General features: G+C 47.4%; 3 protein-coding genes and 1 long non-coding RNA gene across 5 annotated transcripts in view; 1 reads left to right on the forward strand and 3 right to left on the reverse strand.

Annotated features, from left to right (window-relative positions):
- wnt7aa (wingless-type MMTV integration site family, member 7Aa) overlaps nucleotides 1-12466 on the reverse strand; it is a 14223-nt gene extending 1757 nt beyond the window's left edge. Inside the window, exons 1-3 of the mRNA XM_030092041.1 lie at nucleotides 12196-12466; nucleotides 8724-8950; nucleotides 4852-5123 (exon numbers count right to left, since the gene is read on the reverse strand). Of these exons, the coding sequence (XP_029947901.1) occupies nucleotides 4852-5123; nucleotides 8724-8950; nucleotides 12196-12266 (570 nt within the window). The 5' untranslated portion in view covers nucleotides 12267-12466. The remainder of the gene's footprint in view (nucleotides 1-4851; nucleotides 5124-8723; nucleotides 8951-12195) is intronic.
- A 5216-nt stretch (nucleotides 12467-17682) lies between these two features.
- On the reverse strand, nucleotides 17683-40075 carry ptpdc1a (protein tyrosine phosphatase domain containing 1a). Its single transcript, XM_030092040.1, has 10 exons — nucleotides 39927-40075; nucleotides 24219-24314; nucleotides 22961-23132; nucleotides 22571-22651; nucleotides 22374-22492; nucleotides 21235-21372; nucleotides 20216-21159; nucleotides 19654-19839; nucleotides 18594-18704; nucleotides 17683-18515 (listed from the first exon to the last, which is right to left on the reverse strand). The coding sequence occupies exons 2-10, from the start codon at nucleotides 24304-24306 to the stop codon at nucleotides 18387-18389; spliced, it is 1968 nt and encodes a 655-aa protein (XP_029947900.1). The 5' UTR covers nucleotides 24307-24314; nucleotides 39927-40075; the 3' UTR covers nucleotides 17683-18386.
- Nucleotides 40076-40142: 67 nt separating this feature from the next.
- LOC115388953 (uncharacterized) lies at nucleotides 40143-43317 on the reverse strand. 2 transcript variants are annotated; one of them, XR_003931535.1, is made up of 4 exons: nucleotides 43179-43317; nucleotides 41829-42026; nucleotides 41509-41589; nucleotides 40143-41134 (listed from the first exon to the last, which is right to left on the reverse strand). It is a non-coding gene; the product is annotated as an uncharacterized LOC115388953 (long non-coding RNA). The 2 variants fall into 2 exon arrangements; XR_003931536.1 differs by lacking the exon at nucleotides 41509-41589.
- A 108-nt stretch (nucleotides 43318-43425) lies between these two features.
- On the forward strand, nucleotides 43426-46974 carry barx1 (BARX homeobox 1). Its single transcript, XM_030092192.1, has 4 exons — nucleotides 43426-43866; nucleotides 44921-45230; nucleotides 45826-45910; nucleotides 46362-46974. Exons 1-4 carry the CDS (start codon nucleotides 43662-43664, stop codon nucleotides 46596-46598), a joined length of 837 nt encoding a protein of 278 aa, XP_029948052.1. The 5' UTR covers nucleotides 43426-43661; the 3' UTR covers nucleotides 46599-46974.
- Nucleotides 46975-71141: the final 24167 nt, after the last annotated feature.

Raw genomic sequence — 71141 nt, forward strand, 5'->3', positions numbered from 1 at the left:
TGAATAGTTCAACAGGTTGAGACAAAAGTTTTCTGACATTCCAGATGAATGAAGCATTCCTGAGCTCTCTGAGCTCCTACAGTATGTCACCCTATGGCTACTGGCTATGTTTGTGCCATTCTTTACAAGACGGGATGAGCTGCAAAACACACTCATGGAACAACTTACACAGTCTACCTGCAGGCCTGGAAAAGCCTCGCACGTCTGCTGGCTGCGAGCGCCTCTCCGCCTACAACAGTCCTTTCTGGAGAATGGAAAACGGGCCAAACGCAGCAGGACTACAGCTGCACCAGCCCAGAAAGGCAAAGATCCTCAAGTCAGATCAAGGTTCTTCTGGAAAATACTTCGTTTGTGTTTTTATTTATTGGAGACACACACGCAACCAGCAGAACAAGAGATGAGCAGTTTCTGTATACGAGCAGTGTTTCACTGAAATCTACAAGGACGGGAACCACTACACACACCAGGACAGATCAATAAAACACACACACACACACACACACACACACACACACACACACAACTCGTGAGACTGATTTGTGCTATTGACTGAGACCATCCAACTGTGCAAACAATGAAGCTGCACTTTACATCACTCTCCATCCTGACTGTAACGTATCGTGAAGACGCCCTGTGATAAACCGTTTCCAGGCTCGGCTCCGTGGATTGGAACAACCAGGTTTTCTGAGAGAAAAGATTATTGCACAAGAATTGTCCAATAAATTCATTTTTAAATTTCTTCCTGGTGGCCACCAGGTAGAAATCAGGAGCACAGAAATACAGAAAGAAAAGAAAAAACGACCAAACCAAGGAAGTCACCGACCAGCAGAGACACACGTGATGGAACAAATCAGTGCAGCAGGGCGAAGAGCGAGAAGGGGACGATCAGAGAGGAACGGAGACAACAACGCCATCTGCAAAACGGTTTGTGATTCAACACCATTCACGTATCATGAAATGTTCTTCAAAACAGCTGAAATCCGTCGTCAAGCAGCTCTTTAAACGAATAACCGCCTCAAAACCGGGAGACTGAACACTGACAGAGAAAATCCACTGCGAGGAATTCATGACAATGTTGGCAAAGAAAGAGAAAAATCAAATGTCTTCAGTGGAAGTCAACAGGCACGCGTTCCATGTTTTCCCTTCAGGATCAACTGATTGCAATAAATTTTTATTCCAGTTGTGTTTGAAAGCTGGGAGTGTATGATCTCCTCAGACATCAGCACAGCGGCGGTGGATCCATCTCCAGGTTTCATCCTTTAAAACAGCCCGTCGTCCTGCGTCCGTCCTGCTGTGGACGGTGGACGGCGTGTTTCCCCTGGCCTGCCTCAGGTGTTCAGGCGGAGACGGGACTCACTGGGGAGTGCGAGCCGTCCGTCCTCAGGTCTGTGTTGAACGTCCTCGCCGGGCCTCGGGCTGAACGACGGCGGCTCTCAGCCTCCCGCCTCCTCGCGGGGCAGGAACCGTCGCCTCGCCCTGGTTTTTAATCGCTCCGCTCTGATGTGGCCTCAGACTCTCTGGAGTCTCGCGTGGTAATTGTGGAAAGCTGCGGTTCCATACGGCTTAGCGTGGTCGTGCCCCCCTTTCACCCCCCCGACACCAGGCAAGCCTTTAACTCACTCCACCGAGCTGCCACTGTTTGTGTAGCAGAACACCCCGTAAGCCCCCCGCCGTCTTCTCCCACAATCACACACACACACACACACACACACACACACACACAAAAAACAGACATCATCGCCAATTAAACATGAAAGTTTTGCGAGAACGGCTGCAGAAGCATCACTTATGCAAAGATTCCGGTACAGACTGATTCACTCCACTTCACTGTTTGACTCAGCGGCACACAGCAGGTTTTCTGAAGCATGTTTTGAAAGAAACACTGCTTTAAATGGGATCTCTGCCTCTGAGCACATGACGCGATACCGAGGCTCTCTAATGGGAATCCACGGCTGGGTTTAGCAAGAAGCCCTCAAACTGCCGTCTGCGCTGGTTAATGGAGGCAATTACAGTCTGGAAAGAAAACTCAGAGCTTTCTTTTGGAACAAACGTTCAATAATGTCAGAACACAATCCTCTGAAATCCTGTCAAACGACATTTTCTCAGAATTTGTATTTGTCAGGATTTTGGAGGGGCCTGTTCAGTGGATAGCTCTTTCACCTTCTCTTTGTGGGATTTGCATGATCTCCCTGAGGACGGGTGGCGTTCAGTCGTGATTTGAAGCAGTGTGTGTGTGAGTGTGTGTCAGTCTCACTGCCTCAGATGTGACACGAGTGTGTTAATATTGTTAAAAAGTATCTGTCGGTCACCTGAACTTTGACCTCAAATCACAACACATGCACGAGGCCAGGAGGAGCGGCTAACGCTAGCTAGCATCAGTCCTGCTCAAACTGCAAACTGTCTGTTTAACTTGAGTCCAACAGAAGAAATATTGACAGTGCTTCGTGTACAAGCCTGCTTCTCGCTGTTTGCTTTGATACCCAGATCTCGCCGGTAGTATTTACAGGCTTTTGTGGTTTCAAATTGGATTTATGTTCATCTTCAGGGAAATTACCTCTCAGCGTTTAACCCGTCCTCTCCGTGGTTGATGTAGCTCCGCCTGCCGGAGCTGGGAGCGGGACGCCGCTCTGGAGGCGGAGGTAACCTGGAGGCTGTGGTCAGTCCGGTGATCGGATGGTAAATGTGAACGCAGCTGCGGCGGTGGTTCGCTCAACCATTTCAACGTCACTCGTGAGGACTGACGGCGCCGATCGTTCAGGAGTAAACAGGAAGAGCAGCAAGTGGGAGTTAGAGGCGGAGGGGAGCGCAATGACAAACGAAAATAAGATTACCGGTAATGTTCCATCCCACTGGAGAACAGAAACACAACTGGTGCCGAAGAGGCGGAACTGGAATTTCATCGTTTGGCTTCGGTTTAAAAAGTCTGCCGCCGAACAGACAACGCTAATCTGCAAAACAAGCCACCAACAAGTCCTTACTGGTGACTCCGATGCATCTAATGTTTTCGATCAATTACAGACACGGCATGAAAAACAGCAGAGAGACGGCGAGAAGATGTGACTGACGAGAAAAACCACAAACTGATGAAAACAGAAAACCACACCAAACGAGCTCAAACACATTTTGTGTCGGGAGGGACAACTGAGGAATCAAACACATGTTCTGAGTCCATTTTATCCAAAAAGACAAACACGGAAGAATCAGCGACCAAACCAAACCAAACTGAGCCGGTGAGGATGCACAGACAGAACAACAGCAGTGACTTCCAGTCCCATTTCATTTAATGGTCTTGTTCCAACAAAGAGGCGATCCGAGACGTGGCTTCTGCTCCCTTCTTCCTGGAGGGGTCATCCGGAGGTTATTCCAGCAGTTTCTATTGATCCGTCTTTTGGTTGCTGGTAAACAACATCAGTCTGGCTGATGCCTGTGAGATGGTCACGGTACTCTGAGTTCGCTGTCACAACACCATCACGTCTGGATTTAGTGTCTCTCAACGTCTCCGACTGCACTCAGCTTCCTGCAGCGCCGATTTATCTCTGTCATGCACTGACACTGCTGCTGTCTGGACCGCTACACACAAATCCAACGATATACAGTCACAGATCGTCAAACAGGGAAATCGAAATCCAAGCAGATAAAGCATCAGAGCTCATTTCCACGGCCGTCTGATGACGTGGAATCAAGTGATTCGAGTAGATCTCAGCCGGTTTGGTTCATTTGGGTGATGAGCAGATTCAGATTCACCCAGGTCTGGATTAAAAGCAGAGTGCAGCTCACAGTTCTTCACAGGATCGATGCAGAGACCCACAATTACCCGATAACCCAACAAGCATGTTTTTGATTGAGAAGAAAAGAAAAATCCAACAGAGGTACATGAAGAACATGCAAACTCCACGGAGAGAAGCAGAGCAGCCTGTCCTCTGGTACTCCGCTTTCTCAGGCTTTGTAGTGTTTTCATACTTGAGGCTACTTCTGAACCAAGCGCTCACTGCAAAGCCCAGACATGGATGCTGACGAATGTCTGACGCTAAAGTCACCGAGCCTGACAAGGTCGTCAGACTCGGTCAGGATTTTGAGGCTGAGAAGAAAGAAAAGGGCCAGAACTGCATGCTCTGCATATGTTCACACCGGCAGCGAGCGCCATGAAGGTTTCTCTGAAACTGAGAACTAGGACTTTAGAGTTTTTAGTTTTGAGCATGAACTCGAATGTATCAAGCAGCAAAGAGGAGAGTGAAGGACTGAGAAGCCTCTCAGACACGGTGCTCCACACAACACAACACAACACAACACAACACAACACAACACAACACAACACAACACAACACAACACAACACAACACAACACAACACAACACAACACAGCACAGCCTGAACCCAGCAGGGTCACCAGGCCGGGTCGGGGCAGTACTGGATTCACTACTCTATAGGTACCAACAACTTGATAGATTTCAGATTCATTCAGATCTTTTGCACATTCATCATTATAGTCGATCAACAGGAGTCAAACACACATCCAGGAGGCAGAGTGCACTGCAGTAAATTATCTTTACATTCATGCTTACAATTCAAAATGTGAAAGCAAGAAAAGTGATAACAACATTTAAAGACCAGTAAAGACCAGACAGCACTAGTTAGTTCTACCTGGAAGCATCAGGTCTCAATGTGAAGCATCGACTGAAGGGACAGTGACCGAAACACCAGAGTCAACACACACCCTGCTTCAGAAAGGGAAACTCAGCCAGAAGACAGTCACAGCGATCACAACTGACCCCAGAGCTGATCTCACAACCAGACCGTCCCTCCAGGGTCAGCAGGACCTGAATGTCCCCGGCAGCAGCGTTCAGAACCTACCCGGCGCCCCACTTCGTTGTTGTGCAGGTTCATGAGCGTCCTGGCGTTCTGCTTGATCTCGCGGGCGTCCACGAACACCTTGGAGAAGCCCAGGCCATAGTGGAGGTCGGCCGAGCAGCCCCCCCACTTCCAGCCCTCCTCCTGGTTGTAGAAGCCCTGCTTCTCCTTGTCGCAGCCGCAGCCGCTCAGACTGCCCTGCGTGCACGCCGCCGTCACCGCGTGGGCCACGCCGGCGGCGATGATGGCGTACGTGAAGGCGGCCTCCTTACTGCCTGCAGGGAAAAAGAAACACGTGTTTTTAGTGACGGCAGACAACAGGCTTCACTATTTCAGGCCGTGTCAGGCCTCCTCACATGCCGGGCATAGCTGGCTCAACGCGTATCGTGAAATCCAGCAGCCCAGCCAAACACAAATCATCAATCAGGCCTTCTGCGGCAGATAAAGCGGAGGAGGAGCTCTGAATGAAGAAGAGCCGTCTTCTCACTGAGTTTTCACCGTTTTCACTGTTCACACACAAACCGCAGCCTCTCCACAGATGACCGACCTGCGGAGATAACAGAGCGTCCGGGCCGACCGGACCCTGCCTCCCCGCACCCAGGGATTCACACTCCATCGATCTGAGCGCTTCGGCTTCCACTGCTGCGTTTTAATTAGACCGGAGATAACTCCTGCTGGAGCGCATGTGGAAGCGGTCCAGAACTTCCCCATGAACTCCTCAGAACTGACCGTCAGTACGGCGCTCTGCCTCCACCGACCGGTCAGGGCGCAGCTCTGCTTCCTACAACACTGCTGTCACCTCTGATAGAGGTCCTGAGGTCGGACCAGGACCCTCTGAGGGTCGCCCTCTGGCTCGGTCTGGGGCCGGGTTGGAGTCAAACCAGAAGATAGACAGGAAGCTGTGGGGACAGTGATGTCTTTTAGTCTGCGCTCTCGTTTGCTCTCTATACTGCCGACCTGATCCCAGCTGGACTCAGCAGGAAGCATCACTGGAACAAGTCCCGCCTCTTCCTGATAACCACACCAGGAGGAGGAAACGGAGTGTTGGTGGAGGAACTGAAACCCGAGAACATATGGTAATGAAGTCTGCTGTTTGACATGTCAGATGAAGTTCAGCAAACTGCTGCTTTGCTTACGACATTCAAGGTGAAGAAAATTTCAAGGTGAGACTGAGATGCTTTAGCTGAACTAGATGGTAACAGCTTTAGTGTTCACAGCTTTTCTACAGGTATGAAGACTGTGTTACCAGAGTACTTTGGCTCCTGCTACAAGAGCTGGAGAGTCCTGCTAATATAGTTTCAGCTGCAGTTTCCTCAGGTCTCTTGTGTTTTAAAGTAACAGGCGAAACAAATAGCTAATAATAATGTTCATACAGAGTAAGTAAGATATTCTCACTCAAAGCCTGTCTGGGTCAGAATGATGTTTATGAAAATATTTGTGCTGCTGAGTTTTCTCATGTTTCAACACCATGAAGAGTTCAGACTTTGATCCGTTTCAGACTTTCAGTCAGGATTTTAAGGAAGCAGAGTCCAAAGAGAAGCTCCCGTTTCGCCCTGGAGATGATGGTGTTGGACACGATGGAGGAAGCTGACGCTCTCCTCTGCAGCCTGCAGAGAAGCAGCAGCTCCACACTGGAGAAGCCGTTCGTGGAACTGATGCCAAAATCCTGTCCAGCGCCCGAGCCAGCCACCGCTCGGCCGGTTATCAGCGTTCTGGTCGGCTGAGACGGAACAATGGAGCGACGGTGCAGACCCTCGGCCTCGACCAGGTCAAACCTCTAAATCCTACCGCTCCGAGCTGAAGCTGGACAGATGAAGAGGAGGAGGAGGAGGAGGAGGAGGAGGGGGGGGGAGGAGGAGGAGGAGGAGGAGGAGGAGGAGGAGGAGGAGGAGGACGAGGAGGACGAGGACGAGGACGAGGACGAGGACGAGGAGGAGGAGGACGACGACGACGACGAGGAGGAGGAGGAGGAGGAGGAGGAGGAGGAGGACGAGGACGAGGACGACGAGGACGACGAGGACGACGACGACGACGACGACGACGACGACGACGACGACGAGGACGAGGACGAGGACGAGGACGAGGACGAGGACGAGGACGACGACGACGACGACGACGACGACGACGACGACGACGACGACGACGACGACGACGACGACGACGACGAGGACGACGACGAGGACGACGACGAGGACGACGACGAGGACGACGACGAGGACGACGACGGGGAGGAGGAGGAGGAGGGGGAGGAGGAGGAGGAGGAGGAGGAGGAGGAGGAGGAGGAGGAGGGGGGGGAGGGGGAGGGGGAGGAGGAGGAGGAGGGGGGGGGGGGGGGGGGGCAGGACCAGAATGCTGGACAGATGAACACTCATGAATGTGTGAATCCTGCCGCTGTCGACTGGCAGCATCACACCAAACATCACTGATGTTGGAGGTTAAATCCTCTAAGGTCAAAGACTGAAACACCAGAGACCCTTTAAACGAATCACAGCTCTTATTCTGGTGGTTTCGGCACCCTGTCCAATCACTTCCTGTCTAAAAAGAACATATTAGCTTCAAACTCTGACCTCAGATGCTAATGCTAATGCTAATGCTAATGCTAATGTATGCTACTGACCGTGTGATGTCATCCAGATTACTTCTGGAATATTCAACATTATAACAAACAGTCCAGTTAAAGAGTTTCCAAAGCAGCTCAGCTCATGGAACAAACAAGCTAATGCTAATGCTAATGCTAATCAGTCTACAGAGAACCAGCGACTCTAAAACTTCATGAAACTTCAGAAAGTAGAATCAATTACTACCAAAGTAAAAGAGTATAACAGTTAGAAGGTACTTTGTGAATAATTTTGTGGAAAGTCGTCTTTTCTTAAATCTCATTTCTGGAACTTTTTACGAGTTTCTTTGAGAATTGGTCAGACGAGAACATGATGTTTCCTCAAGGTCGACATCGCCTGCGGCCACCGCCCAGCGTTTCCCACCAGTCACACACATCTGTCAGAGGTCAAAGGTCGAGCCTTCCTCAGACTGTTTATGGACATTGTGAAGTTATTTCCAACAAATGTTGAGCTTATTTCTCAGCAGGCAGCGGAGCAAAGTACAGATGTGTCTGTTTTTCTTGTTTTCTGTGACAGAAATATGAAAGTAAACCATTTAAAAACTAATTAAAGAGTGAAACTTCAAAGTAAGAGGTTAGATCAAATATTAACACTGTAAAATATGTCAAATTGAAGTTGATTAAAAATAAAATAGTTGTGCCAAAATAAAGGAGCAGATATTAGTTTAGTTTAGTACCATACAGTAAAAGGGCAGCTATTATTATCATTTTCAAAATAACAATTAATATTAGAGTCAAAATAAAAGGCATAAAATACTATTTGTTTCAAACTAAAATGTGTTAACAGTTGATATCTGTGTCAAAATAAAAGAAGCAAATGTTTCATAGAAGCAAATATTAAACATCTGTTTTAAACTGAAAGGAAATAAAAAATAGATATTGCTGTTTTTGTAATTTCAGAAAAATCATAATGTGTCAATAGAGAATAAATTAAACATTAAATAAAATCTACAACCATATTTACCAAAAATCTCCACTGAAAGTTAATAAAGTTACCTGGTACATAGATCACATCCATTCATCCATCATCCATCCAACCATAACTTTCATTCATTCATATCATCCAGTGGTCCCCCTCTGGTTAGGGTCAGAGGTCAGAGGTCAGAGGTCAGAGGTCAGAGTTAGTGAGGGCAGCGGCCCCCTCTGGTAACCTGCGGTAGAGTCTCCGCTGGACTTCTCGGCCCTCCACTACACAGATTACAGAGTACAGCTCTGCGGTCAGTCCAGTGTCCGGGACCCCGGTTCGATGCTCACGTACCGACTTTGAGCTCGCGTCCGAAGGCGGTCCTCTCTCCCAGCGCCGAGCAGTTCCAGCGGCCGTGCCGGAACTGGAACTGGCACTCGTTGATGGCCCTCTGGACGCCCTCCCCGATCACGATGATGGCGTCCGGCCGGCTCTGACAGATGGTCCGCTGGCGGGGGGCCAGCCCGGGGATCTTGTTACAGATGATGCTGGCGCCCAACGCCGCCACCGACGAAAGACCCCTGCAGGGACGCCACGGCACCGTTAGACCCCGAGAACCATCAGACGAGAAGAAGAACAGCGAAGAGAAACCTGAAGAACGACCTCAAAGACACAAAGAACACAACTGCAGCGTGAATCTGCAAAGAGGTGCGAAACAATGACAGCAGCACGATAAACGAAGCCAAACACACAACAATCCGACACACAAGAACACAAACAAATTCAGGAACGCATCAAAGAACCAGGTTCAAAACACATGAAACCACAAACAAAAAACAGACTACAAAACTACAAAAGAACCAAAACATAAAAACTAAACTGCACCAGGAAACGCCAATGAAAACAAAATATTACGTCATAAAATATCACTGCACAGTGGCCAAAAACTTCTATAAACACAAACACAAAACCACAAGGAAGTCACTGGTTTAACACATGTTTACAAAACAGCTACAAGTAACGGTGAACGGAGAATCAAAGAAAACAAACCTGGAAACACAAACGGTCAAGCAAACGATGAAGATGTCAAACTCTTTAAAACAACACAACTCGTTTTAAAACACTTCATTCATTTTCCGCCGCTTTATCCCTTTTGGGGTCGCGGGTGGCTGGAGCCGATCCCAGCTCCTGTGGGCAAAGGCGGGGTACACCCTGGACAGTTCGCCAGTCTGACATATATGGACAAACAACCATTCACTCACACATTCATACCTAGGGGCAATTTAGGGTGATCAATTAACCTACCATGCATGTTTTTGGAACGTGGGAGGAAGCCGGAGTACCCGGAGGGAACCCACGCACACACGGGGAGAACATGCAAACTCCACACAGAAAGGCCCTGAGCCCCGGCCGGTATTTGAACCAAGGACCTTCTTGCTGTGAGGCAAGAGCGCTAACCACCGCGCCACCGTGCGGCCCGACACAAAACCAGTCAAGACCAAAACAAAAAGAAAATATTCACAAACAAGAGAAGCACAACGACGACTACAACATGCTGAAAATACACAAAACAAAGTCTGACAACAACAAACCGATGTGAAACAATAACAAGGTTCATAAGAACGTCTCTGTGGCAGAAATTAATCCCACATGATAAATAGTCCACTCATTGATTCATTAATACTCCATGAATTAATTGCTTGAATGTTATTATAATCCTTCCATTTGTTAATTAATTCAATCTGATTAATTTTCCATTCATTAAGGAATTCCATATGAATATTATTCAATTAATTTCTTATAATTACTACTCCATTAAGTAATTACTTCAGTAGTATTAATATTCCATTAATTGATTATTGAATGAATTCCATATGATTAGCATCTCGTTCATGTTCCTCTTTCCTTTTGCTGATATCCTGCATGAAGGGTTCCAGTTCTTCTTGTTCCTGGAGAATAATTATCTGCTTTTGGAGAATTCTGTGCAAAATATTAAAAATTCAAAGGAAGAAATGTTGGCAGGAAGAAGCGACCGTGTCAATGTGTAACACGCAGAGATTATAAAATATGAAATGACTTTACAGTTTCTCAGATTCTCTTCATTCCAGCAGAACCTCCTCAGGGTTCTTCCTTTAGAGTTTCCACTCAGTTCCCCGTTCTTTCAGATGTAATCCTCATGGAACTGAACAGACTTGACAACAAGTGAAGAACAGGCAGAAGAACCTCCTTCACAGCTTTATTTTATTCTAAACTCTTCCTCTCTTATTCTCCTCTTACTGTCCACCAACCAGGGTCTTCTCAGAATGGGCGGGGCATTTTCCAAGAGATCTGATTGGTCAGGAGGCGGAACTTTAATATTGGCTGATCTGGGATCAGAACAGAACCTGGTCTGGAGCAGGTCACCGGTGATTTGACCCGGGAAGGAGAGGGCCAGAGATACAGGATGGAGAACCTGGTTCCACAGTAAAGGCCTCACACGACAACAAGCTGATGGGAAACAACAGACCGACACCAAAACAGCAAACTGGCCACAGAAAACACCAAGTTCAAACACAACGAGGCACAGTTTGACCACAGCTGGGTGCAGAATGGCAATGCAGACACGAAAAGCACGAAAACAGATTCAAATCATAATAAAAGCTGGGAGTCAGACTCACATGACTGTCAATCAAGCAGATTCAACACAAACTCCAGTTACGACCAATACAAGCAGAAGCCAGACGGTTTCACACTGGATCGTTTTAAAATGTGTGAAATGACGACAACGTCACTGAAATGGCTACAGCTGGACACAAAGCTGCATGAAATACTGAACTCCTGCAAAGAAGCACTATGAGGTGTTACTACACAATAACACACACTTCTGCACCGTGACCACAAACACATGAAGACCCACAACAAACTGACGCTAAATCATCTGCAAACCTGCAAAAACAAACTATAAATACAAACAGAATAACCACAAAAACCAGGACAAGACAAACAGATGTTCAACCACGAAAACCTGGCGCTGAAAGACACAACAGAGGAGCTAAACCTTCACAGACACACAAAGCAGCAGAGAACCACAACAACTCAGACCACAAACAAATATCCACAAACACACGCAAAGGCAGAGAAAATGACCACAAATCAACTAAACACTGCTGGAAAATTCTGATTAGATCACAGGAATAGATATAAAACCATCACGAAGACACACAGAGCAACAATATCCATCCAAACACACACACACACACAGTCAGGAAAATGGAGACAGACGGAAAGACCCAGAATATTACAATTCATTAAGTATATCCTGGTATGAAATGTTTAAAGACAACTACAATCACACATGAACGGATGCAAAAAACTATGAATGTGTGTGTAAGACAGCAAAAAAAAAAAAAAAAAGGCAGACATCCAGTAGATTCACACACACTGATGAAAAAACAAATAGACATAAAGTCACTACAGGGAATAAAACGAAATAACCACCAATAGATGCAAAAATGATCAGAGAAAGATGAAGGATGGGAAAATTGCCACAAACCAACTGGTGGTAAATGATGGAAAAAACTAAAAGGATTTAATGAGATTTTAAAACAAGTGGAACCTGACAGGCATGACAAACGGAGTTTAATTTATCTGTGATGAATTCAATGAAGGAAACAGGAGCCTCGTGGCTGCAGCTCAACTTGATCCGCAGATTAAAGTTCCCACAGCGAGGAGATCCGGGCCGGGTCAGAGGAGCGGGACACCGGACCGGCCCGCCGCGTACCCCTGCCCCTGCCCCTGCCCCTGCCCCGGGCCCCGGACCCCGGGCCCCGGGAGCCGCTCCACTCACCCGATCTTCAGGTACGCCACCCCCAGGCACAGGAGAAAGTGCAGGATCCAGCGGCGCGTCTTCCTGCTCATGGCGGTGGTCGCTCCAAGCCGCTGCGCCCTCCAGCCGGTCCCGGTCCCGGTCCCGGTGCTCGGTCCCGGTGCCTCACTGAGTCCGTGTGCGCGTCCCGCTCCCCGGGGAAGAGTCCGCCGGCTGCCGCCCGCCGCGGAGCATGAGAGCTGCTGAGGGCAGGTCCCGCTCCGACCGGGGTGTGTGTATGCGTGTGCGTGTGTCTGTGAGAGTGTGTGTGTCTGTGAGAGTGTGAGAGTGTGTGTGAGTGTGTGTGTGTGTGTGTTTCTACCTTTTCTATCAGGGCGTGTTCAGCAGAAGATCTGCCTCTGAGCGCACATTCACAACCTGTTGGTACATCTCTCTCTCTCTCTCTGTCTCTCTCTCTCTCTCTCTCTCTCTCTCTCTCTCTCTCTCACACACACACACACACACACACACACTCACACACAGCCTGCAGGTACATTCCGCTTCACGACAAATGATGATGTGCGCAAACGCGGGCGCGCGAGCGCACACACACAACCGACAGGTGCACTGCGCTCAAGTTCACGCGCGCGCTCGCTAAATGCGACTTTTTGTTTAAAGAATAAACAGAAACCCAAGCTTTAATATTTCATGTTTAATATTCATGACTTGTTCGATGAAGATCCAAATTAGAATAAAGACTTGGAAAATTAAATGTCCTGCTAAACATATATGAAAGTTTTAATGTAGAAATAAATTGTAGAAAGGTTTAAGTTTCCTATCTTTTCAACTGTTGTTGGGGGTTCATAATGTATGATCAATATGTAAATCAATATTTAAATTGTGAAGTAAAAGAACCGGATCCAGATCCGCTCCTCTGGGCTCCTCTCGCTCCGCCTCGTTTTAACGTGTTGCTGCCATCTAGTGGCCACAGAGTGCACGAGCGCAGCCGGATCTTCAGACTCTCCACAGACCTGCTGTGGAGCCAGGAGGGGCGGGGAGAGACCCGGAGAACCCGGAGAACCCGGAGAACCCGGAGCATCTGAAGGTCAGCAGGACTCGGCAAAAGGGTCCTGAAGTCCTGAGAGCACGAACAGAGAACCAGCTCCACCCAATCCTTTAGAACCAGTATTATTCCCCCCAGAACCAGCTGACCCCCCCAGAACCAGCTCCCCTTTAGGACCAGTGAACCAGAAGCTTCTGGTTATTGACACTCAGAGGAGACTGAACTGTAGGAAAAGACTTTATTTCCAATAATCAGCTGGTATTGACGACAGTTGTTGCATTTTAATGACTTTTCAGTCTGGTTGATAAAATGAAGAAGAAAGTTTAACAGGAAGTCCTGAAACAGCGTAGAACCGGTCCAGTGAGAACCGGATCACAGGTCTGGTACAACGTCCAGGAGCTTCAGTGAACAGGAAGTCCCGCCCCCCTCAGGGAAGGCAATAGATTGTATAGTTATCTCCAAACAGGGTCAAATCTCCACCCTCCAACTATACAATCTACTACCTCACTCTGGGGGGGGCAACAAGCCCGGGGAGCTGTCAGGAAGGGTCCGGGATCAGACCCTCATCAGGAACCTCCATCGGTACTGAATCCAGTCAGCCCCAACAGGACCGGCCAGGCGCCCCCCCGGCGCCCTGTGTGGACCGGCCAGGCGCCCCCCCGGCGCCCTGTGTGGACCGGCCAGGCCCCCCCTGGGCCCCTGTGTGGACCGGCCAGGCCCCCCTCGGGCCCCCGTCTGGACGGTGTTTGTGGCAGGTTGGGAAAGACAGTAGGTTGAATAGTTATCTCCCAGTGCGGGTGTGACCCTAAAACTATACAACCTACTACCTCATCCCACCCTGCACACCGGGGGCGGGGCGTGCGGTGGAGGGGGGTCTTCTGCTTGCAGGGGTCTTCAGCAACCTGTGGACAGACAGGAGGACAGACTGGTGTCTCTTCTGGAAGCACTGATACCCGATCCATGAAAAACCACTAATTTCACACACTACATGAACTGAGAAGAGCCACGCCGTGATGAGGAGAGATGAGAGTTCATCTGTTATTTTCACACTCTGTATGGTCCTTCGAGCCGAGCCAGACCAGACCAGACCGGACCGGACCAGACTGAACCAGACCAGACACCGCAGTGGGCCACGTTTGGAGCCCCGCAGTCAGACATATGAGCTGGATCTGAACCCTGAGGGTCAGCTGAGACATGTTGAGCCCCTGCCTGGAGTCACATTTTCATTCTTGGTAATAAAAGCTGTTTCTGTCACTCCATCCACTTTATCAGTTAACCTACATCTTTGCTGGACCTATCACAGCAGTCACAAGATTTCAGGTTAAGAAAACATTTGCGTCTTTGTAAAATGTCTACAATTTTTGAAGCTTTTCTCTATAGTTCCATGAGAGCAGGACGCAGGTGTCAAACTACTGAACAACTGAGGTAGGCGCAACAACAACCATGTAACGACGGACTGACCGAGGATCTGAAAGCTGCTGCGAAGATGCTGCAGAGCCGGGAGACGAACGACGGAACCTGATCACTGCTGGAGAACAGCACAGATCAATCAGACGGGTGGGGGGAGAGGGGGGGGGGGGCATCTCACTGTCAAACCACTTCAGGGTCAAATGCCCGCACAACACATCAGAGGACTGGTCCAGCAGATCCAGCTCCATTAGAACCGAGTCACACTGAGCTGGATCTCCACCCAGATCCCTCCCACCTGAGACCCCCTCCACCCCACTGAGACCCCCTCCTCTTCTCCCCCTCCTCCCTTCTGAGACCCCTGACAGCCCCTCCTCTCCCCTGCTGGTCCACACTGACAACGTGACTGACCATCCACACATTGTTCCCCAGCCAAACCTCTGGTGGGAGCAGAGGGGGTCTCCTCCTGTCCTCTGGTCTCCTGCTGGATGATCTCCTCCTCCTCCTCTCCTCCTCCTCCTCCTCCTCCTCCTCCTCCTCCTCTCCTCCACGCCGCCCTGAACCACTCCTTCCCTCTCCTCTCCTCTCCTCTCCTGCTAGCAGCTAGCTCGAAGCACGTTTCCTGGCCGTGCAGGAGACGCTCGAGGCGGATAAAAGCCCCGCGGCGGGCTCTCCCGCTCCGCGGCCACAGCCGCTCTCTGTCCGGGGAAAAGTCTGGACGTATCCGCGTGAAGAAGCCCTCGTGCAGGGTAAAATCCGCTCGGTGAGGAGCCCACCCACCTGTCCGCCATGTTGCCTCGCTCCGTCGCTCTCTCTTCTTCGTGGGTTCGGAGTGTGTATTGGAGTTCTTCTTCGTGGTTTCGGAGGGTGAAGAGAATCTGTCGCCATCTAGCGGTGGAAGAGAACTTCTACAGCCCTGATGTCCTCCCGTCAGCTGCCGTGTGATACGGTTACAGCTCAGAGCCAGGACACTGGGTTCGAGTCCCGGTCATACTACTCAGAGTGGAGTCTCCATGTTCTGCCCGAGAGTGCCTAGAATTTTAGCCGGTCTAAAAACATGCAGATGAAGTTAACTGCTGTTTGTCGTGTTGTGGAGTCTGGATGTATGTTTTTGCTATGTTACTTTACAGGTCCTTCTCAAAAAATTAGCATGTTGTGACAAAGTGCATTATTTTCTGTAATGTACTGATAAACATTAGACTTTCATATATGTTAGTCATTACACACAACTGAAGCAGTTCAAGACTTTTATTGTTTTAATATTGATGATTTTGGCCAAAAAGTAAAGAAAAAGCAAAAATCCCTATCTCAAAAAATTAGCATATTCCATCCAGCCAATAAAAGAAAAGTGTTTTTAATGCAAAAAAGTCAACCTTCAAATAATTATGTTCACTTATGCACTCAATACTTTTTCAGGAATCGTTTTGCAGAAATGATGCTTCAGTGCGGCGTGGCGTGGAGGCAGTCAGCCTGTGGCTCTGCTGAGGGTTCTGGAGGCACAGGATGCTTCGATGGCGACCTTCGGCTCATCACAGTGGGGGGTCTGGTGACTCTCAACTTCCTCTTCACAATATCCCACAGATTCTCTGTGGGGTTCAGGTCAGGAGATTTGGCAGACCAATTGAGCACAGCAGTACCATGTCAGTAAAGCATTTCCCAGTGGTTCTGGCGCTGTGAGCAGGGGCCAGGTCGTGCTGAAAAATTAAATCTTCATCTCCATAAAGCTTTTCAGCAGATGCAAGCATGAAGTGCTCCAGAATCTCCTGATAGCTAGCTGCATTGACCCTGCCCTTGATAAAACACAGTGGACCCCCCCCCCCCCCGGCTCCCAGACCAGCACTGACTGGGTACTGGACTGTGGACTTCAGGCATTTTGGCTTTTCCTTCTCCCCAGTCTTCCTCCAGGCTCTGGCACCTTGATTTCCGAGTGACATGCAAAATTTGCTTTCATCCAAAAAAAAGTATTTTGGACCACCGAACAGTCCAGTCTGCTTCCCTGTAGCCCAGGTCAGGCGCTTCTGCCGCTGTTTCTGGTTCAAAAGTGGCTCGACCTGGGGAAAGCGGCGCCTGTAGCCCATTTCCTGCACACGCCTGTGCACAGTGGCTCTGGATGGTTCTACTCCAGACTCAGTCCACAGGTCCACCAAGGTCTGGAATCGGCTCTTCTCCAGTCCTCCTCAGGGTCCGGTCACCTCTTCTAGTTGTGCAGCGTTTTCTGCCACACTTTTTCCTTCCCACAGACTTCCCACTGAGGGGCCTTGATGCAGCACTCTGGGAACAGCCTGTTGGCTCAGAAATGTCTTTCCGTTCTTCCCCTCTTGCTTGAGGACGTCCATGATGTCCTTCTGGACAGCAGTCAGGTCGGCAGTCTGACCCAGGATTGCGGTTTTGAGTAATGAACCAGGCTGGGAGTTTTTAAAGGCCTCAGGAATCTGTTGCAGGTGTTCAGAGTGAACTGGTTGATTCAGATGATCAGGTTAATAGCTCGTTTAGAGGACCCTTTCATAACATGCTAATTTTTTGAGATAGGGATTGTTGGTTTTTCTTTACTTGTTGGCCAAAATCATCAATATTAAAACAATAAAAGGGTTGAAATACTTCAGTTGTGAGTAATGAATCTAACAGATATGAAAGTCTAATGTTTATCAGTACATTACAGAAATGTTAACTTTATAACAATATGCTAATTTTTTGAGAAGGACCTGTATTATGTTGAATTCATTTTCTTCCCAGAGGAAAGCTTTGGACACTGGAACTCACCAGATGATTAAAAATAGAAACGATGATGGTAAAATGAGAGCAGCTTCATCCTGGTTCCCCATGATGTCCCGGACTGTTTTAATCAGCTTCATCATCTTTATAGTGCATTCAAACATGCATTTGAGTGTTTTATGTGGAAGTAATAAAAATCTGTTGGAAAGTGTGAAACTGAACCAAGTTAGTTTTTCATGTGTGACACTTGTTCTACAAGTCGTTTTAAAGAAACATGAAAAAGCTACAAATGACTGATGAATGTGAGTGTTTGTGCTACAAACAGAGTCCACGGCGGCTGCAGTCAGTAGAGTTTAATTCTGTAAGAAGTCTTCGATTGTAAGAGTGAAAAAATAGTAATTGTTTCCCACAGTGCACTGCACCGGTGGCTCTGCGGGACGCACTGCACGGAGGACAGAATAAATAGTGGACAGCAGTCAGTGTGAGAGCAGAGCACACGTTACAGACACACACAGCCTCAGGGGAGGAGATGGCACGTCGACATTTACAATGGCAGTACAGGAGGACAGTTTCAGTGAGCTAGCCCGGCTGCAGCGACGTGCACGCCACTTCAGAGTCTGATCACAGCTTCCTCTCACTTCCTGATCGACAAAGCTAAAAGCCTCTGGCCTCAAAGCCAGCATCTGCTTTGAAAGTTGTTCATTTCGGACATGCATACCCAACAGGAAACAGGAAGAAGACTGAAGCGTCCAGTGCACGTCCCAAACTAACGTTAGCTTCTGTGCTAACGCGCCGAAACTGCTCGATGGTTCCACGTTCTGAAGTAACGGTAGGGATTGTCCAGTTGCAGCTGCTCAGGAGCAGCTACTGTCGCTACACTCCTCACATCTGAAGAAAACCGAGAGAAAAGTTGTGCATTGAATAAAAGTCAAACTCTGTGACGTGGTTTAGTGAGGACGTGATGCAGCGTGTCGTCCACAGGAACAGTAGCAGGTAACAACAGCACTTCATGTGTTTATAACAACACAGGTTTACAGGAACGTTCAGAGCTTCACAGACGACACTCAGCGGAGTTAATGCCCAGAGGCGGCTCGGGAGGCTCGTCCCGTCTGGAGTGGAGCACGGGGGTCAGGATCTGGGTCAGGGTCTGGAACAGGGACGGCTGGGCGGCGGGCTCCGTCTGCAGAGAGAGAGAGAGAGAGAGAGAGACGCTCAGAGCTGGCGGAAACTGTCCGGCGTGCGCCGGGATCACTCTCACCTTGGTGAACGCTCGCACGGTCTGCTGCAGGAAGCTGCTCTCCACGTCCGGGGGCAGCGGCAGCAGCTGGGCGCCACAGTCCAGGACGCACAGCAGAGTGAGGCGGTGGTCCTGAGAGCAGCAGGACGGCGTTACATTAACACACTCACAGAGACACCTGACACCTGAACACCTGAAATCTCACCGCATGGGGAAGGGTTCAAACACTCCTTCAACCAAAACATGACATCAGGTGTTCTCCAAGGTTCTGTCCTGGGACCACTTCCATTTACTACTGATGTTAAGAACCTGAGTCTGAACATTCCTCATGAACAGCTCCATCTATATGCTGACGATACTGTCATTTACTGCAGCGGCGCCGCCATTTCTCAGTCTGTGGAGCTCCTGCAGGCTGCCCTACACCCCCACAACTACCACCGTTTGCTTCAGAACCTGTGCCTTAAAAACCAAAACGATGCTGTTTTCTAACTGTAGCCAGGAAGTCGATTCTCTTCTCGTCATTAAAGCCCTGCAGGCCAGGCAGATTCCACCAGTACTGCACAACATTCAGTTGATGAGCGTTAAACGTTCAGGCCTCACGTTGAAGCTCCAGTACAGAGACAGGCTGCTGCTCTTTCACTAACAAGTCCTGTTTTTCCTACACTGACAGGAAAAAACCAGTAGAGGTAACATTCCTTCTGTTGATTGGCTCTTGATGAGACTCATCTGGTAAAATAAAGGTTAAAAAAAAGTGAAAAACTACCATGTCAGACCACCAGATGTTGCTGTGTGACCACAGAAAAACCTCCATGTAGCAGACGAAGAAGCAGCTGTGCAGCTTGTTTAAATTCAATATTAAATTAAGCAAAACAAACATGAAATAAATAAGAACTGCTTGAAAGGAGTCATGCTTTGAACTCAACGTTTATACCGAAATAATTCCTGACAGAAGAACTATTTTTAGAATGTTAACTTGGCAGAAATCAACCACTAAGGCAGTGACTCAAGCTACAAGCTGAAATGTGAGGTTTTGCTTCAGACTTGTGACGGAACCGAGCTGAAAAGCAGAGGTCTGAGGGACCTTGTGCAGGGCGTGCAGGGCGCTGTGGGGGTCGGCGCTCCGCTGGCTCAGGCTCCTCACGTCCTCGCTGCTGATGATGGGCTCTTTGAGCTGCTCCAGCCACGACCACATGAGGCCCGACAGGACCCGGGGGTCCCTCTCCACACACAGACGCTCCCAGGCCCCCTCCCTGGAGTTCAGCTCCGTCTGCACAGCACAGCAGAGACCCCCCCCCCCCCGCCCACCCCCGGGGGCTTTCAGTGAGAGGAAACCAGCAGCGTCAAACGCTACGTAGAGCCAGATTCTGTTTGAGACCAGAGCTGAAGGCTTTCTGTGCTCCAGCTGAACAAGATAGCAGTTTACAAGACCAACAGTTATTTGAAGCATTTCTTTCAAAAAACCTGACAGGATGATCATGAGAGATGTGACAGCAGTGGTGCAGAGGAAGGTCTAGCATGAAGAAATGAATCAGGGTTCGAGTCGGGGACGGTGGGTCACAGACTCTGATCTGGATCGTCTCAATATCTGACTTTCTCACAGATGTAGAGGTGGGTGAGGGGTGGGGGTGGAGGGGGGGTCCTACCTGCCACGCTGACACCTTGGTGCTCAGATCCTGGTCCATTAGGTCCAGAGCCAGAGCTTTGGCCACCATGAGCCGGCGGGCCTCGGGGGCCAGTTCAGACTGCAGGCTGATGAAGGGGGCCCGGGGCCGGTCCTCGTGGCCGAGGGGCAGCCTGCTCCGGGGGGGCAGCACAGGCACTGTGGAGCTACACGGGGACACACTCCTGTGCGTGACCTTTGACCCGGCATCCTGAGGCGGTGGAGGGCACGCTGGAGGAAGGCTGCTGTGGGACAGGGAGTGCTGGAGCAGGCTGCTGAGGGGGGGCTGGCCCTGCTGCTCCAGCCTGTGGAGGACCGAGTCGCTGTAGCTCAGCCTCCTGCTGTGGAGCAGCGAGGACGCCCCGGGGCTGGCGGCGTTCTGCAGCCTCCACAGGGGGTCCAGGTCGCTGTCGCTGGCCAGGGCCTGGTCGTGAGGCGGTCTGGGCTGCAGGGCGTCCGGGCAGAGCGAGGGGGCGGGACACGGCGGGACGGGGATCCCCTTCCCTCTCATCTCCTTCCCCAGCTGCTGCAGTGCCTGCTGGGACACCGTCTTCTCCACCTCGGCCGTCAGGTCGGGGAGCTCCGCCCACTCCTCCTCCACCACCACCTGCCGGTCGGCCGCCACGTCCGCCAGCAGCCGGCACGCCAGCCGGACGATCTTGGGCACGTTCTTCATCAGGCGCGCCTCGTAGCCGTGCAGCAGGTGGCGCTGCCGCGTCAGGTACTGCGACAGGGTGACGGCGCCGGCCCGGGGCTCGGCGCAGGAGAAGACGCTCCGCAGAGGGACCAGGAACTGGGCGAACTCTCGGACGCACAGCAGCTGGCCCCGGGTCTGGATGGAGTTGGGCCGTTTGGCGCGGACGAACAGGATGGCCTGGTCGGCCGTCATCCTGCTGGTAAAGACCAGGTAACACGCCAGCAGCACACCTGACCGACACAACGCACACGCCGCTTTACCACCACGACCCACCGGCGGACAATTCGCAGAACGCTCACACTGACCTGTCCGACCCAGCCCGGCGTGGCAGTGAACGGCCATCTTCCCCTCCTGGACTGCAAAGGACATGACTTTGACCATGTCCAGGATGGTGGTCAGAGAGGCCACGCCGTAGTCCTTCCAGCCAAAGTTGTAGTAGTAGACTGAAACAAAGGAAGACTTCTTGAAGAAGGTACTTATGTATTGATTCTGTCTCATCTGAGTGAAGACAAGTGAAGAAGTCTCTGGATTGGTCCAGACGGAGGGCAGACATCCCTCCCCTCACTGTTTTTTTGTGACTGATCTGTCAACCGATTAAATCCCGGAGTCACCAACTTCTCCCCAAACAGATTACCGACGTCATTGTTGTGGGTAACAACCACAAGCAACCCTGATGTACAGTCTCCTCAGCAGATCTCAATGAGTGCCTGCAGATCTCAGCTCATTTGAAGTGGACCACAGACCCGGAGTCCAGGTGAGCTTTCACACCTGCCCAAATGGAGCTTACTACCTCTGGAATGAACTCTGGACCAGAACAGTGCTGCGGTAAAATCACTGTCATTACTTACGCAGCAGGAAAAACCAGCCTGTATTAATGCTGCTCCAGTCGTCTCCAGAGAGCTCGTTAGGAGGAGGAAGTAACTCCTGAAAACAGGGTGCAGTACCGTCCCTCAGCTAGCACCTGGTTACAAGGGACTGCACCACATCCGGGAAGCAAAAGACAACAGCAGTGACGGTGTCGGGGGAAATGCTAGATGCTTCTCTCTTTGTGGTTTCATAGCCATGACTGCTGCTCAGGGTCGTGAACCAAGCTGAGGTAAGAATCCAACCTGCTCCTCTGAAAGAACCTTTAGATCCTCTGAGCTCAGATCCAGCACATTGTCCACAGAACCTTCAGTCACATAGTGAAAACACTCCCTAAAACCAGGAGATTCAGTGGATTGTAACGCTGCTGTTGCTAAGAAACGCCTCCAGCAGCCTCAGAAAGAGGAAACACCAAGGTCACTGCAGCCAGAGGCGACAGTCCCGGAGTGAAGGAACAGCTCTGCAGCAAAGAGTCTGGGGAGGCCGTCCTGGTTCCGACGATCCAAACACTGAAGAGGACGGACCGGCCTCGGTTTGGTGTGTTCACCGTTCCCTCAGAGTCCAATAAAACCCCACTCACTGCCTGCCTCCATGAAGGTCTCAGGTCGATAAGTGAAGCCGCTCTCGGGTTCCAGAGGGTATCCACAGCTAGCATGTTCTCCGGGCCGCTGCAGGTTAATGACCGTCTTCAAACCGCAGCTGAACACAAAACACACCCGACAGCCGTGAGTCCACACACACCCAGACTCCACAGCGGTCTGCTGACGGAAGCCCTACCTCTCAAACTGCTGGATGATGTTGTATTTGTCCATGATTTCAGTGGAAGGCCTCGCCATTGCTAGCAAGTTGTCAGTAATCCTGGAAAAGAAGAGAGGGCCAGTTAGAGGGAGCTGTGCACGCAACAAAATCCTCCAGGGAGGGCAAAACCCGAGGCTGTGTTCACTGTGGAAACAAAGATTTTACAGTTGACCAAGAAATTCAAGGCTTTGGATCGCCACAACATATAACACATAGCCACAAGCTAACGATAAACATGGAGCCACCAGCTAGTCTTTCATTAATGTCCTTTAATAAACGGCACACATATGTCAAATGTTTAAAAAGTGACTAAATAAGGATGATTTCGTAGTGACACTGTATTTCTGGATGAGGCTGAGTCCACCGCACCAGGACGAGTAGAGTCCCTTGATGGCTTGCTCCTCGTCGCTCCAGCGAGAGGGGTTCTCGTATTTGCAGGCTCGGCCCCCGCAGGCCATGGAGCACTGCATGTGCCCGGGGATCACATGCCTCAGCGTCTCCCCCATCTTGGTGTACTTTGCTGTGGGGACCCTCGCAATAGCTGGAAGACAAAAACAACACAAAGCACAGCGGTGAGGCTCTTCGTGACCCGGAGCGGCTCCGGCTGTGGTTACATCTCCGGATCCCGGCGAGCAGCGGGGGCTCCATCACCCGGTGAGAGGAGGAGGAGGAGGAGGAGGAGGAGGAGGAGAGGACCTCCAGGGCGGAGCTGCGTCTGCTGGAGGCCACAGCGCCTCCAGCAGGGCGGTGGCGGCGCCACGTCCTCGCTGCTGCGCCTGCATCTCACATCTCACCGCACCGACAAAGGGCCGGCGCCCATTCACGGCCCGTCTCTTCAGCGGCAGCACCTGTCCCCATGGCAACCGTCTCCACGGTGAAAGGTCGTCCTTCATTCATCTGCTGCAGCCAGAAGCTCCTCCTGCTGTTTTTGATGATCGCTTTGTGCTTCATCTGAAGCCGAACACACACCCAGCAACACACTCCGGCACAGGATTCTAGGCTCTAACACACACTTTGAAATGTTTCAGTCTGACATTCAGTCTCAACTGAAGAGCTGATCACACCCCAAAAACATGAGCGCTCAGAGAGAACGAGACGGAGACATGGCAGAGGCTCATTTCTCGAGGAACAGTGGACACAGTTAAAGACGGCTGCAGTGAAACCTGCTCGTTACATTCAGGACGACTGAGATTCATTTCAGACAGCTGAGCTGTCACACAGAAACTGCTTGTTACATGGGTTCACACAGCTTTACTCCTCTTTGCTGTTAGTGATCAGAAAGTTATTCTTTAAATCAATACTATGATGACTGACAGTCAAATCTCTTTCTCAGTTAATGAGATGAAGACGAGTTAAGATGAGATGAGGTGCACCTCCTGGACAAACATGGACAGACTCCACACACATTCAGGCACAACCAAATCACAAAGTCTCAGGAGGTTCAGCTGCATTCCGCTGTTTTTATACTGAAATCTACTATTCACTGCTGAAAAATGAGACTGACGTCAGCAGATTTCATCATTTGGCTGAAGCTGAAGCTGAAGCTGAAGCTGAAGCTGAAGCTGAGGCTGATGCTGAGGCTGATGCTGAGGCTGATGCTGAGGCTGATGCTGAGGCTGGCTCCTACCTGTCTGCATGCCTCCTGCGATGTGAGCGCCGTGGGCCGAGCCGCTGGCCGGAGGCAGGTCGCTCCGCACGCCGACTCCCGCTGCCATGGCCGGGACTGAAAGGTGGAGCAAACACTGAGTCAGAGGAGCTTCTCGAGGCCGGGAGAGGAAGGAGCGTTGCCTGGCAGGGCGCCCCAGAGGGCCGGGGGGCGTGGCCTGAACGCACCAGGTGCTCAGTTACACCTGCACGGGTCCTCAAGATGTCAATAACAGGGAGGGCCGGGGAAGGTGGAGAGACCGGGCCCTCGCTCTGAGGGTGGACGCCGCAGGGCGTGGCTGAGGGGATGGACGGTGAGGAGATGAGCATCAGGACGCCGAGATGCACAGTCAGGCTGATTTCTGACGAGTCGCCCCGGGAGCATGTGTGGAAGGTCGAACGGAGTCTCTGATTGGAGTGCAGCGGCTCCGCAGGGGTGTCGGTTTAACTGCAGGGGCCAAGTGTCTCTCACGTTACAGCGCAGCATTAACAATTGAGCAGGGTCGCTGTCTTCACAGGCCGACTGTCTGACGGCCCGGCCATTCCCTGACCTCTGACCCCTCCTCCACAAACACACAAGACGTCTCCATCACAGGCCCACGCTTCTGAAGGGCTGGAGAGGCTCCAGCTAGGAAGGTTTACAGCTCCGGATTATAGAGCATCTTCCTCCCCTAACATCCAGATTATAGAGCATCTTCCCCCTCTGACTGATGTAACTATCTATAACTGTGTTTTATTGATTGATCTGACTTGAACGGAGCTTAACTTCTTGGTGTTCTGAATAATGGAGGGTGGTTTTTATTTTTGGACTTCCTCTGAGGTGTAATCCACACTTGCTTCAGCAAATCCCAGCCGAGGACGTTCCAGCATCCCAGCGGAGAGAGGCTGGTCTGGCGGGTCGGGCGGGGTGTCCGGTTCGAGCCCGACACCACCTGGTCGCGCTAAGAGGAAGCTCCGCTCAATCACCAGCTGCTCCTTGTGACGTCCGCACATCAAATATTAACACGTTCATGGAGGGGCGCCCGCAGACACGCACCCCACTGCCAAGTGTTCGCTCTGCTCTCCAGCTCTCTGGCTTCAGGTGATCCAATCACTTCCACGGTCTCAGCTGGAGAAAACCAAGCACCTGGCCATGCAGACTGTTTCTGCAAACTTTTGTGACAGAATGTGTTGCATTAAGGAGCTCAGTGAATTCCAGTTGCACACTGACAGGATGTTAGGATGTCCCCATCACACTTCATGGCTCTCGATACCGATCTGATCTGTAGTGCAGCAACCAAGTCAAAGGCCTTGACTGACAAATCACGCAACCCGACAGACGAGTCTGGCAGGAGAAAGGTTCATGTCTGACTGATCGTGCCACCTGTAAACTTTTGGGGGGGCGGGGGGGTTATGGTGTGGGTTTGATTTTGAGGAACTGGACTCAGCCCCTCAGTCCCAGTGAAAAGAACTCTGCAAGCTTCAGCAGAACAAGACATTGGGACTGTTTCATGCTTTGAATCAACAGTTTGCAGACACCACTTCTGTCTCCAAGATGTCGGCTACCAGTGCTGAGGCAGGTCCAGAAAGACCCGGATGATCCAGCGTGACTGGCCTGAACAGAGTCCAGACCGCTACAGCTTTGGGATGAATCTCATCGGATGCTCTGAGGAAGCGCTAACACGTGGCGGGAGGGAGCATACGCTGAGCCGTGGACGTGTGACAGCTCCGATAATGAGCGTGGGAAGTGAGAGGCTGACAGGGAAACAGAGGACGGGAGGCCTGAAACACTCCGGCTGATCACGCCTGCTGGACGAGCTGCTTCACTGTTTCACAGGTGTGCACCACAAGCAGCCGCAAGCAGCACATTCCCAGCATGCATCACTGTTTCAGGGTTTCCCTCAGTGCTTTATAGGCCTGGGGAGCCGCCAGGCTTTTCTTGCCCCCCCCCCCCCCCCCCCACGGCCAGGCTAAGCGTCGCTGGTTTATTTATTATAAACATGTTTTTTTATGCACCAAAACAGCAACACCAAAGACGGTCTCTGGAGCTTTTAATGGCATCTTGTGATACGGTTTCAATGGCGACACCTTATGGTCGATATGTGAACACATCGGGGGTCAGAGGTCAGGTGTATTTTCATCAGAGAGCCGCGGTTCGTTGATGAGGCAGAGCCGGTGCGAGTGGTCAGAGCAGCCTTCTGCGAGTCGCGATGGTAAACATCGAACTTGCAGATTTAATCCAGAATGGTTCGTGTTCTATCCTCAGAATGATTCACTGTCCAGACGGTGGAACTGCTTCTGTTTAATGAAGCAGAGCGAACAAGATGCTTCATCAGTCTGGGGGATTCCATTCATGCATTCTTCTTCTACATGCTTCACACTGCACTATACATCTAACAGTAACACTGCGCCCTCTGCTGGACTGAAGGAGGTACTGCTGGACTTCTGCACTGCTGTGAACTCCATAGAAACAACAAATACTTAAAGGTGCATTAAGGAGTTTTTCAACTTTAAAAATACTTATTTTCCACCATAAATATGTTACACATTTTTTAATGTGTACAATGTGCCCTGACTTACAAGTAACGCTAACAGCGCTAAATTGTCACTTGAAAGTTGCAGTGCCGGTCCGGCACCAGAATTTTTGGGGGGAGAATTTGAGAGGAATGATGTAATGCACGCTCCGGCTGGCCTGATTTAGTTAGGTTTCGTTTTGTCCACCATTACTCCGCCAGATGCTTAGTGAGCAACAACTGAGCAGGAGCTTCCAGAAAGTAAGAAAAGACTGGCTTCTAGCACTGCCACAGCTCCACACAGACTTCAACAGGTAAAAGAAACTTACATTTTACTCAAACACTACTAAAAGAGCGAGGAAGGAGTTCCCTACGGAGCCCCGCTGGTGTCAGGGTGCAGAAAACTTTATTAAGGTGAGGGAAGGCGAGGGAACGCCCTCTATAGTGTGCGAACGGGATAAATAAAGCGTTCCCTCGCTATAATAAAGCGAGCGCACAGGTTACTAAAGCGTTCCCTCGCTATATTAAAGCGAGCGAACAGGATAAATAAAGCGTTCCTTCGCTATAATAAAGCGAGCGCACGGGTTATTAAAGCGTTCCCTCGCTATGTTAAAGCGAGACAACGGGATAAATAAAGCGTTCCTTCGCTATAATAAAGCAAGCGCACGGGTTATTAAAGCGTTCCCTCGCTATGTTAAAGCGAGCGAACGGGATAAATAAAGCGTTCCTTCGCTATAATAAAGCGAGCGAACGCTATGCTGTTGACGCAACCGAGCTGAGACGAGCGGCACTGTTTCCGGGTCGCAGCTCGGAACACCACAACAGTCAGCAACCACAGAGACTGCAGGGGGCTTCGGGTGAGTATTTTAGCGACGCTTAACTGCGGTATGCATGCGTCTTTCTTTATGTGTGTGTCTGTGTGTGTGTTTGTGCTTGTGCGCTACTTTATCGTGTTTTATTTTTATTTTTTTTGCCGGTGTGTGTTGGCTGCATGCATGCAGTGTTTAATACGTGTGGATTACGGGCTTTATCATGCTTTTTAGCTAGTCCAAACCCTACAATAGACATTAACATGGTAATAGTTTATTTTTGGCGCTAAGGAAAAGCCATTTTGTGTGAAATTAAAGATTTTCTGGGGCCAATTCTGAAACCCGGAAGAGAAAACGCTCTGTTTCAATGAAAATCCCGCCTCTCCCTGTGGACTTTGACTTGATAGCTTACTTCAGCCAATCAGCGCTTCAAAACAAAACGTCATCAAAATGCGTTAGCTTCTCTAAGGGTTAGCTTTAGCTCTTTAGCTCTAGCTTCTCTACACACAAAGACACGCGACAACGTCTTTTCCTGTTAGAAACCAGGCGCAGACTCTTGCTCTTGTAATACTTGGTGTTTTGGCTATAACTTTACTTATTGCAGCTTTCAGACGATGGTTTAAGTTTATCTCGGTAATCTCTGCTACGCGCAGCGATGGCGTCACTTCCGGTTCAGCCACAGGATTTCCCCCAAAAAATTGAAAACAAAAAGCGGCAACGCCGATTGGTGTGTGTCTGTCTAAATGTTTTATGTTTGTCTGTACTGTTTGGTCTCTTAATAAAAAAAAAAAAAAAAAAAACGCTGATTGGCTTGGCCGTTTCACGACCGAGGGCCTGCAGGGGGAGCCGAAGGGGGGCGGACTCAGGGGAGCTCTCGGCTGCTAGTGACGTCACTAGAACAGACAGACCTTTTGCACTCGCACGAGAGCATTAAAATGTTTACAGAACAGTAACAGCACAAGCAAAAGTTTTAACGGCACAAACCAACACAAACAGAGCGCTAACAAAACTGACTATTTTCCCAAAGTTTTGCGTAGGGCTGGGGGCCATCTTGATGCAGGTCTGAAGACCTTGCACAGGGAAAACTTTGATTAGGACCTGTAAATGTGCTGTGCATACTAATTCCTGATTTTATTCCATTTTTAAAATGATGAAATCAGACAAATTAAATGGTGTTCTTTGTTTTTTCCAATAATCTATAGCTTTTAATTTTTTTATGCTGCATGAAGACATAATTGAGTTGCATCAGCCTATAGCCATGGCTGTCCTAAATATATGCAGGTCCTGGACTTCACTCTGCAGAAAAAAAATTAGACCACAGTGAGCAAAAATGTGACAGAAGAAAAAAAAAAAAAAATGGCCAGAAACGACTTGGGATACTGAGGGTTAATATGGGATGAAATGTGTTGCCATACAGACTGTGAACACATTAATGTTACTCTTCTCAGGGAAATGGAGGGCCGCTCATCATTAATGGAGTTCCTCTGGGAACGGAATGTTGCTGAAGAAAACATCTGTAGGATTCACAAAGATAAGGTAACATGTTGATGACCTATAATTCCCTTATGCCAATTTATATTTTTTGTACTGTTGTTTAATCTTTTTTTTTTTCTGGAATTAAGTCAAAAGTTACAGGAAAATTTTCAATTAAAAAATATAGCTCTAAATTTAGCCTTCTTTGTTGTCACAAATCCAAAAGATATCTTGACAATTGCCACAAATTGCTGATAAATTTTCAAAATGCATTTGATTTTAAAAAGATATGATTATGCCTACAGAGATTTATATGCTAACTGTTGAAGTCTTAAAAAATGTTATAGACTTAAAATGACAGCAACTGTAAAGTGCTCATTGTCTTCTCTCATTTCGAGGTCCTCAAAAAGTTATTGTGACTCAAACTTAATTTAGAAACCTACTTTTACTTATGGTTTCTGTTTTTGTTTGTGCGTTATTGCAATACAAGTTGAATCAATTATATCACTGAAATTAGTATGGTAACTTTTCTTTACAATGTTTACCTTCCACAGATTGATGCCCATGTGATTCCATTGATGTCAGATGGCAATCTAGCCAAGTACATCCCCCAGTACGGTGATCGATTGGCTGTGATAGCTTTCTGTGTTAAGCAACAATCTACTGACAGAAATGCAGATAAAAAGAATGCAGAAAGGAAGAGTCACTTGTTGGAAAGATTAAGATCAAAACTCTCCAATAAAAATCCAAGCCCCAAGGAAATGCAGAGAGTGGAAATTTCAAAGAATTTTTTTGGAAACCAAAGTGCAAAGAAGAAGAGAAAGCGGGTTACAATTGGCTGGATGAACTACAGCGAGAAAGACAGACAGTTCAAGCAAGTTCGAGAGCCAAAAGGAGGAGGGGTAAGGCATGAAACCCTGGATATAAAGACCACCGTAAAGGAAATGCAAAAAATGGCAGAGGGCTGGTTTTTCCCAGATGGAAAGTCACCTTATTTGGAGCTCGGAGATCTTCAGTGTCACATTGGGGACATCTCTCACCGAATTGTCGACAACAGTTGTACAGTTGAGGAGTTATATGCAGCATGTAAGGTGAAAGTCCTCAAGTTGTATCTCTTCACAAAACAGAAGGAGAACATGGACAATGGCCATGTTGTAGAAGAAGAGACGGAGACACCTGTTGTTTACGTGGAAGATTCAGGTGCAGACGAAGAAGCACCTGAGATAGAGGCTGGGCCAGCTGTACTTCCCCAGTCTGATAACCAGCAGTTGGTTACAATTGACATGACCATGTTTGACTCAGAGGATCCACAAGACATGATGAACCAGCAACTACTGCTAATACAATCTGATGAAATGTCACAACCCAAAGAACAGGCAATGGAGATGGGCCACTGGGAGGAGATCCTGACAGCCAACACAGACAGACATGGTCGTCCACTCAAAGAGACAAATCCCCTGATGGACGACTCTTATGATGATGAGGCCATAGTTGGAGCAGGAATTAGTGATGAATCTCAGGATCTAGATGACACTATACTGGAAGACATTGAAAAATGCAAGAGAGTGGTTGAAGTGCGAAGAGGATATGCTCTCACTGACCTCATGAGAATATTCAGTGACCCAGCTATTATGGCGCTCGATTTGGATGTCCGCATGAAACTTCAGAATGGAACGTTGGAACCGGGACACGGCTCTGGTGTTTTCCGTGATTGCTTATGTGAATTCTGGAGTGAATTCTACAGCAGGTGCACATTGGGGGCAGATGTCAGGGTCCCCTTCTTACAACACGAGTACCAAATTCATGAATGGCAATCTATTGCAAGAATTCTTGTAAAAGGGTGGCTTGCAGTGGGATATTTCCCTGTACAACTCTCCCCTTCCATTCATGGAGGAAGCGCTGTATGGTACCACCTACAGCAGCATCAGAGACTCATTCATGCACTACGTATCAAAACAAGACAAGGAACCTTGAGCAGGCATTGGACAACTTTCAATCTGTCGACCAAGAATCACTCATCGACACCCTCGATGCACGAGTGTCACCAGATTCCCACAGCAGAAAATGTTTCAGCACTTTTGTCACAGTTGGGTCACAAAGCACTCATACAAACTCCCATGTTTGTCATTGAATGGTGGAGGCCTATCCTGAGCCCTCTTGCTGAAACTTTGACACCACAGCAACTAGCAGAGCTCATGTTGGAGCGAGTTCCAAATTCTAAGCGTGTGAAAGAAATCCTAAAGTTTCCACAAGACATGAGTTCCACACAGAACCGAGTGGCCAGGCACCTCAAGAGATATATTGGGGAGATGGCTGACAGCGATCTGAAGCTCTTCCTCCGTTTCTGCACAGGTGCTGATCTTTTACTTGGGAAGGAGATCACGGTGACCTTCACAGAAACAAGTGACTTCCAATGTCACCCCCAGGCTCACACATGTGGATGCAATCTCTTGCTACATGACAGTTATCAAAATTACCCAGACCTCCGCGGTGACTCCGCGGTGACACAGCTCAGCCTGGGTCATGGATATGGCTTGAAAAGTGCCTCTGTTCTCTGAAAGGCTGGTTTGTTTCACAAATGTCTTTTGAAAAATGACTTTTTACAAACCATTGCTAACCCGGTGCCAATATGTGTTGAAGGAGTACTCCTAAAATGTTTTGTTACAAGGTTCTAACATATGTATTACAAAAAACAGAGATACTGTTTAAACAAATGGCTGTTTGTGATGTTAGAAGATGAATGTTGCCTTGTTGCATTATTTTGTTGTTTACATGATCAGCAAGTTGTTTAGTTTGCTTACCTGAAATTGCTGTGTACACTAAACCTGCACTGTTTTGAATTTTTGGCTCTTATTGATAAGGAAATTTCATTTAATTATGGGGCTACTTGAATCTATTTGAACCCATTTAAACAGCTTTTTGTTTTGTTGAAAGGTTTGGATTTATTTAAAACAGCTGTCACCAGTTGTTCTGGTTATCCTAAAAGGTGTAACAGATGTTATGCACAGTTTTAATATTGCATAGTTTGGAAGAGTGATTGAATTTGTTATTTTGTTTCAGCAGGTGTTTGTGAAAAAGTGAAGGTTATGCACAGTGTTCTCCAAGAAGCAAAACAGCACTTTACGATTGGATTTTATAGTTAAGTGTATTTACAGGGAAAAAAAAGAAAACTTCAAGGCATAATGTGCAATTCTTTATTTGAAAACTTGTTTATATGCAGTTTTTTTCACCTTTATTAAAAGTATTTCCAACTCTGTGTTGATCTTATTATTGGCTAAAAGTCAATCATAGCCTACTTATTTGTAAATATAGACAGTAAAACATGCAGGAACAAGGAAATTGTCACATTCCATTTTTAATGCACACAAACTTTTTCTTTAATACCAATAAGCTTCACTTAAAAAAAAATCTGTTTCCAAGACACAAGCACATCTGCAGAAAATAAGCCAAACATACACCCTTGGCATGCAAACCACATTTGACAGAATGGAAGCTAGAAATAAAACTCTGGCGACTCTCTCCTATGGATTACTTCCATAGCCACTGTAAGAAAGGCCACAAAGTGTGTATATAGTGTGCCTTCTAGAATAAATGTATTTAGTTGCGACACGGGGTTAAAGTTATCGAATATGTCACGCCGCCACGCCCCCCTCCACACCTGTGGTTCAGTGCTGACACTTCGGAGCAGCATCACATGGGCAGAGGGGTCGATCGGAAAGTTTGTGTGCGTCACTGACAAGTAAGTTCACTTATCACTCATTTACCACCGTCGGCTCATGATGTCTGCTGCTGCATGTTTTATGTTGGTTTGGGTTTAATACCTGGCGGGTCGGTTTATTTGCATCATTGCATTCCCTGTGGTGCTGTGGATGTTGTAACTTGAGGTTTATTGTGTACAATAATCACCTTCTTGTCAGTTTTGTGTTAATCGTTTATTTCTTTCCTCTTTGTTTAGAAAACCACACCCCACACCCACAAATACAGTCTGTATGATGCCTGCTGAACTGTGAATAAAACCCTTTTTTCCCCTGGAACCTGCGTCCTCATTACTCCTCACCCCTGAAGTGGCCGCAAGTGGTGTTCTGGCCGACACACCGGACATGAACTGTAGATAATTCCAGGACAAGTCCTAACCCCAAACGGGATTCCTCCACTTCAGCCGTTGACAGTGCAGCTTCCAAAATGGGACGGTTCGAGTCCTCAGCATCAAAAATTGAGGTTCCTCCTTGAACTTCATTTTATTCAGTTTATATAACAAGCGATTTTCCAGCATAGTTTTTCAGAGTTGAAATAATAAAAAAATAATAATACATTTGTATAGCGCTTTTCAAAACACTCAAAGACGCTTCACAATACAGCAAAATAAATAAAAACAGCAGCATAAAATCAACAGCAGTAAAGAAAAAAAACTTTAAAGGTGCATTAAGGAGTTTTACAACCTTAAAAATACTTATTTTCCACCATAAATATGTTACACATTTTTAATGCTGTGTACAATGTGCCCTGACATATTCATTACCAGAACCTCTAACAGCGCTAAACTGTCACTTGAAAGTCACAGTGCCGGTCCGGCACCAGAGTTTTTTTGGGAAGAATTTTAAAGGAATGACGTAATGCGCGCTCCGGCTCGTTAGGTTTCGCTTTGTCCGCCATTACTCCGCCAGATGCTTAGTGAGCAACAACTGAGCAGGATCTTCCAGAAAGTAAGAACAGACTGGCTTCTAGCACTGCCACAGCTCCACACAGACTCCACCAGGGAGAAGAAACTTACATCTTACTTGAGCGCTTCTAAACGAGCGAAGACGGAGTCCCCCTCTTCCGTGCACGCGAGCCACAGGCATGAGTTTTTCACTAAGCTGCATTACGCCCAAGGCCTGCAGGGGGCGCTGTTTCGCATAAAACGTGCAAACTCCTCGATGCACCTTTAAACATTAAAGGCAATTTTGAACAGGTGGGTTTTGAGTTCTTTCTTGAAGGTGGGGAGGTCGGAGCAGTCCTGGAGAGGTTGGGGCAGGTGGGGGCGGCCATGGAGAATTCTCTGTCTCCCCAGGTAAATGGAAACAAACGTCATTCCAAAAAACGAACTTTACAGTATGCTTGGGAAAATAGTAAGCAGTAATGCCAAGTTAACCACTGTAATGATGAGCAGTGTGATTGATGAGTAAGATAAGGACCATCTGTTACAACTAACTTAGAAAGATAAAATAAACTGCTGGCGACTGTGATGAGCTCTGGATGACCCCTGACCAGTACTGACAATGGCGCTGTCCTTGGTGCTGAAGCCAGGCCCCCTCTGCATAGTTGTGCTGTGTTCACAACTGGGAGTGGATAGCATCCCTTAGTGCAACATAAAGGTCCAAAGCCTGGTGTCGATCATTGGGGAAACTCAAATTCAGCTCATCCATTAGTGTGATGCATAGCTCAAAAACGTCCTCCTCACAGGGCACTGCAGCGAGGAAAAGGCACGAGTCCTTGGCTATCTGTAGATCTGTGGTGTTTGGCGAGACCGTGAAGTCATGTGTACCCCATAGCTGGGGTGCCATGAACATTGCATTTGGGATCCCGCTAGGTTGCATCGGGTTTCTCGTTGGTCGGATCCGGTGTGCATTCCATACAGCCACAATCTCATCCAGTTCCTCCTGCAAAATAAATAGAAATATACCAGAAAAACATCAAAAGTATCTTTTAATAAAAAGTTAATTGTTAATTATATTGTAAAAATAATAATAATTATATCCACAAGCGCGGGAAGGGGGGCGCTGCCGGAGAAAAGTATATATTTTAAAAGAAATTAAATTTGAATTGTTTGTTGAGGAGACTCCGCCCTCACCCTGAAGCAGCTTCTTAATCGAACAACAATGGCAGACAGCAAGCAGAAGAGAATATCTGATTTTTTTTCACGGGCAATACTTTCAAAAAATCAAAATCGAATGTTCCCGAGGATGGCAAAGGTAAAAACTACAACATTGCGGCAGCTGAAACTGAAGTCCCGTCAGCTCGCGGCTCAGCGCAGCCCGTCTCCCCAGAAGACAGCAGTGCTGCCGCTGTCTGCTCATATCTGTTTGTAGCTTGCTGTTGGTTTGCGGGACTTGTGTTCATCTGTTGATGTTTTTTTAATCTATCCTTACAACCTGTCATGTCAGAGGTAGTGAGTTTTGGAGTATAGACCCAAAACTACGTATAGTAGCTATAGAGGGTTTTCACCGACGTCACGACTTGGGCGGTGCCCTCGCTGCGCCGCCATATTGGAGATACTCAGTGTAAACAATCACACTGACAGTAGTCGCGATTGTGTGTTATGGAACAATTTGAGTGTGTTCAGTCGTGTCGAAAGCTCGTCAAAACGGACTGAAGAAGCACAGGAATATCGGGAAGGCCTTGGGTTACAAGAGAAAGCCCGATATTTCGAGAAGCTACGGTTTATTGGTGGTAAAGATCCGTCGGAGTTGGCTCACACCTCCTGGACCCTCACTGGGGACCAGCACTTTCGTCGGGGTTGGGGTTCTAAAAAATTGATTAAAACGCAAATATTACGAAGCTGATGGCTACAAATAGTGTGATAGCTGAAATATGTTTTTTGTTTTGTTTTTTTACATAAAATACTTTAAAAATCTAGCACAAACTGTTTTTTCAGGAGTAATACATCTCTTCAGGCTACGGACAGAAAAATTCAAGTTTCTGTAGAAGCTAAACATTTGGGAATGATCAAAGTAACACATGAAGTCATTAATGAGCTCAAACTGTTGCTCTGTTTCACTTACCTGACAAGAAATGTGCCGAACAAATTTGGATGTTGTCCAGATTTTTCCCTCGTAGATCTTGGTTAAGCTTTGCTGACCACAGGCGCCTCCGTTCCTCTGATAGTTTTTGGCATTCCTCACCCAGGTTTTTTTTTTTTATAACTTTTGGAAGTCTATTCATTCATTCATTCATTCATTCATTCATTTTCTACCGCTTATCGGGTCGCGGGTGTCTGGAGCCGATCCCAGCTGCTGTGGGCGAAGGCGGGGTTTGCCCTGGACAGGTCGCCAGTCTGTCGCAGGGCGACGTCTTTATAATTCCAAATGTTTTTCTCGGTCTGACCTATTGGCACAACCAATGACACGGTGATAATTTACCATTTTTCTTGATAACGCTCTGGATCTTCCTTAGGACTCGTGCTTTGTTGTGATACGGAGTACCTCCAAGATGGCGACTTCCGGGTCGATGACGCGCCTGATGACGCGTCGAGAAAACCCTCTATTGACGCTGTTTTGTTTTTTTTCACATCTTCAGCACCAAGGACAGCGCTTGAAATAGTGATTTACTGCCGTGAACGGTTTTTTGTTCTCGCCTGTTCCTGTCATATGGTGAATTGCTACTGAACTCCTTTGGAGAAGAAAATTTAATAAAATATGAATTTGTTAAAACTTCTTAATGTTTATTTGAGTGTATCATATGATCATATGGCTTCCGGCCAGTAGCCTGAGCGCCATACAGCAGGGAAAAAATGCAACAGCGTCACTCCTTCATTCATTCAGTTGCCAGGCTCCTCTACTTAAAACACCTTCCTGTGCGCCTGATTATATCAGTATAATAATATTAATAAATAACGAAAGGAGTACATGTACAACAGTAGGCCTAGTGCTTTGCATTGAAGTCATAACCCCGCAACATTTAGTGTAAACAAACCTGGATTATGTTTTTGAAGAACAGCTGCACTAATGCCGTGTCCAGGAAATCTCCATCAAAAAGGCCCTCAACTTTCAGCTGTCCGAAGAACTCCATCCAGGTTTGAGCACCTTGTCTGCGCAGCATGCCCCACCAGCATTCAATGCGTTGATTTGCAGTACTGGCGCCAGAGATGTAACTTCGCTCTCCTGCCCTGTCATCTTCTCCATCACGTCTGAAGAACAATTGGATATCCCGCACAGTCACATTCTCAGTTCCAAAATCAGCACGTACTATTCTCGTCGGCATCCACCGAACTTCTCCACTGCATTCAAATAGTAACTGCTCGTGTTCAGCCAAATGATCCTGCGGGAAAAACCATCGATACATCCATTTATGCAGATTCCACATGGTTTCAGCTTATCGTAGGAATCTACATGCCAGATGAAATTGGGTCCTTTGGAAAAATATTGTCTGCGCTGGAGTCGACGGCGTCGGCGCAGTGCTACATTCTCTGGGTCAAGTAGCTGGATGATAATCCGAACATCTTCTTTTCTGGCTCGAATACCATGCTGCAAGCACTTCGCGTGCATCCAGCGGTATCCGTGGAGGTGACCATGAGTGATGATGAAGTCTATAGTTGTCTCAAGGTCAGCAAAAGTACGACGGCAAAGCGCATTAGCTTTCAGAATCCTTTTGAGATGGCTAAGACTTATAATGAATCCATTGGATGCAAGTGAAGCAAGTATTTCTTTGTATGTTAGCCCAATATGAAAATAAAAGAAAATAGCATCGATCATTTCCATTGTTTCGTTGGGCAGTCTGCGTGAACAGCATGCATCATCTCAGATCACGAACTCTCATAAAGATTATTATAGTGTTCGCTTGCTTTATTATTGCGAGGGAACGCTTTAATAACCCGTGCGCTCAATATAGAAGGCTGACACCAGCGGGGCTCCGTACTTCCTGTCTTCTGTGCACGCAAGCCACAGGCACGAGTGTTTCACTAAGCTGCATCATGCCCAAGGCCTGCAGGGGGCGCTGTTTCTCATAAAACATGCAAACTCCTTAATGCACCTTTAAAGAACATAAGAATATTAATGACTTTTAGACGAGGTCACACAGTCCAGCAGAGACCCCTTCAGCCTGAGTGCCCTGCTTTTACACCTTGATCATATTTGCACTTTATTTTTGTTCATTTATTTCACCTTTAAATGTGAACAGCAATGGCTTGTTTTAAGATTCACTAGGATTTAACTTAATTGAAAACAAATGATATTTATTTTAAATGTATTTTTTGTGTTTGTTAAAACTTTACTTTAAAGGTCTAATACAGGATTTTCTCGAAAAGACGAAGCCAAACGTCTGTTACTCACTGTTTGAACAACACCATGCTCCAGACCATCCGCCCGGCTCTCCTGCTTCTCGCGGAAGCGTGCGAGCGCGACCTCCTCTTCTCCAGACGTGCACGGCTCTGTTTACAGTTTCTGCGATCCGCCACGCTCATACATTAAGCTTGTTTTCCGAAACAGTTACAGTTTCATTATGTCAGACTCGCCATCGGTAAGTACTAGCTCAGAAGCTCACGGCTACATAAACACTCTGAATGCGCAAAAGGGAGAAGCTGATTGGGCGCAAGCACGGAGAACCGCCTTACGAAAGCAGCTCGTCAGAATGATTGACAAACAGACCCACCAGTTATTTAGGTGATCCACCCGGAAATCTAAATGTTGTATTGCACCTTTAAAATTGCGCCTTTTTGTAAGACTATGCATTTAACAAATGTTAATAAATGCATACAATAACACAAAATAGTCATAATTTCAAAATTTCTGTCAACTTTTAACTTTTTTTTTTTTTTTTTTTTTTCACATAAACACGGTGGGCTTCTCTAGCAGTCCAACCACCAGACTTAGCAAGTTTTCTGGGGAAAACCCTGCTGTCTCTACAACACACACTGCTTGGTGTTAGAGTGCATGTGAATGTGATTAACAGTGTGAGTTTAGCTGCGTTCAGTTTCCTTCCTGTCCATTACTCACTGCAGTCCGACTGCGCCGAGGTTTTCCACAGTGTACCAAACCCACACCGCTCCAACTCACTGTACTGGACTATATTACTGTCCTCATAAACACATCCAACCCCATGTGCCATTTCTCCCGGATGATTCAACACCTCCCGACATGCTTCCAGCTCAGAAGTCCACAGAGACTCCTCTCTGACTGGGCTGCCATGAAAACAGACTGATGAAAATGTCAATAATACACTTTGATGTACAAAACATGTTGAATTTCTACAAATATTTAGGCCTGATCACATGAGCTTTGATCAAAAAAATGACTTCATTCATGTTCTTTGGCTTCCACACAGTGGAAATAAGCTCACTCTTATAAAGAGATGTTTCCTCGTAAATCTGAGACAGCTGCAAAAAGTTCATTCTGATGATCATCAGCTCAGAAAAATTAACAAATATTCAGACTTAGATGAAATATCCAATGCTCTGCAAGACTTTAGTGCAACTGACATTTCTCAAAAATGCAGTCATGGTAGCAAAAGCTGGTAGCTGGTAGCAAAAGTCATGACTATTGTGAACAAATGGAGAAAACAAACCCTGGTGACAGCAGGTGTAACTCTGGGCCAAGAGAAAGAGCACTGTTATCACTGTCACCAAGACCTAATGAATGCCTGAAAGCCTCATCGCTCCCATCGCACTCATACTGTCTGAGTTTAAAGACTGACTGGTTTATCGAATACATCTGCCTGAGCAGATAAGAAGGTTCAGGTGAATAAAATTTGATTTGACGGTGCAGATGGTAAAGTTTGTATTAATGAAGGTGATACTAGGCAGCGCAGATGGTGACGTTTGTATAAATTAAAGTGATATCTGGTCAGGTGGGTATGAATGAGGGTGCTATTTAGCAGAGCAGATGGTCAGGTTTGCATGAATGAAGGTGATCTGTGGTCAGGCTGGTCTGAACGAGCGGAGGTGAGCGGAGTGTGTGAGGCGCTGACAGGACTGGTGAACATGTGCTGTTATTGACAGCTAACACTCTGATGAGGATGCTTCCGTGTGCAGAACCCCGGTGATCCCCGCTGTTCTCTCTTGCTTGAGCTTCATTCTGATGTCCGTGTCATCTGCAGACCCGTGCCCGGTGAGGCTGCCCTGCCTCCCGGTCCCGTTAGCCTCACCCGGCGCTGATGCTGCAGACTGCAGCCCTGACGCTAGCTGCTTAGCTTCCTAGCATGGTGGCAGACCGGAGGCCGACTCACCGTCGTCCTGTCGTCCGGGCTGTCTTCAAGAGTCCCGGGGTGGCGGGCTCATGTCTGCCCCGGTGCCGCCGCGGCGGGGTTCCGCCTCGTGCTTCCCCGGAGCCTCATCGCTCAGTGATGCTAACGCGGCTAGCTCCGAGGCTAACCGCTAGCTGACGCGTCACGGCCCGTGACGTCACCGCGCGGCGTGAAGGATGGAACGTCACACGATACAAATAAGATACTTTGTATACTTTACTCTGTTCTGCTGTATCAGAGACGCTTCCTCACATTGTGAAATCAGAAAAAAATCATTGGTCTGTATCGAATTTAAACTAATTAATGCTACTTTACAAAGTCAGGTCTACAGATTTAAACTAAAAAAATTGAAAATCTATGAACACATTAATGTATTTGGGGATCATTTCAATCATCATTTCACAGTCCAAACTTTCTTCGGATCATTAGATAAGCAGACATCTGGAGATTTCTAGTTAGTTCATTGTTTTTACAGGACAGTGGAGCTCCAGTCGAACCAAATGAACCTGAAGGGTTATTCATCATGTGGCATTGTGCAGTGTTAATGCCATCGTGCAGATTGTCAATTTACACTTAAAATTGCAGGAAAAATCTTATATTTTCATGTCATGATTGCTTTAACAAAGTGCATGAACAGAAGAAGAAAAAACTTGATGAGACACATACAGATTATTATATAACTCATATCCCAAATACGAGGTCATTCTGAAGACAACACAAAATATTCTGAATAAATCTGCAACACAGTCACACACAAAGTCACTTTGAATCATTCAGATTTTAGGGGGGGGGGGGGGGTTGTAGGGTAATTGTCTTTAAGTTAGTAATGATTGATTGATTGATTGATTGTTACCAAAAAAAAAAAGTAAAAGTGTTCAAGTCGATAAAGTGTATCTCACACACACATTTCAAGTTGATCCAAAGTGATTTCAACACATCAGCTGCAGTCGGGGAAAGATGGATGTCGATGTTGAAGATCTTCAAGCAGAGGAACAGAAATCCACCGCCTGGCCTGAGGAGCAGACTGCAGCACAGCCTCAGGTTTCCTCTGTGAGGGGAAACCTGTGGAGCCCGACCCGGGCTGGACGCAGGGGTTTTCTCCTTGTAGTGCCAGAAGTGACCACCAGAGGGAGACAGCCAGCCAGCTGATCCTCAAATCTCTCCCGAGGCCACATTTCCAGAGTTTCACTCTAAAAGTAGAAAGAAAGAAAAAAACCCTCTAAGATTAGATTGTTTCTGTGTGACAAAGTGCAGCAGAGAATGAGAAACACATTTAGAAGAGACAGTTTTAACTCCGTGTCCTGGAGCTCTGGCTTTTTATTTAGCTGCTCACACTTTAAAAACAGAATCACTGAGTTTTTCTGTAGCTGCAGCACGTGGAGATGGAGGGATCTTCACACTGACACAGATCAACACCTCAGAATCAGCTGTGCTGAGAAAAGAACGATGTGATCAATAAAACGCTGCCTGGCTTGAATCAGTGAGAGAACAGCAGAAACTCTAACACGCTGGAATGAGTGTGTTGTTTACATCAGTTCTATAAAACACAACGACTGATTTTCACCTCATTACAAGCTTTTGTTTCTGCCTGATTAAATTCACGAGCTGCAGACTCGGGAGAAAGGCCCGCATCTCACCGGGGCAGCTGGAAAAGACAAAGCGCTTCAAAATAAAGGCCACTTCACTTCACATCGAGACTTTTCTTTCTGAATAAATCTGCATGCGTTTTGATTTAGGAATTACATGTCATGCCTGGACAGTTTTTTTTTTTCATGCAAAGAGAATTTTACAAGTACTTATTTATAAATAAATTAATTAAATTCAAAAGGCTTGAGCATTTATAGACTGAACATAAACGAGTTTATATGAAAATAATCAGCTCACACTGTGACTGATGGTTTCCTCTGTTTTGATGCAGGAGTGAACTTTGAATAGTTAAAATCATCATATTTTCTGGCCGATCAAAAGAGGATTGCTCTGCGTTCACGTCCTGAACGCACGCTTGCTTGGATCCGGCGGTGATCGTGCACGGACGCACTGGAGATATCAGCAGTTCCAGATCCAGCGCGTCTCTCTGCACATCTGCAACATTTGTATAAACAAAGCACTTTTACAAATCCCTGCACAAATTTATACAAATGTGTTCACATTTCCAGAGCTGCGCTGCTGCAGGTTCCTCTGCTCACTGACAGATTCACACATTAATGCGTGTTTCCTCCATGTAAACATTTCAGATTGTGTCCGCGTTTCCAGCTCTGTGTCCATTTATAAAACCGAGCAGGTTTACAGACCTCTTCATTAAACCCCTCTGCGTATTTACTGAGTCAATATTTACAGATGTGTGTGTTCTCAGATCTCAAATCATGTATTAATCATAACAACACATTCGATTTGACTTCAAATTCACTGAGTCCACATGATGAAAATGGCTGGGAAAAGTGAATAAACTCGTGTTAAATCAGATTACCCCGCGGATCGCTCTGATCTGGGAAACCAACATTAGAACCGGTTTGTATTTGTTTGTTAAATCTGGTTCTATCCTCTCGTGCTGGGAGACATTTAAAAAGAGATTTACAGAGCTCAGAGTACAAATGGAAAGCTGACTTTAAACACGTTCTGAAGGGAGTTTAAACCTGGGACCGACCTGAGATCGGTGACTTTTTTCAAGTTTCACATTCATTTAGAAGAAAATAAAAAAGTGCTGCTTTTTTCTTTAAATTTGGTTTTAATGGTTAAAATGCGATTAAAGTTAATTTTCCAACGTGCACAGTCCCGAAGCAGCGTTTCTTTTGAAGTAAACTATTATTAAGGTTTTATTATGAAGTAATAAATCAGTAAAAAATGGGAAAATTCAAGTTTTAATCTCAACATGCAGCTGAAGGAGCGGAACTTTAAATAAGAGTAAATCACACTGATGAGTCAGAAACGGATCCAAATCAGACAGATTGCAGCATCTCGTTCGAATTTTCACTTATATTATTATTATTTTTTATTTTTTTATTTTTTTATTTTTTTTTTTTTAAGATCGACGGCAATATGATTGACTCGGCTTTTAGGAGGAGTTCTGCTCACAGTCCGCTGCGGCAGTTTTCTCTTTCATTCAGGTGAACTCAGATAAAAATCAGAAGTTCCGCAAGATGTGACCTCTGCCCTCCTGGTCTGTCCGGAGCCTCAGGTGCGTTAAAGCAGGCAGAGCAGAGACTCTCCTGACCGGGGAGAAACACCCAGACTCACCTCATGCGGTCTGTAGTCCCATCAGAACCCGTTCCCGCTCCGGTGTCCCGGGAATCACAGCATCGGGGACGCGCGTCCTTTCCGCTCCTTCTTTTCTTCCCTTTTGCATGAATCCGGGCAGGATGAGCGCCGCTTTGCATGTCGGGTCGCTTTAGAGCGCGGCGGCGGAGTCCGGTCCGGAGAAGAGGTGGAGCCACAGCGACTCTAAAAGCTCCAAGCTCAACGGCACCAAGTCACAGCAGAGGAAGAGCAGCGGCATGCGCACGGCCCGCGCGCCCCAGGACTCTACGGCCAGCCTCCCTTCTCCCCCCGACGCGAGCGCAGGAACCGGCGCGTAAAGGCGCGCGGAGGAGCCGCGGAGCCCCGATGACCTGCGGCCTGCAGCCGAGCCGCGGAGCCGCGCAGCGGGCATGAGCCCGGCCTGAAGGAGCCCCCCCGCCCCCCCACCCCGTCGGCGTACGTTGAGGTGACCGCTCGGCCCAGATGATGCAGCATCCCCTGGACATGGGGGCGCATTTCTACCCCCCGGAGGCCCACCCGGACCACCGGACCCACCGCTACCGGAGCTTCATGATCGAGGAGATCCTGACGGAGCACCCGGAGCACAAGGCGGCCGCTCCGGCCGGGGAGCTGCTCAAGTTCGGGGTGCAGGCGCTGCTGTCCGGGCGGCCCTTCCACAACCAGCTGGGTAAGAGGAGCCCCGAACACCTCCGCGGGTCCGCCAGCAAGGCAGCGGCGTGCTCCACTTGACGCAAAGGTTGCGTTTCTCACGCATATTCTTTATTTACCTGCGTAAAATTCAAAAGAGTACAACAACATAAAAATTAAATATATTAAGTTTTCATGTAGCCCGAATTTTAGTAATTCCCGAAATTGAAACGTTTTAAGGAAAAACGTTTTTACTGGAGCTCAAACAGCGCAACATGACTTTACTCTGATTCCAACCAAACCAACAGAACTGAAGAAAACAAGCAAACAGAGCATGAAAACATGGAGAAAAACAGGCTGCGAAGAGGAAATGAAATGTAAAAATTATTGATCTTGACAAATGAAGTGGATAAAAAGAAATTCCCTCCATAACAATTTATATAACGGAGTCAGGTTTAACAGGATTTGTTCATTTATGCTGTCTTCACATTTTAAAATATATAAAATAAATTATAATCTATAGCTACAAGTATAGACATTAATATTATTGTCACTGTTTTGTTATAATAACAATAACAATAATAATAATAATAATAAGAAGAATAATAATAATAATGAAGATGATGATGATGATGATAATAATAATAATAATAATAATAATAATAATAATAATAATAATAACAATAACAATAGTATTATTAGTATTATTATTTAATTAATTAATTAATTAATTATACGAATGTGCAGTTGTTTTAATCTCTGATTCCATTCTAATAACTTTAACTCTGGAGGTGTGCTGTGTTCTGGGCTGTGGGGGTCTGCCCCCCTCCAGACCTGTGCCCGGGGGCTGAGGGCGCACTGCGGCCTCAAACCGAAAACTCAGACGTGGAGTTGAAGCCGTAGAGTTTGATTAAAGGGACACAGGAGAGACTTGACCTCTTTTTACGCACTGACGCGTTAACGGAGCCCCCTGTCCCCGCCTGTCCCTCTGCCCCCCCTGTCCCCGCCTGTCCCTCTGTCCCCCCTGTCCCCGCCTGTCCCTCTGTCCCCCCTGTCCCCGCCTGTCCCTCTGTCCCCCCCCCGGCCCCCCGCAGTGCTGAAAGCGGAGCAGAGCGGCCTCCTGAAGTTCCCGCTGTCCCCGCTCGGCTCCCCGCTGTCCTGCTCGCTGGGCTCCCCGCTCGGCGCGCCCCTCCTGGCGGCCGCCCCGGGCCTGCAGGTCGGCGCCGCGGCGCACCACCTGCCGCTGGACCTGCACCTCCGCGGGAAGCTGGAGCCCGGAGCGGCCGACGGAGGCTGCGGGAAGGCCAAGAAGGGCCGGCGGAGCCGCACCGTGTTCACCGAGCTGCAGCTCATGGGCCTGGAGAAGCGCTTCGAGAAGCAGAAGTACCTGTCCACGCCGGACAGGTACGTGCGCGCGACACACACACACACACACACACACACACACACACACACACACACACACACACACACACACACACACACACACACACACACACACACACACACGGCCAGGTTGTCTCCCCTCTTCCTCCGTGATCCTCCGGTTCTCCAGTAAACTTCGTGAGCTCCGTCTCGCTGCTTCAGTGGCTGCTGCGTCTGTCTTTTCTCTGCTGATTTCAGGAGATCCAGGCTGAGTTAGAGCCATAATTCAAACACTGAAATAAAATGACGTAAATTAGATATATTTACATTAACATTTATAGTTTATAGCATTCATTACAATCATAAGAGCAGAAAAATGTTGAAGTGTTTACAGCCAGCGATAGACATTATAATGAACTGCAGAGAGCAATTAAACCTTTTTAATTCTGTCTTTTTCACTATACTTTCCAATTTATTCTATCCATAAATTACTTTTTTTTTTTCAAAAACAACCTGGTACCATGAATTATTCTCTATGAATAGGATCTGATTCCAGCAGAAGTGTTTTGAAGACACTCTGTATTTTCCTTCACTGTGTGTGTGTGTGTGTGTGTGTGTGTGTGTGTGTGTACAGAATCGACCTGGCTGAGTCTCTGGGTCTCAGTCAGTTGCAGGTGAAGACCTGGTACCAGAACCGGAGGATGAAGTGGAAGAAAATAGTAAGTTCAACACTTTAATGATGATAACTGGTGGAACTTTATGAAAATGAGCAAAATGAAGATTGGATCTGATCTGTCAGGTTTTTAAATGTCCTGAATCGGTCAGTTCTGTGTCAAATCGCGTGAGTGAAACATTTACTTCTTTAAAATGAAGTGAACTCAAACAAAAACCACAAAACAGTTGATCACTGTTCAGTTCGTCCAACCTGCTGGAGTGAAAGTCTTTCAAGAACAAACACACACACACACAGTCTGAGTGGGTGTCAAACATAAGGCCCGGGCACCAAAGCAGGCCCAGACAGAATGAAGCAGTGAAGAGACAGCAGTTAGAATGGAACCAGCCGAGGAGGAAGAGCAGCACGTCTCAGCCAGAGAGCAAAGTGGAGTCCTGCGCTGAAGCCAGTGTGTGTGTGTGTGTGTGTGTGTGTGTGTGTGTGTGTGTGGCCTGCAGGTGCTGCAGGGTGGAGGTCTGGAGTCGCCCACTAAGCCCAAAGGCCGACCCAAGAAGAACTCCATCCCCAGCAGTGAGCAGCTGTCGGAGCAGGAGCGGGACGCCGCCGCCGACCCAGGGTCGGAACCCCGGTCTGACCCCCGCTCGGAACCCCGGTTGGACCCCCGCTCGGACCCCGGGTTGGACTCCCATTCGGAGGGCCCGAGCTCCCACCCAGGGAGCACCCAGGAGGAGTGAGGAGGCTCCGCCTCCGCCTGCACCTGCTCTGGCTGGACGCTAATGGACAATCAGTGGACAGAGGAGACAGACGGAGACAGCAGGAGACGAGCAGCACCTCCTCCAAAGACTCCTGGACAGGACTCCACTTGGACAAACCCATCCTGTGGCCTCCTCCTGGCCTCCCCCTGGCCCCCTCCTGGCCTCCTCCTGCCCCCACCCCCCCTGGTCTCCTGGTCTCCTCCTGGTCTCCTCCTGGTCTCCTCCGGGCCTCTGACCCCCCCGGCCTCCTCCTGGTGGAGGAGCTGGACTGGAACGGCTGCAGTAGGTGGAACTCTCTGTAGCCTCACAGCATCGACTCTCACTTGTCTGTTTTACATTCCTGTTTTTGTAACTTTGCTACATTTAATTATTAAATATATTTTCACTAATGCTGCTGCAGCTGGTTTTTACTGGAAACAGCAGGATGCTCTAATCTAGCTGAAGAGCGGGCCGTGGGGGCGTGGAGCCTGACCCTGGTCCTGCAGTCCAGGCAGGATCAGAACAGGACCAGGACTGTTTTTCTTTCTTTCTGTGGGTGTAAAGATGCTGAATGCTCTCGTTTTCTCATGCTTTCTTCATGCAGTGCAGACCTCTGTGCACTGAAACTAATGAAAACACATGGCTATGTCCAAACATTGGACTTCCAAGATTCTGAGAGCTCAAAATGGGTAAATTGATCATAGAATGCGTTTGATTTATACAGAATAACCCCTGAACTGAAGACAACGTTCATATTATGACCTTTTTTCATCTAACTGGAGCAGCAGTTCCTCTTTAAGTCCTCCTTCAGTGTCCCGGTGTCTCATGGCTTTCCTGCATGCTTAAATTCTTTCTTCATGGTTATGTCCTTCATTTTTTCAAAATTCAGTTATTTTACATCTTTGCATCTATTTTCTATATCATCTGTCATCTAACGTCTTTGTGTCTTTTCTTGATTCAGAGGTTAATTCATGCTTTTTATGACAATTGGAAAATTATTTTTGACTGCTGGAATTTGATGAAAGCTTGAAAGAGAAATATTTGACCCACATTGGAGGGAGCTGCTGGTTGCTGGTTCGATTCCTTTTGCGGACACTTTCTTCCCGCGGTTCTGTCATGGTGAAATTTGGCCGCTTGATTAATTAATGTTCAAGTTTACAAAGCATCGCTTTTTCCCCCACACACGTGTCGCCTTCTTTCTGAATCTGTTCACGAAATATTCAGTAATTATTCATTCTTTTGTCTCCGCGTGCGCTGTGTGGGCGGCAGTGCGCGTTGCTGTTCAGCAGAGTTTAACACTGCACAACTACGCCGTTTATTTTAGAAGTATTTTTAAAATTAGTCAGCATTCATTTATTTAATTTTATTTAATTTTATTTAATTTTATTTTGTGGAACTTTGCAGTAGAGACGGAGATAACGGGAGTGATGCGTTCAGGCTCCGGAGAAAAACGGCAGACTGAAAACTTCGGCCGTCGCTGCATTAAAATAAGAATTGGTTGATTTTTTTTTCTGTTTAAACCTGCATGATAATTTATTTAGCCATAAATGGTCTGTACAAACTTGATGTTTATTTTTCTAAATCGATCTGGACAGTGGCCGAAGGTCGCCATTCTCTCTACAAACGGATCGAACCCAAACGTTTCACGCGTTTTCCAAATAATATATAAATATTGATGGAAACTCACTTAAAACGGGATCAAATTAATCAAGGGAATTACTAAATAACGTTTGATAGCAAGCATTCATAAAAACGGATGTTTCAAACGTTTTTTTTAATTGCCAATGGGTAAAAGAATAGAACATCAACATGTAAACAGCAAGAATATGATATTCATTTCCTAAAACTGTTCAGGTTTCATGCACATTATACCAAATCTCTCATAAACAAGCAGAACATTCAGTTAATTTGTTCTCAGAAACTCTATCATTCACAGGGGGTGCCAAACATAAGGACCGGGGGCCAAAAATGTCCTGCCAGTATTCAAATCCGGCCAAGTTTAAAAGGGACGAAAGAGACAAGTAGATCAGATGAAATGAGAAGAAGTGAGAAGAAATGAGATTAGGCTGGATGAAACTGCAGAACAAAACCCTGGAGGAGTGAGCGGTCCAGCCAGGATGTGAGTGAAGACCAAGAAGAGAAGCACTCGGTTAGAATAAGAAACCAGCAAACAGAAAATCAACGGATGTTTGGATTCAGAGTTGGAGCTTCGCATCATTTAACTGACCGGAGGAGCCGTTTTCACCACGAAGCATGATCATTAAATGAAATGAAGAAAACATATAAAAAGCATCAATGCAAACTGGGGTTGAATTCATGAAGCTACTGTTTAGAAATAGTTTTATATTTTCAGCCAGTTGGAGTCATTTTCAGAGATTTTCTCTGTTTTTTCATGGAGTTCCTCCTTCAGCTGTTTTATCTATTCTTCAGCTGTTCACCTGCTGTGCGTTTTTTTAATTGTAAGAACATTTTTAGCATTTTTTTTTTTAATTTGTCCTTTTTTCTCTTTTCCCCTTTTTTCTTTTCCTGAAAAGAAAATCAATCCTAGCAGGTTTAGTTCCTTTAATTTGATGTTTCTTCCTGTATTATTTTATTTTTGGACTAGTTTGAGATATCTCATCTTTTTTTAAAGCAGTCCCAGCTCTCCTGGCTCTTCCGTCCGTTTTATTTTCTTGATCTGCTTTTGGCCTGGAGAGCGGACCATCTTTGAAAATAACTCTCTGAAAGCTCGACATGTGGCTGCAGAGCCGCAGGTTGAACACCGCTGGACCAGAGGATGTAGAGTTTTAATGAGCTGCAGGATGCTGCAGTGAGAGAGAGGGAGAGAGAGAGAGAGAGAGAGAGAGAGAGCCCCAGTCAGCACTGCGGGATCAACAGGAGATGAAGACACAAAGACAGACGCACGGCTGGCTGAGCTGAAGTAGAAAGTCCTGGATTGAAGGGAAATGATGTGTGAAGCTCCGAGAAGTCAGAAATAAATGGAGCAAACAGCTGAGATGATAAACCAAACAACATTTGTGAATCAAGATTTGTAAAAGCAACAGCTTACAATCCTTACACACACACACACACACACACACACACACACACACACACACACACACACACACAGCTGTGTCAGTGCTCAGCAGTTCTAATCAATTTAGCAAGTAATTATCAACTAATACCTAATATTCGATTAAAAAAGGAGCCGCGGGGGCCAGTTGGAGGCCGGCGGGGGCCAGTTGGAGGCCGGCGGGGGCCAGTTGGAGGCCGGCGGGGGCCAGTTGGAGGCGGGCGGGGGCCAGTTGGAGGCCGGCGGGGGCCAGTTGGAGGCCGGCGGGGGCCAGTTGGAGGCCGGCGGGGGCCAGTTGGAGGCCGGCGGGGGCCAGTTGGAGGCCGGCGGGGGCCAGTTGGAGGCCAGCGGTCTTGCTCAGGGACCCACGGTGAAGGTTTTTGGACTATGGGAAGAAACCAGAGTACCCAGAAAAACTTCACCACACTCAGGAGGAACATGCAAACTTCAGAAAGTCCCCGGCGGGTATTTGAACCCACGGCCGTCTCACTGTGCGGTGGGAGTGCTCATGCCACTGTGCTGTCCTTAAGCTTCTAAGAAACTACAAGTCAATACGGTTAAGTTAAAGGTGCAATAAGTAAGAACGTTAATATCGAAATCATGGAAATCCTTCCCATCTTTCACCTGTCATTGAAGAAACGTTCCCTTTAAACAATCTGTTTCTCCATCAACAGTGTCTTGGTCAAGTTTTTTTTTTCATTCTGAGTTGTTCTGGGAGGGAACAGCCTCAGTGGGCGGGGCTAGACGTCACATTTCCTTGTTCCAGAGCCAATCATATGTGAGTTCCCGAGGTTGCCAAACAAGCAGCCAGCAGTCCGTATTTCATGACTGCCCTGCCGAGCGCATGTGCATGACGCTCGTGCACCATCGGTCGCGTGTGAGCGTCAGCGGTAGCGTGCGTGTGCACCGTGCACTGCGAGGGCGACGTACCTGAACTGTCAGCTGAACAGGGTGGACGTCATGTGACGTAATATTCCTTTAAAAAGGTCCCATATCATCCGGTTTCCAACAGCTCCTCAGATCTGTCATCTGCCAACAACACTGGATTCAAAGTGTTTTCCCCCAAATCAGCCGGTCTACAAGTCCCTCCAGTGAGGTCTACTGAGAACAGGCCGTCCACCTCCACTCCGGGAGGAGGTCAGTGTTGCCAGGTCCAGCAGGTTTCTGGATCCCGTTAGTGTTATTTTCTTTATTTAGTGCAGTGTGTGTTTATGGCTGATCTCTATTACTCAGTTAATAGTTCTGCAGGTTTAACATGAGTTTCTGCAGAGGCTGACCTTTGACCCGGTTTGACGTTGTGTTTGAGCTGGAAACGGTGAGTCAGACCTGGCAACCCTGGAGAAGCCGAGGCTTTCCCGTTCCCTGCACTGTTTCCGGTGGACTGTAGAAACGCTGTGGTTCCACCAGATGAAGCAGAACGAGGCCCAGAAGGAGAAGCTCCTGAAGAAGCTTCTGAGTGTCTGACTGAGTCTGAGCTCATGCTGTTACAAGTAGCTAACGCTAGCTCCTGCTAGCTCTCAGGGTTTTTCTTCTTCTACTGAATGTATTCAGTCGTCACTAAAGCAGAGCTCCTCCTCCAGAGGGAGGGGTTATTTTTCTGCAAGAAGTCATGAAGGGAAAATCTGTGAATCTCCTGTTTAATGAGCATGTGAGGGGAAGACAGGCTTCCTTCTCTTCTGGGGATGCCATAACTGGTAGAAAACCATTAGAAAGGGATTTTTAAATGACACTGAAACTTTAAAGTTATAGACAGAAATTTATGGATTATTGTACAAATATGTCAAATCTGGGGATAAATATTTGAAAAACTTCTCTAAAAAACTGATCATAAATTGTTGAATGTTGGTCCGTCGATTATTCAGGAAAATGAAAATTAAATATGATATTAAATGTCTAAATGTAGAGAGCACTGAGAAAGTGATCAATACAGGGCGAGGTGCAGAAGTAGGTGAAAAGCTGATGCGAGGGTAAATATTGAATCGTTAGCGGTGGTGGATAAAGAGGAATAATGAGGAGAGTGTAATTGTAAGGAGGAATGTGTAATTAGTGTTTACACAGCTAAATGTAATGGATCAGTGGTGACATGAAAAGAAGCTGTATAAACAGTCTGAATATTTGTCTCGGCACGATAACACAGATGGACCGCAGTCACGGAGAGAGGGCTGAAGACGACGGGAAAAAGGGAAGAAATCATTAAACATCTTACACTCACTGCCGGGGAAGCTATTTGAAGAAAGAATGTATTTTTACCCAGCTAAAACAATCCTGGAGCCAGTCACACAGAGAATAGGTGAAATGAGTTCAGCGGAAGACGTTCACGAAAATACAGCAAAGAACCGCAGTCAGTGACGGTGCTCACTGTTATGGAGGAAAACAGTCCAGACTGTCCAGGAAACTGATCAACACAGACCGAGATCAATGCCTTTAAACAAACATCACATCGAGATGTTTTCCAATACTGATATTTATCTGATGAGGACGTGTTCTCAAACCTTATCCCTGAAATTCAGCCTCAGTTCGGAGCTGCAGAGTTCATCTCTAGACTCCATCAGACTTTTTCAAGCCACAATGCATAATGTGTAGTTTATTTATGAAAAAACTGTGTGACAAAATATAAATTCACACAGTTCTGTGATTTCAAAAATGGATGTGAAATCAAAATATTCTGAATCCTTCTTTTAAATATTGTCAAATGTTCTTAAATCTACAATAAAATGAATTATTTTCAAAATAAAAGCATCTGTCAGGTGAGTTTGTGCCACAGGTGAAAATAAGAACACTGAAAACCAGATAAATTGTACACAAGCAGCAGTGTTTTAGTTTATCATTCACATTTTCTGTGCTCATCATGAACACATCCCGACAGAAAGAAACAGGAAGAAATGACACTTGAAGGTTTGTAGAAGCGACGGAAGAGTCCAGCTGATGATTCATGCCAAATACAACAGTCATCTCAAGGCTTTTTTTTTAACAGGAAAGAGCAGACAGTAGATCACTGATTGACAGTATAACTGAATGACATGGAATTAAACCAACCAGCTGTTTAATTGGGGTGAATTTACTGGTGACACTGAAGAATGGTCAGCACCACACCTTAAACATTTATCACCAGCCATTCTGGACCTCTAGTTTATTTTCTACTTTAACACCTGTAATGTGTGCTCGTTGTACCGTGCACGTAACCATCGTGCACACGCAGTAAAAGCTTGGCATTTCTAAAATGTTAATTAATGCTTATTCAACACAGTGTGTGTTCATATGGTTTTTCTTCAGCACTCCGCACTGGGGTTAGCTGATGGAGACAACTCCGAGGTGGACGATCCATGAATACAACCGTCTGCTGTGATTGGCTCTTCACACCCAGCCACGCTGTGGAGCGTGTGATGAAGGGACAGACTGCTGCGTTCATGAAGAATTGGATTCCTGCAGCAGCACAGAAGCTACCGACTGAGAGAACAGTGGCTGAGTGGAGGAGGTCCCTCAGCAGGAGGTCCTGGTGAGGCTGAAGAGCTGCAGGGCGACAGGCTGTGGCGCTGGAGCTCCGGTCTGAGGACCAGGTTCTCCTGGTCCACACACCTCCTCATCTCTGTGGGGGTCATTCAGCAAGAACACACTGTGCAGAGAAACCCTCAGTGTTTCACTGGAAGCCTGCAGGAAACAGCCTCACCGAGCAAATCATGGAGCAGAGCACCGAATATTTGTGTTAGTGTCACTTTTTCTCCACCAGCAGCTTTAAGAAATGACGACATCCAGATTCTCCACATTCCTGCTAATCATCCATGAAAACACACCTTTTTTAGGAGATACACACACACACACACACACACACACGCGCGCACACACACTCTCTCAGTCCAATCAGCGGCTGCTGTCAGGCTTTAATCACACTTCACCTAAACAGGTTGGCTAAAAGGTCCCGACACAGAAGAAAGAAAAACATCACGTTCAAAATGAAAAAAAGCATTTTTCAATTTGTGCGGTCATCCAGAGGCTTGATGGGACACTCACCCACCCACACACACACACACTCACACACACACACACACATCCACACACACACACACACACACACCCTCCACGTGCCGGCTCCGTCTCCTGAGGTTTGGCTGAAGCTGGACAGAAACAACTTCCGATATAAATTACAATCAAGGGGAAGAGTCACTGAACATTTCATTTAATGTGAGTGTGTGTGTGTGTGTGTGTGTGTGTGTGTGTGTGTGTGTGTGTGTGTGTGTGTGTGTGTGTGCATGTGCGTGTGCATGCGTGTGTGTGGGTTGTATTTGTGTGTGCACTGAGTGGTGACCATCTAGTGTTTGACCCCAGAGTGAGTGTTTATGGAGTGAAAAGGTCTCTGGTCAGTGAGCGCCCAGTCTGGGGGGTCCTGCAGAGGAGGAGGGGGTGGAGGTGGCTGGAGTGGAGGCAGGGGATGTGGGGGGGGCATAGAAACCCTGAATAATCTCACGTATGTATGTACCATCACTGCAATCAACCCCAAACAGCCTGAAACCAAAAACTTCTCTTAGCCCCCTTTTTTTTCTGTGTCAACTTGCACCTTGCCCCTGCACCCTGCTAAAGCCCCCTGCACCCTGCTAAAGCCCCCTGCACCCTGCTAAAGCCCCCTGCACCCTGCTAAAGCCCCCTGCACCCTGCACCCTGCTAAAGCCCCCTGCACCCTGTTAAAGCCCCCTGCACCCTGCTAAAGCCCCCTGCACCCTGTTAAAGCCCCCTGCACCCTGCTAAAGCCCCCTGCACCCTGCACCCTGCTAAAGCCCCCTGCACCCTGTTAAAGCCCCCTGCACCCTGCTAAAGCCCCCTGCACCCTGCACCCTGCTAAAGCCCCCTGCACCCTGCTAAAGCCCCCTGCACCCTGTTAAAGCCCCCTGCACCCTGCTAAAGCCCCCTGCACCCTGCTAAAGCCCCCTGCACCCTGCACCCTGCTAAAGCCCCCTGCACCCTGCTAAAGCCCCCTGCACCCTGCACCCTGCTAAAGCCCCCTGCACCCTGTTAAAGCCCCCTGCACCCTGCTAAAGCCCCCTGCACCCTGTTAAAGCCCCCTGCACCCTGCTAAAGCCCCCTGCACCCTGCTAAAGCCCCCTGCACCCTGCTAAAGCCCCCTGCTCTCTGCACCCTGTTAAAGCCCCCTGCACCCTGCTAAAGCCCCCTGCTCTCTGCACCCTGCTAAAGCCCCCTGCACCCTGCTAAAGCCCCCTGCACCCTGCTAAAGCCCCCTGCACCCTGCTAAAGCCCCCTGCACCCTGCACCCTGCTAAAGCCCCCTGCACCCTGCTAAAGCCCCCTGCACCCTGCTAAAGCCCCCTGCACCCTGCACCCTGCTAAAGCCCCCTGCACCCTGCACCCTGCTAAAGCCCCCTGCACCCTGCACCCTGCACGGCCAGGTTGTTGGCAGTATCCTCACATCTGGGAGGAGGAGTTTGCACAGTGATGCTGAGCCCATTTCCAGATGTGGAGTCACAGTGATGTTGGATCTGCCATTCAATAAAACGGGTTAGGGTTAGTTAGGGATAGGGTTAGGTTAGGGTTTGGGTTCTCCTGTCCAGAAGCAGCCATGATGTTCATGATGAGTTTACTGCCAGTCGGTGGATCACATGTCGTCCCTGGACCTGGACTGGACTCTGCTGGACCACATTTCCATGTTTTTGTATCCTAACTCTGGAACGCCGTTCCCTGTGTGCCTCCAGTCCGCTGTGCTGTGTCCATTTCACCCTCCTCTGAGGTGCCGAGCACATCGGACTGGGTTCCATGAGGAGGAGCCCCGACGCTGCTGTCTGCTGATTGGTCGGTGAGGATCTTCTCTCTGGACTGCTGTCTGCTGATTGGTCGGTGAGGATCTTCTCTCTGGACAGACCCACCATCGGCCGGATGAAGCCTGATGGGCTTTGAACACACCGGTGGTTTTGCGAAGCCTTACGTCTCGTCTCTTCCTGTTTTATTTTGACACTCCACTTGTCTTCCTGTCTGTTCTCCTCGGTCCTTCTCATTCACTTCCCAGTGGATGTAAACTTGCCCCTCATGTCTCGGTGTCACATCGCCGTTCTGCCTCAGTCGGTCCTGCGTTCTTCCTTGTGTTCCTCGTGTTTGTGGGTATACCTTTGGTTTGCCCCTTCAGGGCTTGGCTAGCTGGGTTAGCTTGGCTAGCTCTTATCTCCAGTCATTCCACTGGTCCTCTGGAGCTGATGCTGCCCTCTGGAGGACACATTCAGAACCACAGGAGCAAGGACAACTGAAAGACTGAAAGACAAACAATACACGAGGCAACAAAAAGATGTGTGAGCTCCATCTTTACTCTGGTTTGGTCCTAAAACGTGAATAAAACTTTCAGCTCATCGGGAGGAGGTATCTGGGGGAAACTACTCAGATGACTCCATGACTTTGTGGCTGATCCGCTGCTGTTCCTGTGGAATGAATCCCTGGCCTGTGATTGGTGGTTCTCCTCAGGTGGGAGTGTCTGTGTGTGAATGCTGTTTATGCTGGGAGCTAATGGAGCACTGTGGCAGGTGTCAGCTGATTTCCTGCTGCTAATGGCAGCCGCCATAAACAAGCTGACTTCATAAAGAAACACAGCTGCTGGAGGAACTCCAGCTCCTGACGCTCCGCCACACATTTTCTACATCTGATGCTTTTCTCTTGTTTCGCTCCACATGTAAATAAAGAAACATGTCGGTGTGGCAGAGCGTCAGAGGAGCCATCATTACAGCTTTAGAAAAACTTCAAAAGGCTTCAAAATGCTTCAAGACTTTGGATCTTTGGACTGATGATTCACTACAAGTGTCTGATCACGCTTCAAACTCTGGCTCTCTTCATGTTTCCTCTCTGAAGGTTTCAGGGTTCTGAACATCTGACTCATATTTAGATCACATTAAATTCACATTAGCTGGATTACAGTCAATCCACTTTAAATTATTTCATCAAACATTCACAACAATTAGAATTCTTTATTGAAATGTATTCTTGATTTTGATAAAGATTTGACTCTTGATAAACTCTCACATTTTAATTTGAGTAAACAAATCAGCACAAGACAAAATAAAGAAAATACTGCTACAATTATTTTGAAACTGCAGCTTTATATATATAAAACTGTGCTCAGTCCCTTCCTGGGTGGTATCTCCTTCCAGCTGGGTCCTCTACCAGAGGCCCGGGAGCTGGAGGGTTCTGCAGGATCTACCAGAGGCCCGGGAGCTGGAGGGTTCTGCAGGATCTACCAGAGGCCCGGGAGCTGGAGGGTTCTGCAGGATCTACCAGAGGCCCGGGAGCTGGAGGGTTCTGCAGGATCTACCAGAGGCCCGGGAGCTGGAGGGTTCTGCAGGATCTACCAGAGGCCTGGGAGCTGGGGGGTTCTGCAGGATCTACCAGAGGCCCGGGAGCTGGGGGGTTCTGTAGGATCTACCAGAGGCCCGGGAGCTGGGGGGTTCTGCAGGATCTCAGCTGTTCTAGCACTGCTCTCTTCTGAACAGAGATCTCAGATGCAGTTCCTGGTATTTCCTGGAGCCATGCCTCCAGCTTGGGGTTCCTGCCCCTAGTGCCCCCATCACTACTGGCACCACTGTTGCCTTCACAGCCCACATCTTCTCCAGCTGCTGTTCCAGTCCTTGGTGGTTCTCCAGCGGTTCCTGTTCCTTCTTCCTGATGTTCTGTCACTGGGGATCGCTACATCCATCACTGCTGCTCTCTTCTCATGGTTCTCCTGGTTCTCCTGGTTCTCATGGTTCTCCTCCACCACTCCGTCAGACTGATCCTCCTTCACCAGTTAGTCAGTCTGGATTTTAAAGTCCCACAGGATCTGTTCTTGGTTGTTCTCCGCCTCCCTTGGGGGTGTTCTCCATCTAGACTCTGGGTTCTCCAGTCCGTACTCGCCACAGGTGTTTCTGTATGCTATGCCTCAGCCTGGTTCTGGTTCCATGTCTGCCTTTCCGGCCAGCATCTTGCCCCCTGCTGTGAGGTGCTGTACTGTTTCAGGGGCTTCCTGTCTCAGTCTGCTCCGGGGGTCTGGTCTAGTGTGATCCACCATTTTCCTGGTATCCCCAGGTATTTGTAGCTGTCTTCCACATCTCTGATGTTGCCTTCAGGTAGTTCAACCCCTTCAGTAGTGATCATCTTCCCTCTCCTTGATTACTGAACAGATACTTTATTGTTTTAATTTAGAGAAAGTTTATGAAGATTTTTTATCCTAAATTACTGAGGAAAAGTCCCCTATCTCAGCTGAGATTTCTATTTCAAACAGGATTTTTATTTCTCATACGGACAGATAAAGCGTGTTAACGTGTTTAAATGTCTTCCTTCACACACAAACAAACGTTTCAGGCTGCAGCTGCTTCTTGTTTCTGTGATTAAGAACAATTCGACTCCATTAAAGTCAAATCAAATCGCCAAGCAGTTTCCAGCTGGAGCTTCACAACCCGACACGTGCTCGCGCTCCAAGAGAGGATCTCCAACATCCGCCCGCTGTTTGGCTTCCAGAACGTTCTGATTGTTTCTGCAGGAAGATTCAAAGAGCACTTTCAGTGATCTCCAACATGTGGCTCACATCTGCACAGCAGAACAATCACAACCTGCTGGAGCAGCCAGAGGAGACAGCTGGACATTAGCACAGGTAGCATGACACACTACCTGCAGCCAATAACCAAGATGCTAACATAGCACGCTAACTGCAGCCGTAAACCGAGATATTGGCATGACATGCTAACTGCAGCTGCTAACCGAGATGCTAACATGGCACGCTAACTGCAGCCAATAACCGAAATGCTAACATGGCACGCTAACTGCAGCCAATAACCGAAATGCTAACATGGCACGCTAACTGCTGCCACAAACCGAGATGCCAGCATGATACGCTAACCTTAGCCGCTAACGAGATGCTAACTTGGCATGCTAACTGGAACCTCTAACCAAGATGCTAACTGGAAATGCCAACAGGACAAGCTAACTGGCGCTGCTAAGTGAGATGACAACTAGAGATGTTAGCATGATATGCTAACTGGAGCCGTTAACTGAGATGCTAGCATGACATGCTAAATGGATCTGCTAACCGAGATGCTAACATGACATGTTAACTGGGGCCACTAACTGAGATACCACGTGACACGCTATCAGGGGTCTCAAACTCCAGTCCTCAAGGGCCGCAAACCTGCATGTTTTCCATGTCTCCCTGCTTCAACACACCTGAATCTCATGAAGGTTCATCACCAAGTTCAGCAGAAAGCCAGATAACGAGCCTCATTGCAATCAGCTGTGTTGAAGCAGGGAGACATGGAAAACATACAGGTTTGCGGCCCTCGAGGACTGGAGTTTGAGACCCTGTGCTAAATGGAGTAGTTAACCGAGATACTAACTGGAGATGCTAACAGGACAAGCTAACTGGAGCCACTAATCGAGATGCTAACATGACACACTAACTGGAGCTGCTAATCTAGATACTAAGTGGAGATGCTAACAGACATGTGAACCAGAGACAGTGTGTTATCTGGACAGCTGGAGACAATATCTGGCGACAGTAACCAGACATGCTAACTGGAGAGACTAACTGTAGAAACTAACAGACAGGCTAATCAGAGATGCTACCAGAAGACACTGAATGGATATGCTGACAGAAATTACTAACCAACGAGCTCTGTGACGCTAATCATAGCGTTGTTAGCAGAGCTAAACACGGACCCTTAAATAAGAGCACTTTTGTGTAGAAGAACCAATGTTAAAGTACAGAAACAATAACAATCTTGACTGAGCTCTGATCACGTTCAGCAGCGGACAGAACTGATCAAACAGACGTATCATGAGCACTGGCACGGAGGGATTATAATTCAAGGACAGAGATAACATAAGAAACATTTGGAATGACAAGTGGTTGATGAAGGCTATGCTAGTAATGAAACAGCGCTTAAGAGTGAGTTCACTTCGTGTTAGATCATTCTTATGGCTGTACTGTACTTTAGCTTTCAGAGCTGTTCTGTTTTTAATCAGTGAAAGAACTCAATAAAAGCTGAATGATACAAGACCACACACACACACACACACACACGCACGCACACACACCTTGCTGAGCTGTCATTAGCATGCATTAGGTGCTCTGACATGTTGTTCTTTCATTAGCATCATATCGGAGCTGTAGCATTCCTGAGTGACACCTCGGCTGCCACCCCCCTCCACCCCTCACCCCCACCCCCGCCTGAGCCAGTCACAACATTTCACCCCCCCCCATCTGCCCCGATGCCCCCACCTGCCCCCCGCCGTGTTGTTTTGACAGTGTGGGAGAAAACAGCTGCTGGTGGTGCACGGCGGAGCGTTAATGCAGCACTCTGACGCTCGACGCTCGCCGAGGCCCGGACCCGTGGTCGGAATGCGTTCTGTCTTGACACGCTAACGCTGCTATTCCCCGACGTGGTGACTCACCACGGAGTGACAAGTGACGGCTCAAAGGGAATAATCCAGGAGACAAATTACCGGCACATCTAATCTCTCTCACATTAAGAGCGCTGAAAGAGGAAAATGTCAGAGAAAACTTTCAGCCCCGAGTCACAGCTTGAGAAGCTGGAATCCAAAACCACAGAAAGAAAACTGAAGTGTTTCTCATTATTCTCTCTTTGACTTAACAAAACACCAGAGTTCCACATCATCATTTAATGTGTTCTGAGAACCCAGAACTCAACACCGGATGTTAACTGGCTAGCACTACAACAGGGTGGAGGTCTGGAGGTGGAGCAGGGGGTCTGGTGGAGGTCTGGAGGTGGAGTACAGGAGTCTGGTGGAGGTCTGGAGGTAGAATAGGGGGTATAGTGGAGGTCTGGAGGTAGAAGAGGTGGTCTGGTGGTGGTCTGGAGGGGGAGTACAGGGGCCTAGTGGAGGACTGGACATGGAGTAGGGGGTCAACCATGACTTACGGTCTTCTGGCCGTGTATCAGAGGACGAGCGCCTGCTCGTCCTCGCCTCTCCATGTCTGACCACCAGGCAGTCTGTATCTCTTTCTTTGTGTGTCTGCTTCTTCTGACTCGCGCCGTCGGCTTTCTTTATTCCGCTGTTCAAATGCCTTGTGCTCCGCATGACGGCCTCTCACTGCAGCTGCTGGATAGTCCGGTAGTCCGCTCTGAGACCGGACTCTTCAGGGTGTCGCCCTAAACATCCACATCTTTGATCAGGGGAGCTTTCACACATGCATATATTGAGGATTTTCCCAGAAAGTTTTGATTTGGTCGAAAATCCAGATTTTATAGAGCTGCTGTGAAAATGCCCTGAGAGCATTTTAGAGGATTTCCTAAAGCACAGGGACTTTTCACCGTGAGGTTAGACAGAGCTGAAGGGTTCTGGAGGTCCTCTGTTTGCCTGCTGGAGGTCAGTAGAGGTGGGCTGTCCTGGTGGACGTACCTCTAGAAGGACAGGACTTCTGGACTGGCTGTCCAGGGTGGCGACCCAGTCTCAAGGCAATTCCTGATATGAGTCACGTCAATTAATCTATTGAAACGTGTTCAGGAAGATGTTTTGATCACTTTCGTTGTGTCTCAAATGATGATTTTTTAGACTAATACATTTCAAAGGGAATCATCAGGCCATTCCCCCCTCCAGATTAAAGGATTAACCAGTTTTACTAGGGTGCTGTCCACACTAAAAGTAACTTTAAAGGAATACTCCACCCAAAAAACGATTTGGCCTCATTTTCTACTCACCCTCATGCTGAGAAACACTCTGGAGCACTTTTTTGACGTTTCAAATGCAGTTGGAGATGTTTGGGGATTTTCGTTGTCAACAAACAGGGACCGACAGAGCCCGACAGAAAAAATGGTCCATAAAATCCACAAAACGTTTCCATTTTCCTTCATACTGCTCGTCCGCTGTAATCCAAGTGTCCTGAGCGCGTAACGTCCATAATTAATTCTTAACGAGGTCATTTAGTACATTTTAAGAGCCCAAACAGGGCGCTCTCACACAGCTCCATTGCATGTCTGCGCGCGCATCCTGAACTACGGAAGCCGCGGCAGACCAAGCCAGACGCTTGCGCGCTTTCAGCGACTACTTTTCTAAATTGCAAGCGTAGAAGAAGAAGTTCCGCTGTATATATTCTGCTGTGAGTAACCGAGCTGTGGACAATCACAAAAGTGATTGGCTACTGTTTTAAAGCTTTGAATTCGGTGTCCTGCTGAAAGGGCACAAGCGTGTTGCTTGGTCTGCCGCGGCTTCCGTAGTTCAGGGTGCGCGTGCAGACATGCAATGGAGCTGTACAGAGCGCACTGTTTGGGCTCTTAAAATGTACTAAATGACCTCGTTAAGAATTAATTATGGACGTTACGCACTCAGGACACTTGGATTACAGCGGACGAGCAGTATGAAGGAAAATGGGAACGTTTTGTGGATTTTATGGACCATTTTTTCTGTCGGGCTCTGTCGGTCCCTGTTTGTTGACAACGAAAATCCCCAAACATCTCCAACTGCATTTGAAACGTCAAAAAAGTGCTCCAGAGTGTTTCTCAGCATGAGGGTGAGTAGAAAATGAGGCCAAATCGTTTTTTGGGTGGAGTATTCCTTTAAAGATGTGTGTACCCACACTGCTGAACAGAACATTCTGGAAATATCACGATGCATTCCAATCCACTTGAATATAAATGGGGAGAAAAAAATCCACCCATTTTAAGCATGATCTAAACACATATTGGCAATCTATGTGGTTAAATTCTGCTGAAATGTGTTCCATAGTTAGTAAAGAGACATTTTAAGAGAGCCTGACTGAAGAGACTGCAGGACGGACTGGGATTGCAGCAACAGCTACTGTGATTATGGGGACTGAGAGGCAGGAGGTGGAGAATCCGCCTGGAGCTTTATGTTTGCGTTTCTGTTTGAACTAGCTAGCTTAGCTACAAGCAAGCATAGGTTGCTTGCTGATGTGATCAAGTCGCAAAGAATTCTGGGAACTGTAGTCAAAACAACACGGACTGACAACCGGACGGTCCCATATGTACGTTAACCCGCCGTGTGCGTCTCAGAAGCACAGCTGTTCAGCAGGTGTATGTACCAGATCATCCAGGCTTCCACATCTGCGACAAAACCATCTTATCCACTGTCTACAGACAAAAACCCATTTACCCTATTTTAGAAGCAGGGTTGGCGGAATCACGATAACACAAGACCACTGTTTCACTGTTCCATTTAGGAAAAAACTGTATTTTGAAGGAATAACTACAACTCCTTATAGCGTCACAATGTAACGCGACTGAAGACTATGATGTTTGTAGTTCTATTTGGATTACAAATCGAGAGTTTGGATTATGTATAAATGATCTCAAATAAAGAGAATGAACATCTGGAAATGTACTGCAGATAAAGTAAAACGCGTGTTGCGTAAAGCAAGTGTTATAAAGTACATAGTGTTGTAGTAATATTGTGTTTTTTTACACTAGACATGTCGGAGGTGACGAAGTTAGGATGAGCGCGCAGCCTCGCTGTAGACCCGGGTCTGTAAGGACAGAAACTTAATTTAAGCTGTATTCAGAAGAGATCCGCTTATACATCCGTTTTATTCATAATGGAGGCACAAAAGTATCCGAATAATGACAAATAAATGAATGTATTTGTATGATTTATAGCCCTGCTAGCAATGGTGTGATATCTCGCCAGATGCTTGCAACCAGGAGATCTTGTGTTCTCGTGATACCGCCACCCCTGCTCCGAAAATAAGTTCGTCCATCGAGAGTCGATATGGTTTTGGTGCAGGGCCCCAGATGTTCTGGTACCTGCACCTCATACCCGTCAAGTGATACTGTTTTGCCGTATTTTAATACTGGCATAATGTGATTTTATCAGACATGGGTATATCACCATTTCTGTCCGCGAAAAAGAAAAATATACAGCAAAAAAAAAAAAAAAAAAGAAGAACCTAAAATCAACTAGTAACTGGATGCCTGGCTGTCAGTCAAGGTCATGGCCAGGTCTGTGTGTTTGTGATTGGTCGGGGGGCGGGCTTTGTGTCTGCCAGAGGGACAGGGAGGAGCGTTTGTTTTGTTCATGGGGAGCTGGTGAGGGAGAGGAGGCGGGTCGGTGATGAAAGCTGATGGGTGCCATGCTGGAAGTGTATTTTTGGCTAGGGGACTTTGTGTGAACCAGGAACATTCTGAGTGTTCCAGACCTGTTCCCGAGTCCCGGGTGGTGAACTGTGGCGGATCCACTGACGTCCGACTGAAGACTGAACGCCTGACCTGTTCCACCACTGGCTGAAGACAGCAGGACTTTAAACACTCTTTAATTCCAAGTGTACTTATCAAGCTGACAGTTAAGAACTATATTCAGAATTATTATCATTGTGTACTTTCAAATTAATCAATCAACCTTGTGCTAATGTAAATTTGATATTTAGATATTGTTTTTTTATTGTTATTTACTAAAATTAATATTAGCGTTTATTTTTTAAATGATTTTTTTGTGCTACTTGGTTATAGCTCAATACTGTGTCCATAAAAGAGTACATTTAAATAAAATGTTTGAAATTCATCCCTTATTTTGAAAGAAAAGGCTTGAATGGTGTCACGCTCCTCAGTCTACTGCAGATTAAGAAGAATCAGATCCTGGAGGAACAACAGAGCAGCTCTACACACTGTCTGAAGGGGACTGTTGACATGGACACACACACACACACACACACACACACACACACACACACACACACACACACACACACACACACTAAACGAAGCTAACCCGCTAACCTCTGTCCAAAGAGAGAATCAACAGGCTGTGTGTTAGCCGGTCATTAGCATCGCTGCGCTAACAGACGAGCAGCTCAGGTCTGTCAGTACTCAGCAAATCGATTCAGCGGCACGCTCCTGAATGTGTGTGTGTGTGTGTGTGTGTGTGTGTGTGTGTGTGTGTGTCAGGGGGGTCATAGGGTGGGAGGGTGAGTTTTGCAGCGACACACTAGTGGTCCATTCATTAATCACTGAGGTAAACAGGCCATCCAGTGACACCTGGTCGGGTTAATGCCCCGAGACCCCGCGGTAATTACCCCCCCCCCCCATCTCCCCAGGACCCCAGAACCTGGACGGCCCACCCCCCCTTCACCTCCCACACATGAAAGCTTGTGATTATAAAGGAAATGGGAATTAGCAGAAACATTTCAGAGAGGCAGTCTGCAGGAGGAGGGTGAGTGGTGGGGGGCAAAAAAACTTTAGTGGAAATGTCGACTGATTGGAGTTTTCCCCCTGGGGCATGAGGGGGGGGGCAGGGGTCAGGCCCACGCCAAATTAGTAGTGTCTGTTATTTGAAACCAAAATAAAGCAGCAGCAGCAGTAAATGCCCCCCCACCCCCACCCCATGTTGAAATTACCGAGAGGCCGCGTCGCAATTAGCGGTTTGTTTCTCTTAGACTGAAATATACCCATAATTCATAGCTTTCAACCCGCTTCATCGGGAAGACGAATTGGCTGGAGGTAATTGGAACACACGATACGCCAATTTGTTACCCCGAGGGGCAAAAACACGAGCGGTTCGCACGGACCGCCCGTTAGCCAGGCGTGCTAGCAACAGTAGCGATAGCGTCGCTGAAGTGCGCTCTCCCGCAGGCTGTGTCCAGGTTCAGATCGATCCTGAGGGTCCGATGAAGAACCGAAGAAAATCAAACACAACCAGACAGACCCGAACAGAACCAGACAGAACCAGACAGAACCAGACAGACCCGAACAGAACCAGACAGAACCAGACAGACCCGAACAGAGCCAGACAGAACCAGACAGAACCAGACAGAACCAGAGAGAATCTGAGCAGCAAACGCAGATTTTATTCTCATCAGGATGGTGAAAGCTTCAGGCTGAAATTGCAGCAGATGCAGAGCTGGATTCCTCTCCCGCCCCCCTGTCTTGGCCCTGCCCCTACTCCTGCCCCCTCTCTTGCCCCCCCTCCTGCCCCTCCGCCTGCACCGCCGGGGCTATTACACAAGTCCCTTAATGACACTTAATGATTTAATTGTGCAGAAATCATGGAAACTAAGTGATACATGGCTCACTCATGCTGACATTTAACAGACCCTGGTCCATGTGCCCCCCCAGGAGGAGGAGCTGCATGCTAACACATGCTACCTGTTAGCATTACAGCCGGAGTTCAAATCAAACTTAAATTAGCTTTGAAATATGTTCTCCATGATTGAATTTCAAGTGCTTAAGGTCAGACGGACTCAGAGCTGAAATTTGTGTTTTGGATTTATTCTACTGGAAAAAAAAAGCAGAAGCTGAGCTTTCAGCTAAAAGATGAAGCTTCACTACTAGCTCGCTAACGGCGCCCGCAGTTTTCAATACTTTTATTCAATTTCAGCAGTTACGAGCCAGTTGGCTTGTGCTGCTGCATTATTATATTATTAATTATCATACTACTTGATTTTTTTATGCTAATGAAGCTAGCATGCCGATACGTGTGTCTTATTATTCAGTTCTGTTGAGCTAGCATTAGTTAGGTAACCGTACACCGGCCCCCTGTACAGCTGTGTACAGCCTTTTTCAGGCTTTCATTCCACTGTTCGTTGCTACTTCATTCATGATCGGTGAGCTTGATTGATCTGCGGGCCTCGACTTTTGATTCTCATATATTTTGCTGAGAGCAGGCTGGTTAGCTTAGCGTCAAGTCGTTAGCGTCTGGATGACCAGCGAGCGTTGTCTGTAGACACGACACCAGGAAACCTTGAAAGCTAAATCTGTCCAGTCTCAAAGTATCAGCGATAAATTGCTGATTACTGTCAGAGCGCTGGGCCTCTTCGCTGGCTTCACTTCCTTCTTCAGACTCCAGATTCTTCAAACGAGCCGTGCTAACGCAGAAGAGTCCGAAATGGTAAACAGATCAGTAATTATTCACATCAGTGAGATCCACATCTGCCTGACTGATAAATGGAAAACTACACTTAACATCCTCTTGTGTAATGCTTCTTTTTGCTTCTTCCACTCTTGAAAATGGGAAAGTTTACAAGTGCTGAGCAATAAATGAGGCCTCAAGTGCACTTAAAGTGACAGCAAGTGTGGATTTAAACGTCTGTGGGTCTGGGCGTGCGAGGAGCCGTTAACCTGCATCAGCGGCCTTAATGGTGGAGCTAAATCCTCCATGTGAGTCGTATCAACAAATGACTTGAACGGCTAAACACAGCTCTTATAAACACGGAGACAGGTGGTAGATGTGAGCTAATACATGTTAGGACTTCATTACTGAGTGACACTGCAGACAAATGAGCCTTTTTCTAAACGAGGCCTCGGAACGCAGCACGCCGGAGCAGCCGCTGACAGGAGGCGGTGCTTCTAATGGTTCTGGCTCGGGTCAGAACGTTTCAGTTCTGCTCCAGTCAAGAATTCTTTCCAGCTACCGCAGAATGCCAACACAAAGAACGCTTCACGATAAACCAAAACTACCAGGAAGTGGCAACCACAGAGGAAATCTTCTCTTTTCTGATCAATTAGCTGAACAGAACTCTTTACTTCAGTAACTTCTGCCTTTTTAACAGTCTTAACAGAGTTTTATCCACAACATGAATTTAAGAAGTCAAACTACTGAGGAGTTCTTTTCAACGGGCTCAAAATCTGCAGCTTCAGCGAGAGTCCTGTTAAAACCATTCAGGCATTTATTGAAGCATTAATCAGGCTGACATTATAACCAGAACATTTCACTAACAGACATTTTCACAGACACGATGTTTTCAAGTGAAATATTTAAAATTAAAGAACTAAAGAATTAAAGAAAGACTAAGAAGATAGAGAAAAAAATGAGATAAAGGAATAGAGGAAATTAGATGAGATTTTTCTTTATTTGCCCCACAGTGCTTTATTTCAGCGGCAGGTGTTCAGGAAACAGAAAAGCAGCAAAAGAAAAGATCACGAACAGTAAATGTCAAATATTCACCGTCTATGGAATAAAAATGTCCACAAGGTCTTTTTCCTCAGGAAGTTTCCTCCAGTTGACAGTTTTTATCCTCCGTCAGTGGATCTGGGACAGTGGTGGACTGCACCGTCACACACGGTGTTCTGGACACACTCCGTCCTGCTCCGGCTACAGCCAGTCGGTCCACAACGCTAACGTGTTCCCTACCTGCACACACACACACACACACACACACACACACACACAGCAGCTGCACACACAGGCCGGCCTGAAGCCTGCTGACAGACGGCTTTAAACTGGATGTAGTGAGTGGATTGTGTTTCATAGACAACCTGACTCAAGTCAAACAAACACAAAACGCTCCTGAATGGCGATTCTTCATGATGAGGTCTGAGCGTCCCGCTAACGCCGCCGCCCTCCAGGGAGACATGGCAGTAATCCCGCTCCGTGTCCGCGGAACGTTCTCATGTCTGAAGTCAAACTGCAGACATGAAGGTTCTCCGCCGCCTGGCGGAACGTTCAGCACCGATCCGAGAGGTAAACACGTCTTCAAAACACAAAGGGCGAAGCCCAATTCTCTGCTTAATCCTCAATCTTACTCCTCATTCCTCAAAATGCGCCCTCGTGAAATTAAGTGCTGTCCCATTCCTAAACAAGTTGAGGAAAGGAGCGAGACTGAGGAGCGTTATCTCCCTTAATTTTGAGATTCTACGAGACCTACCTTGGAGTTAAGGATGACCCAGAATGCTTGTTAATAGTTCGTTTTGCTGTTATATTATTAATAAAACATTTTGTATCTTACTTTGGGACTAATTGTATTAAGTTTCTATCACAGATAATATTTACAAAGGCTATTAGAAAGAAATCAAGAAAATTCATTTGAATGCATTTATTAACAAGGTCACACAGCAAAATGTTAAACATTTCTAATGCAGGGCGCATTACTTACAGTTATAAAGGGCGTTGTTATGGATCATTGACCAAAATTATTACTGCTGCCAGCCCCCCACCACCACCACCACCACCACCACTGCGCTAAATTCTGCAGCGCCTTGACAACGGAGAGGGGAAAAAAAACAAAACAAAACAAAAAAAACAGCGCTCCACGCGTGTGCGCTCTCTCTCCTTCGGACGGTCCAAAGAAGCGTCGCGCTAGCCGCTAGCACATTCCCGACGGTCCAAAAACTCCCCGCGGCGCGCGCTCCCCCCTGGCCAAACTTTTTTCCTGCAGGAAACGCTGCACTTCCGGCTTTCTTCTACCCTCTTGCGCAGTGCTGCCCCCTGTGGTCCATGGACGTAACTGTCTTTAAGGGTTGTCCCATTTCCAAGTGACATTACATTCCTTAACACTTGTTTTTAGGAGGCACTTAATTTGAGATTGAGGATCAAGGTTGAGGAGTGAGGATGAAGCAGAGAATTGGGATTGGGCCAGAGACTCCCCGACCGTCTGCAGCTGGAGTCTCTTCAGCACCGCTACGTTTGTACGTGAGCTAGCAGAGAGAGCTAGCTATGATGCACCTTTTACTTCCTGTTTGGATTGATGTCTTCTGTTATTTTATTCTGAAATGTATCTCTTAGCAGTAGTCAATTTCAGCAGATTTAACTATTTTCATGCTGTTCATCATTTCAGCACTTTATCACTTTTAGCAATTTATACATTTAAAGGGGACATGTTATGCTTTTTTTCACTTTGTGCAGAGTTTCTTATAGCAGTATGTGTTGCGGGAGCCTCATTGTGATGTTCAAATGTGAAAACTGTGTGTTTCCTCCCTGTCTTGCTGCACCACATTTTGTGAAAATGAAACTGAAACTGATTGGGTCCACTTATCCTGAAATAAGTGGATTTAACTCCTCCCCCTGACTGTGCCCCCGCCGCGTGTGTGTGTGTGTGTGTGTGTGTGTGTGTGTGTGTGTGTGTGTGTGTGTGTGTGTGGGCATGGCCAGATGCGTTCAAGTGCATACCGGGAAGCAGGCTCAGAAACAGCCTGTTCTGAGGAGGCTCCTCAGAGCCACTTTTTAGACGCTAAAACTCCGAACAAAGGATGAATTTGCGGTGAACAAACTTAAATACTATGTTTTTGGGCTTCTGAGACCGATATGACGTGACTGAAAAATAGCATAATATGTCCCCTTTAACCGAGTAAGACTTTGAATTGCCTTAGGTCATTTGTATTTCAGATGTCTTTTAGGTTTGTATTTTAAGCCTTTCTCATGTCAGTTCAGTGACTTTCAATGATAGTTTTAGTAGCATCATTTTTTTGCCGTAGCTCTGTCATTTTTGCCCTCTATAAAAATTAAACATATGAAGTTCGCTCTCCAGTGGTTTCACAGTGACATCTCCACTGGACTCGGGGAGCGTCAGACCAGCTAACCGGCAGAGCTGAGGCGGGAATGTGTCGGTCTGCCCGGAGGCCTGGGGCTGCTCTCCGGGTTCCCCTGCTCCCAGAGGACGGCGGTGGAGCGTCCACAGCCCGAAGCAGCGCTGGACTCCGTTGGCTTGTCGTCTTCAGCTAATGTGAATTCCTGCTCAGTGTTTCTGATTTCCACAGCAGGTGATTCACTCAATCACAGCCGCGACTCGGGTTTCCCCCGACCCCGCACAGAAATGTGAAATTACACGCTGACCTCCCAGAGAAAAGCCCGCTCTTTAATGTGCATCCCAAAATAAACCGGAGCTGATGAGCCGACGGCGGGTTGAACCCGTCACACAGCTGCGCGCAGAGAAAGGTTTCTGCATCGATAACCATCAATCCGGCCGTCAGGAGGGGCGGGCTGCAGGTCAGAGGCTGCCACATGCAATCAGAGCGCACGGCGAGCGGGGCTGAGCAGACACAGATGGGACGGCACGTGGACGGCTGCCGACGCTAACGCTGGCGCTAGCAGGCGCTAGCACGGCGTCTTCACGCTTCAGGCTTGGTCTCCTGCTTCCAGAGCTTCGTCCGCGGCCTCGACTCGCTTCCCCTCCAGTCAAACGGCTTCGTCACAGGAGTTTCTCTCCTGAAAGAAATCGTCTTCACTTCCTCCCTCTTTCATTTACTGTCTGTATTTTCAGTCTGGATGTTGAAATAAAATCAAGATTCACTCTCAAATATGAGCTGAAATCTACTAAAATAAAGAAATAAATCTCTGAGAAAAATAGTGCTGAGATGTGGCAAAAACTTTAGAGAAACATTTCTATAAAGATATTAATGTGAGGAGTGGAAAACGATAATGGAGAAGTGGTAGAAGATAATGAATCAAACATGGTCAAATGTAAATTATAATAGAAACATTAGTGGATGGTTATGTTAAAAAATCAAACTGAGTGGTGTAAATATAGGTACTTCTCCCATTCTGACATTTTAATTACTGTACATTTTTCATAAGAGTATAAATTGTTCATTTGAGTAAAGTAAAAAAAAAAGCTGGATGTGCTCAGAATGTGAAGAGCTAAAGTGATATCCCTGTTCAAATATAAGGAGAATTGAAAGATCAGGATTAATCCAACTTTTATTAGCTTTATTTTAATTTCTTAACTATCTAATCTTGTCTTTTAATTATCTTTTCATGGCTCTATTGGTTTCTTGTAGGGATGTCCCGATCCGATCTCGTGATCGGAAATCGCCTCGATCACGTGATTACGGATCGGGATCGGAAGTTTCCTCC

This window comes from Salarias fasciatus, chromosome 5 (assembly GCF_902148845.1).
Source record: "Salarias fasciatus chromosome 5, fSalaFa1.1, whole genome shotgun sequence".
Classification (NCBI taxonomy): Eukaryota; Metazoa; Chordata; class Actinopteri; order Blenniiformes; family Blenniidae; genus Salarias; species Salarias fasciatus.

Excerpts from the sequence above, each read along its gene's own strand:
- ptpdc1a (XM_030092040.1), bottom strand. The coding sequence starts at position 24,306 with ATGGCAGCGGGAGTCGGCGTGCGGAGCGACCTGCCTCCGGCCAGCGGC. Across the intron at positions 23,133-24,218 it reads CGCAGGAGGCATGCAGACAG|CTATTGCGAGGGTCCCCACA; the intron begins GTAGGAGCCAGC and ends TTTGTCTTCCAG. Across the intron at positions 22,652-22,960 it reads AAGGGACTCTACTCGTCCTG|GATTACTGACAACTTGCTAG; the intron begins GTGCGGTGGACT and ends CTTCTTTTCCAG.
- barx1 (XM_030092192.1), top strand. The coding sequence starts at position 43,662 with ATGATGCAGCATCCCCTGGACATGGGGGCGCATTTCTACCCCCCGGAG. Across the intron at positions 45,231-45,825 it reads TACCTGTCCACGCCGGACAG|AATCGACCTGGCTGAGTCTC; the intron begins GTACGTGCGCGC and ends GTGTGTGTACAG. Across the intron at positions 45,911-46,361 it reads GGATGAAGTGGAAGAAAATA|GTGCTGCAGGGTGGAGGTCT; the intron begins GTAAGTTCAACA and ends TGTGGCCTGCAG.